The 67,326-nt window shown below is 45.5% G+C and overlaps 3 protein-coding genes across 5 annotated transcripts; 1 reads left to right on the plus strand and 2 right to left on the minus strand.

Annotated features, from left to right (window-relative positions):
- Positions 1-5,011: 5,011 nt before the first annotated feature.
- Positions 5,012-15,265, minus strand: LOC115384467 (glycosyltransferase-like domain-containing protein 1). Its single transcript, XM_030086739.1, has 11 exons — positions 15,248-15,265; positions 13,580-13,773; positions 13,134-13,301; positions 12,519-12,692; positions 11,111-11,191; positions 10,933-11,037; positions 9,651-9,760; positions 6,578-6,722; positions 5,980-6,050; positions 5,464-5,555; positions 5,012-5,291 (listed from the first exon to the last, which is right to left on the minus strand). The coding sequence occupies exons 1-11, from the start codon at positions 15,257-15,259 to the stop codon at positions 5,220-5,222; spliced, it is 1,224 nt and encodes a 407-aa protein (XP_029942599.1). The 5' UTR covers positions 15,260-15,265; the 3' UTR covers positions 5,012-5,219.
- Positions 15,266-16,197: 932 nt separating this feature from the next.
- LOC115384465 (zinc finger E-box-binding homeobox 2-like) lies at positions 16,198-37,396 on the minus strand. Its single transcript, XM_030086737.1, has 11 exons — positions 37,339-37,396; positions 33,127-33,140; positions 32,107-32,212; positions 31,829-31,891; positions 31,541-31,732; positions 29,931-30,145; positions 29,463-29,568; positions 27,284-29,097; positions 26,755-26,920; positions 18,285-18,600; positions 16,198-16,246 (listed from the first exon to the last, which is right to left on the minus strand). Exons 1-11 carry the CDS (start codon positions 37,394-37,396, stop codon positions 16,198-16,200), a joined length of 3,099 nt encoding a protein of 1,032 aa, XP_029942597.1.
- A 15,748-nt stretch (positions 37,397-53,144) lies between these two features.
- On the plus strand, positions 53,145-59,224 carry LOC115384474 (uncharacterized). 3 transcript variants are annotated; one of them, XM_030086745.1, is made up of 9 exons: positions 53,145-53,287; positions 53,801-53,956; positions 55,171-55,371; positions 55,489-55,644; positions 56,270-56,349; positions 56,738-56,786; positions 58,066-58,140; positions 58,220-58,477; positions 58,619-59,224. In XM_030086745.1, the coding sequence occupies exons 1-9, from the start codon at positions 53,245-53,247 to the stop codon at positions 58,840-58,842; spliced, it is 1,242 nt and encodes a 413-aa protein (XP_029942605.1). In that variant the 5' UTR covers positions 53,145-53,244; the 3' UTR covers positions 58,843-59,224. The 3 variants fall into 3 exon arrangements, 2 of the variants coding, with proteins under 2 accessions (XP_029942605.1, XP_029942606.1); XM_030086746.1 differs by having other exon boundaries at positions 55,171-55,272; XR_003930882.1 differs by having other exon boundaries at positions 55,171-55,656.
- The last annotated feature ends 8,102 nt before the right edge of the window (positions 59,225-67,326 follow it).

Genomic DNA, 67,326 nt, shown 5'->3' on the forward strand with positions numbered 1-67,326 from the left:
AATTTGGCCCATTTAACGCAATTCCTTAGTCCTTTCGAACAGCGTACTTACTTTTTTGTGAGGGCGAGCTGTTGTTTATTCAGAGGTGAGTCGGGGAAGGTTTTCGGGACGGACACAATGGAAGTGGATGGTATTTTTGGTTCCCCTCATCAAACTCATCAAATACACAATCCAACAACCCCAAAACACTTTGGTGGACACGTTATAATCCGCACATTCACAACGCTGTGAAATATTAATGCAAAATTACCAGATTGAGTTGTTTATGCGAAGATTGCTAAGACGGAACTACTTACTAAACATGGCGTCTGGGCGTAGTGATTTCAAAAGAAAAAGTAGTTCCCAGTATTTGCTTCAGTGTCGTAACGCTACAATATTATTTGTCGGTGTTCCACAGCGTAGTGAATGTGCGGATTATAACGTGTCCACCAAAGTGTTTTGGGGTTGTTGGATTGTGTATTTGATGAGTTTGATGAGGGGAACCAAAAATACCGTTCACCTCCATTGTGTCCGTCCCGAAAACCTTCCCAGACTCACCTCTGAATAAACAACAGCTCGCCCTCACAAAAAAAGTAAGTGTGCTGTTCGAAATGACTAAGGAATTGCGCTAAATGGGCCAATTTGCCAAAATGTTGAAGTATCCCTTTAACCATTATTGCAAATGTCTGTCACTTGTCTTTTGCAGCGAGAGACATGAGGAGAGGAGAGGAGAGGAGAGGAGGGCAACAGCAGTGGAAAAGCAGGGGCAAGGAAGAAGAGAGGAGAGGAGGAGTGAGGGAAAAGGAGAAGTCCAGGCGTGGGCCCATCTAACATTACCTTGTCCCGGGCCCAGGAAAAACTGTCAGCTGGCCTGCATATCAATATGCACAGTTCAACCATCATATTTACAAAGAAAAGAAAGCAAAAGAATGCATTGATAGAGAAACACTCCACAGAAAAACTACTGACAAAGAAGTCTCTCCTGACAGTCATGACCTGTTCCCTGAAAACAAACAAACCTGCTGGCATTTGAATATGAAAAAAGTGAGAAAAAAAGTGATCCATGTACTCTGAAGTTCAGAAAACAGCTTGTTAGATGGATCAGAATAAAATTCACCAACACACTGAAAGAAAGAAACTGAACGTGGTGAGAAAAAGTTCCAGTGAAGTAAACAGAGAGAAGGAAAACTGGAGCGAACTCAACAGCTGCCATCTAAAACTGTCCAACTGTGTGTGTGTGTGTGTGTGTGTGTGTGTGTCCAGCAGTTTGCTGAGTACACGTGTTGGTTTCTGGAACTGACCTCCTGACAGTCTTCAAGTTGTCACAGTGAAACTCTTCGTCCATCAGACTTAGATTGATTGAAGGTGTCTTCAAACAGGAACACACTGTAGAACACGCTGTGGAACACTCTCCAGAATACTGCCTGGAACACACTGTGGCACTTACAGGACCTGGTGGGGGACTGGTTGCTGTGTTTCTGGAGGTGGTATACAGCAGGAGGTCTGAAACAGCAGACTTGTTCTGCGGTGTACCTCAGGGATCTGTTCTCGGTCCAATTCTCTTTCAGGCGTACATATTCCCTTTTGGCCACATCATATGACATTACAGCTTAATTTCTAACCATCCCCATACTGATGGCATCCAGCTAAATGACAGGTTTCTTCAATTAAACAATGAAAAAATGGAAACTTTAATTACAGCTCACGACAATGTGATCCCAAATATCAGACTACATATCTGCTTTATGGGCAACTCTGATGAGTCTAATGTCAGAAATCTGGATGTTTCATTTGACAGCTCTATGTCATTTAAGCATCATTCCAAACAGCGAGTCAGGAAGTGTTTTTATCATCTGAGGAAAATCTCAAAACTTAGATCACTTGTGTCCAAAACTGAGCTTGAGATGGTTATTCATGCTTTTAAGTCTACACACTGAGAGTATTGGAACAGCTATATTTCATTAAAAAAAATCAGCTTTGGGTGACTTCAGACTGTCCAAAATGCTGCTGAAGACTTTTAACAGGCTTTTAAAGAAGTTCCAACATTTCTCCAGTCCTGGCTTCTCTTAAGAACACAAAATGGTCAGGCTCCTCAATAAATCAGAGACCTACTGAAACCTCACTCTTCATCCAGTACCAGGCAGTGGTACCAACACTTTGGAATTCCCTTTTACTGTCTCTACACAGCAGTCTCTGTTGAGTCCTTTAAAAACCAGCTGAAGACATTTTTATACCAGAGGGCTTAACTTGAACTCATTTCCCTTTGCGGTGTTTTGTGTTTTTAGCGTGTTTTGAGTTTTATTGTGTCCACTGTAAATCACTTCGTGATTTTTACCACTGAAAGCTGCTGTATAAAGATTACTCACTGTGGAATGCCCCCTGTGGAAAACACTGTGGCTCTGCAGCACCACCTGCTGGCAGCTTCTGCAAACTACAACATGGGGAAAGCTGTTCAGATACACTGAACATTTCAATCAATTCAAATACAAACCCCAGAAGGAGGAGCAGCAGCAGGCTGTAGGGGGCAGTAGTGACTGCACTGCCCCATGGTGGGACGGTTGGTCTTCCTGTTACCCCTGCTTAGGGGCACAAACACTCTGCAGCTCCACCTGCAGAAAGCATCTTAATATCTATTCCATCACTCGATTTGTTAACAATGAAACGTGAAAAAAAAAAAACAATTTGCTAAATGTTTGTAGCTACACACCATGTCCCCTGTGTTCTCAGTCCTGTAACTGTGTGTTTTGTCGTCTGTGAGCCTGTTATCCCAGTAATGTGTGAGTGTCATCAACTAATCCTGGAAAGTCCTGGAATCTCCTGACAGTTGTCTTCTGTGGACCCCCTGAACTGGATTTCTGACCCTGGAGACTCCTCAAGGACTTCTATAGACTCTGAACTCCTGCTGACCCTGTTGGACGGTCTAAGCGGACTGTCCCGGGCCCCCCGGGAACTGGTGGCCAAGGTGCGTCACCGGACACAGCAGCTGCAGCAGCGGCAGCAGCTGCAGGTCAGCGATGTTCTTTTCGACTCCATCTTTAAATCCTCTTAAGTCGTGAAGAGCCGCAGTTGGATGATTAAAGACTTTAATCACTTCTTCACTCCAACACGCATTAAAGGTCAGCGGCTTCATTCACACTCATCACAGCTCTCACAGCATGACCCCGTCCCATCAGGACAATGCTGCTGTGGAACACGCTAACAGCACACTCAAAATTCAGCAACGGCACACACCAACAACACGCCAACGACACGGTAAGAGCACGAGGAAGACCAGCTCCATCCAGGAGGAGCAATCAAGAGGCGGCACATGCCACCAGACCAAGACAGCCAGGGCCCAGAGCCCCCGGGCCTGAGGGGCCTGGACCCCACCCGGACTCCCAAGCTGCTGAGTCCACAGTTCACCTGTGAAACAACTGTGGGTTGAAGTGACAGTGACAGTGGAGGATGAAGATGGTGATGAAGAGGAGGATCGATGGAGTCCAAATGATGAGGAAGATTTAAGAAATGAAAGTGCAAATGTTGGGACACAACAAGGAAGTGGGGACAAGGCCAGGTGAAGAGTGGACGTCTTGACTGGACTACATTGGACTAAATGTCCTTCAAAGAATAAAGCGCTGCAGGAACCTGCTCCAAAACTGTGTGTGTGTGTGTGTGTGTGTGTGTGTGTGTGGGGGGGGGGGGGGGGGGGGGGGGGGGGCAGACAAACAAGAGAGGGAGAGAGAGAGACAAGGGTAACAGCAGTCAATACCCTTTCTGAGGAAATGTGGCAGAGTTACCACTCAGATCTAAACACCTTTCAACCAACACAACCAGATGAGCCTGAACAGAACTTTCCAGAATTCCCACACAGATCATCAGACATAAACAAGTACCTGCAAAAGAAGAAAGATAACAAGAAAAGACCATCTCTAAATCAGTGGGAGAACCAGGGAAGACCATCTCCATTCAGGAGGAACGAGAGGAAACACCAGTCAAGACCAAATCCATCCATGAAGAACCCGAGAAGACCACCTCCATCCAGGAGGAGCCCACATCAGCAGGAGGATGGAAACGGGACCCCAGAACCCCAAACAAGCTGCCAGGCCACAGGACCCAGCATGAGTCTGAGAACTGAGACGTTCTCCATCCAGTCTGGAGGACTCAGTGAGTCAGTACCTGGATTTGGATTTCTCGTGTCACTCTGAAGACTCTGAGCACTCGGACATGGAGGACTCTTTCTACTCTGAATTTCGGACACGGAGCTGCCCGGCGTAATCTGGCAGGATGGCACACGTGTTTAATCTCACTCCGTTTGAGGACTTTCATCAGCCTGCACAATCGCAAATTAACAGCAAGTTTCTCTGCTAATTTTAGAAGCAATCCTGGTGTTGATTGACGGCTGCAGAGCAGACCAATCACACAGCTGGATTATTCCAGATTAAGCAGTAATTCCTCTTTAATCTGTCTTTGTGAAGATTGCAGTTTAAGTGCGAGATGACTCGCTTCCACATGAAAAGCTTCATGTCTTTGTTCCTCAGCAGCTCTTGGAACTACATTACCCATCATCCTTAGTTGCAGACACACACACAAGCACACACACACACTCACACACGGAGATTGGTTTTTAAAGCTGCTTTCGTGTGTTTTCCTTGAATAAAAAGTGATAATCCAGACTCTTCCTGAACGTCTTCCACAGTCTGGAGATGAAAGACGTTCAGAGGTCAGATTAAAAAAGATTTCCTCTCAGACTCTGACCTTTACTTTAATGACTAAACTTCAACAGTTTCACTGGAAGCAAACACACAAAGTGGTGAATCGCACATCTGAGGGATTTTAAAGAAAAACATGGAATCAGCTGCAACCTGTTCTGTCACAGAAAAACACTCCAGTAATCCTGTTGAGTGTCAGTGTGACCAACACACTCTCACACACACACTCACTCACACACACAGAGAGAGGCTGTGACAGAGGCTCTTAGACCACACAAGCACCAGGAGGAGGAGATGGAGGAGGCTCTCAAACCACATCAGAGTTTAACATCAGCTTTTATTCAGGCACAACAGTTGGCACATTAGCAGACCAGCAGCGGGGCCATGATCAGGACTGAGAACAGGACCCGCACCAGGGCCAGGACAAGGACCAAGACGGGCCGAACCAGGGCCAGGACCAGGGCCGGGACCAGGGCCGGGACCAAGGCCAGGGCTGGGACCAAGGCCAGCAACAGAACCAGAAAGACCTGTCGGTCTTGGCCTACGGTGCCTTCAGGAATCGCCCGTCAGCAGGTTCTGAAAATGTGACTTCAGGGTGATCCAGGAGAAGGAGGAGGTGTTTACCTGTCGAACCAGAACGAGATGTGAGACCAAAACCAGAACCATATTCTCAGAAAGTATGCATGGACACACACATGCACGCACACACACTTGACCTGTGGCTTCACAGTGCTAACCACTATCCTTCCAAAAGTGAGAAATGACAACAGTTTGTGGACGTGATGAGTGCTGTTACCATGACGACGTGTCTGCGGACGACATCAGGCCTCCTGCAGAATCCTTGCAACCGTTTACACAACTGTTCTGGTGTGGAGTACAGGTACTGAGCTGCAACACACAGAACGACCGTAAAACACACAAAGAGACTGTGTGCAACACACCCTGAACGACTGCACACCTGTGCACGGTCAACAGCACACTGCACAGTAGCCATGGGTAAACATGTGGGGCTACCATATGGGTGAATTCAGGAGCATATCATGACATTCATTTGTAAAATGTGACTGACGACCACATGTTTCAATCGCTGGTATTCTTTAGTTTAGATTTCAGTTTGGAGCAGATTCCTCAGTGCTCTTCCAAGAGTTGAGAGTTGTGGCTCCATAAATTCCAGTTTCCGTAGTTCTACTATGCATGACCATTATTATGAAGCTCGTTATTTCAGATTGAGTCCTCAGTTAACCCCGAAGTTACCTCCAGTAGAGAAAACCAGCTTCGTATTACAGAACTCTGGAGATTGGACCGAGCTTACCCGGAAATATTTCAGGATAGACGAGAGCATTTGGACACAGAGGAAAACATCCACAGTGAACCGCCTCCAACCTGAAACACACACATTCACGCCGTCAGCTCTAAAGCACGGTGGTCAGTCTGTCTGTCTCTCTCAGCACTATGGGGGAGCAGAGCTTTCACACCGACCCCCTCTTGACAAGGATTAATATTGTCAACCCATCAACGGTAGGGTAAAACTAACCTGTCACGCGATGGTCTAATCCCAGTTCACGTTCCCATCAAACGAATACTAAATGTTTCAAACTGTCCGTGGCTACAGGCTTTGCGGTGGTACGACATTATCGAAAAGAGTTCACCGTGGCGGTTCAACAGCTTCTCGGAACAAAAATGAGATGCCGGACTCTTAAACTGGCTCACCTCTGGAAGATGAAGCTATACTTAAGTCTCACCATAACTGTTATTCTGAGGTTCTGAGAGAATGTTGGGTAAAAGGAGAAAGCAGTAGAGTGAATCCAGAGCCGTGACAGGTGTGTCCTCCCTACATCTCACAACAGGAAGTGATCTTCTTCAGTTCCTCTGTCCTCAGGAGGAGGAGGAGGAGGAGGAGCAGGACTCACATCGCCACACCGAAGAACTCGTGGTTGGCAGTAGAAACCACAACGTCGGCGTCACACAACACCTGAAGATACCCCTGCTGAGAGGGCTGGAAACCCCAGTTCACGATGTGGGAGTCCAGCTGACTCCTCATCTCTGAGAAGATGCCTGCAGGAGGAGGACAAGAGGCAGGAGGAGGTTAAAACCCATCCCATATATCGCAAACATTCCAGCAGCTCTGCTTTCCTTTTAAAACAGACGACTCTGCAGTGAGCACTTCTGGACGCCATTATCTGTGAACACAGCTTCACATCCAGACCGCCGCACAGCTTCACACTTTAATATGTAAGTAATGTGTTTTTTTGACAGACCAACAGAACACTAAAACATAACGTCCATATTGTTGCATAAATCTCTGAAACCACTTCAGTTTTTACAGTTTTCAAATGTCCAATCATGTTGAGCATTTTCAGCATTTAAATACCAATTTCATTATTTTATTATTTAATTATATTAAGTCTAAGTTATTTTCTGTAAAACCAGTGTGAGGCTGAGGGACTTTCATAAAAGCAGTCTTTGATTTGATTTGCTTTGAGCAGATAATGTGATTTTTTGCCAGCCCAGCAGTTTTCATCTTAAAGCCTTGAACTGAGCTGTGGCGTTCCACAGCGGTCTCCCTTTGGCCCACCTGTTTTCAACTCATGTTTCCACTTTGAGATGTCACGCCGGGTCGTGGCGTCAGCTGTCGAGGAGGACAGGCTGCGCTCTGAGCGATCTCCAGTGAGTCGGTCCTACACACTGTACTGTACTTGTAACGCCACGCGTCAGTTTCCGCTCTAAGACAGTGAAGCCAGATTTGAGGCTGCCATCTTAGAATTTTGAAGCTAGGCACACAAAAAAAAAAATTACAACAAGGGGACTTGTCAGTCAGCAGAGAGTCAAGAAAGCAAAACACATTTTTATATTAAAGTTGGTTAGACTTCAAGTTCAGGTCAAAACACCTTAGTAAAGAATGACCAACTTTTGGGGAACAATACACATCATACTTACTACTAAAACTGCATCTGAAACACAAACTTTTACCTAAATCAATAATGGAATACTTTGAAAGACTTATAGTGCATTTAATCCAGGAACAAGCTGTGTAACAATAAACCGACAACCAATTAAAACAAGTCAACAAGCTGGGTAACTGCAATACAACAAAAGCAACGAAAGAAAACTGAATCTGAATGTGGATGAGAGCCAAGTTCCACTGAATGATCCTCCTGGAAGGAGCCGTCAATCACTCCAGAGCAGACTTCCAAACAAGTAACCACGATCCCTGATTATGAAAACGTTAAGGCTCTATATAAGATTCAATATTGACGTCTTTTCAGATGGATCATCTGATCTTTCTTCTGGACCATTAAATGCACATTTCTTTGCTGTAGACACACAACCGATCCAATTTCAATGGTGTCCCACTTTAAAATTGAAAAACTTAAAATTGGAGTTGACGGTGTAAAAGTTTTTTTTGGAGCCAGTCCCTGGTGGACGCTGGGAAACTGACAGTTTTTGATACTTCTGGGTCGGCTTCATTTCTGGAGACAGAGGCTACGTCCTTATAAACCGTCTAAGGTCAGTACAGCTAAACAAAAATGCTCTTGTACCGACAATCACCAGTTAAAATCAGCTTTAGTTGGTCTGTTTACTGCACAGTTTCTTAAATAAAGGAACTTCGCATATTCATTAACCCTAGACTCATGACGAGCGCTACAAGCAGCTCGTCATGAGCAACAGTGACAGGACCCCAAATTCACCTGGACCACAGATTCATCAGGACCACGGATTCATTGTCCATCATCCCAGAACTCCCATCGGCTGCTACATCATAGAATAAGCACTTCAAGGACATCCGGGACTAACAGACTCTCTAGCTTCGATGTCTGGCAGGCCTTGGTGGAGTCGCTTCGCAGTTTAGCCAGGAGCAGTTAGCCATGCTAACGGTAGAGAGCGAGATGCTGCAGGACCCAGAGAGCCCCCGAGCCAAGGGATGAACCAGTGACGTCTCTGAACCAGGAAATGAACCGGTGAGCGGTGAGGTCAGTGGTCAGTCTCCATTGGACTGAGGAAACAAATTATTTTTCTTTTTTTCCCCAACGAGAAATCGCTTCTGGTACAGTCGTGCACCATCCCACACTGCCGTCGGCACCGCGGCCATCCCACACCTAGGCGGAGCGAGCCTGTCAGTGTGAATGGGGTATTAGTGATGACCGTCCACAAACCAGCTGCAGAGACCTGCTGCTTTGCTTTTCATGTGTTGATTAAAACAGCTGTTCTGGCTTGGACAGCTTGTACTATTTACAATGTTTAAGAACTTTGGATTTTCCCAGAGAGTGCGACGGTTTTCAAAGGGTATGGAGAATTTTGTAAATGTAAATAAAAGCTGAGCTCCACCCCACAAAAATGCTTCTTGTACATCATTGTATTATCTTTAGGGAGAAACCTGCTGAATTTCTGGTTGAATCGGACAAATTTGTGAACAGACACAACACTTTAAACAGTTCTGAGTTTGGTTTCAGACCCTTTGATGCAATCGGCCACACTATACAGCTGAACAAACTGAACAAATGTGGTATCAGAGTGGCGGCACATCAGTGGATCTCCAGCTGTTTAGAGAACAGGAAGCAGATGTTTCAGAATGATAATGTAAGATGAGTGCAATACTAGATGCGGAGTCCCTCAGGGTTCTGTCCTTCAACCAACACTATTTAATTTCTACATTAATGATATCATTTCTGGATCCAAACTGCTCAAACGTGTTCTGTTTGCTGACGACACCACTGTATTTTATTACAGTAAATTCTGAATAGCTTAAAATTGGTTCCATTTTATGTTTTCTGCCCTTTTTATTTTTTAAATATGTATTAATGTTTTGCAACAGTATTTTGTTGGAGTGGACAATATTCCTGTGGATTATTGTGTATCAATAGTTCACGCTGCTTCACGTGGACTGCAGGAAGAGAAACTGCTGTTCAGGCTGCAGCCAACGCACATTCAAACACACACCGGTTCTTGACCACACAAACACACGCACGCACGCACTCTTGGTACCTGGAACGTCAGTGAACGTCTCTCCGAGCACAGACAGCTGGAAGCGGAGTCCTCGCTCCTTCAGTTTGAGCAGTGTGTTGAAGAACAGCTCTGGATTCTTATCGTGTTCCCTTCAAGTAAAGAGAACAAAGGTGAGGAACGTTCTGCTCGTCTTCACAACGGCCAGCGTCAGCGTTAGCATTACTGTTAGCATTAGCAAGTTTGGTAATGATGCTCGTTTCAGACATCACCCAAACATGTGTTCTGTCTGGTCAAGGTGAGCTCAGTTTAATCCAGAAGTCTGCTTCCAGAGGTTTATCTGAAATCTCTGAATCTTCAGATGAGATTATTTCAGTCGATTATAATCTGAAGTTGTCATTTTGGCTCACTTAGGTAGCTCAACTCCTTCAGTGTGTCAACAGTCTGCTGTTGATCCTGTCCCAGCTTTTCGGAGAGCGTGTTTTGGGCAGGAGGCTGTAAATGTGGCGATGGAGTGCTGCTGTGCTGCGATGTGTCCGCGGATGCTCGGTGGGTGGCCGTGTGTTGTTTGTGTTGATCCTGATGTTCACCTGGAACAGCTGCTGTAATCTGAGGATCCAGGACAGGCCGGGATTAAAACGCTGCTGAGCTGCAGCTTCAATCACAGATTATCAGACCATTCGCAGGAAATCCTCCTTTCAGCCGCAGAATCACTGCCAAGCGCAGCACTAATCCCTCTGTGAGTGTCTGCTGAGTGCAGTGGTGATACCCACACAGCAGGTGAGGCCGGAACAACAGCAACAACCTGACAGCTACGACAAACCGACAGCAGAAACCTGACAACAACAAGAACCCGACAACAACGAAACAGAAAGCAGAAACCTGACGACAACAACAACCTTAAATCAGAGACCTGACAAGGATGACGACAATAAAAACCAACCGACACACACAACTTAACAAAAATCTGAGTGAAGATCTCACAACAATAACGACTTGCAAACAACCCGACAACAACCTGACAACCACAACATGACCGTGGATAACAAACAGCAGCATCTTGAAAATAACTATCTAAAGCAACAACCTGACGGCAAAATCCTGAAAGCAACAACCTGACAACATCATGAAACTCACAACGTGACAGCAACAACCAGACAACAATAATCTGGCAGCGGAGAAACAACCCGGCGAACATCCCACAACAACACCGCGAGAGAAACTACTCTGCAGCAACACAGTGAGAGAAACACTCTCACACTGATACCTTTACAAGAACAGGAAGTTTCTCAGCCCTTCAGAATTAAAGCCGGCTGTCACTCACCATCGGTGGGGCCACACGATGTGCAGAGGTCGGATCTGGTCTGCAGCAGGATCCAGGTCCGATCTGGGTCCACACGAGGACTCCGGGGGATCCTCTGCACAGACCCTGCATCAGATCAGGTTTGGTCAATGTGTCACGAGTTCAAAGAAAGTTTTGAGGCCATGAATGAAGTTTTTACTGGTCATCCTTGATCGGCGATTTATCCTCCACAGGAAGCAACTGAGCAGCTCCACGGAGGAGTTTGTGTTGTGGTAACAGTCTGAAAGACAGACGGACAGGCAGAGTTCCAACGTTAAAACTCAATTCACTGACTTCAATTCAGAGGGACTGAACACATTGTAGTTCAGGAGCCACATGCAGCCCAAATTCATCTTGAGTGAGCTGTACTGGTAAAATGGTATCACAATACCCTTTAAATTTAATCCCTACAGTTTTTCTTTGTCATGCAGACTATATGTGACTGAAAATGTCCATATTTTTGCAAAACCACACAATTTCCAATCTCAACAAAGGCTCTGTTTCTGGTATTCTGGCCACAAGTGTCGAGGCCTAAAGACAAGTGGGAACAGGTACCAATACGTATTCGCTCAAACCACTTGCCAAGGTGGTCTGGCACGCATATGCTCGAATATGTTTGGTAGTGGGGACAATATGCATCTTGAATGCGCTCCGGGACGGCAGGGTAGCCGGCGCCAAACGCCGCGATGGGGGTGGAAGGAGTCACTGGAAACAGTATTCCGCCTGGCCTCGCCACATGTGCTCGGACCACCAGAGATACATGTTAACGCCAGGAGGAAACGGGGCCATAACGTCAGTTTTAAGGAGACCTTCCACTGAGATGTCCTCTGAACTTCTCCTGTAGTCGTTTCATGCTGCATGTTTTTCCAGACTTCCCCTGACAGCATGGCTTTGAGGCTAGTTTGGTAGCAACTAGCTAGCTTTCATGGCAGCATCACTGATGTACCAGTCCAAAACTGAGCATCTAACATGCTGAAGAAATTTAAAAAGTTACAAAGTTTTCAACATTTTCTTCTTCTTAGTGGTTAGGTGGGCCAGACTGGTGCTGCTTGCAGTTCAGTTTTGGCCCATGGGCCTTATTTTTAACACCCCTGCTTTACATGATAACATACTGAAGAGAAACTAAAACAGAACCAGGACCAAGAGCAGAACCAGGATGAAAAGATACAGTGCTAAGGACAAAGACCAACAAGAGGGCCAGGAGAAGTACACTGACCAGATTCAGCACTATGAGTAGAACAAGGACCAGGACCAGGGCTGGGACTAAGCCCTGAACCAGGAACAGGCCAAGGACCTATTTTAGGACCAGAATCTAAAGAAATACTGGGATCAGTACAAGGACCAGGACCAGGACCAACACAAGGACCCGGGTAAGGACCAGTGTTACCGGCAGATTCAGGAAACTCTACCATTTCACACTCCGGCATTTGACACCATCTTTCCAGAGAAGCTGCTGCAGGTCCAGACTGCTGGAGACCTGCACTGCTCTGAGCTTCGTTCCTGTCTCACTCTTCGTGTTTCAGCATTACAGGTCACTGACATTGTCTCTCTCCTGTAGAAACACTGACCTGCTGACGTCTGGGAACCAGACGGGGTAGTTGAGGACCGTACACTTAGGTCTGATGAGAGCGTCCAGGTTTGAGGGTCGATGGTCCGGGATCTTCTTCATGAATGAGGCGATGGACGAGAGGAATGAGTCCATGTTGAAATGAGAGTTGAAGACCACCACGTCTGCCACGAGACTGAGGACAAAGAACACAACTAGTTTCAGATTCACTTTGAACTGGTGTTCAACTGTTGGACTGGTTCAGAACTAGTTTCTGACTAGTCCATTCCAGCCTAGTCATGTTTGTAAACCTTTCAAGATCAGTTTGCTTCAGGGGAGACCCCCGCTGCCGCTGCACTTCCGACATTTTTATTGTATTAACACCCATAGAGGGATTTTCCTGAAGCACTGTGTCTCGGGAAGGTGGAGAGGCTCACCAGAGCCTGCTGTCACCTGGTTGGAGGAGCTGGAGGGCCGTCATGTGGTGGGTGGGTCACTGAGCAGCCTCCTCACATTGCCTCAGCATTAGTGCCCCCCTGAAGTGTCCCTACTAGATCCTGATAGACCCGATACTCTAGCTGTGGAAGTTTCGGGGCTCAGCCAGCCCAGGCTGAGGTCTCTGAGACGGTGTGCTTACCATGAGAGCACCTGGTTGTAGCCATACTGGAAGTCCCTGTCCTGGTCTTTGCGGACTGGGTACACCAGCTGGTTTTCGTGGAAGTACAGGACCTTCTTAAGACGGGCCAGATCCGGCCTGAGGGCCACCAGCTCACAGAGGTTCAGGACGGAGCTGCAGAACAGAACCCTGCAAAGAGAGAACAGAGGCTCAGAGGGTTGAAAACAACATCGGCACAAAAATACAACGTTACAAAAACATGGTGTCCAGTTCTGATGGCTGTTGGACTGCAAGACCAGACGGCAGCAAGAGACGAGCTGATGAGGCCGGTGTATAAAACACATACGGCATCTGCCCTGAGCTGCAAAGAATTTCATTTTACTGGGAAAATATAAACATGTAACTGATCGGATTATCGACACTCTGGAAGAGAAAGCTACGACGAGCATTACCTGAGCAAGCCTCACCTGTAGGAGGGACACTGGGGGATGGTCTGGCTGAAGTACAGCGCTGACGTTCGGGCCTTCCAGTGCCACTTCTTGGCCGGCAGCGTGAAGCTGCAGCAGCCGCTGATGTTCTTCTGCAGCAGGTCCAGCAGCTGTTTGTGGGAGCCGCCATAGAATGGCTCCACCAGCAGGACGCTGGGTGGAGACTCCACCTGCTGGAGGGGACACGGGACAACTCACTCACTCATTCACTGATTCATGTCCTCATTTTATTTAAACCACACATTCAACAATCGTTCGGTCACTCATTCATTCAGATGCTCACTTGTTTACTTATTTCTTTCACTTAAAATCACACTTCTGCGCTCATCCACTCATCTTTCATGAAGTCACTCGTTCACTGAATCAGCAACTCATCTATTAATGCTGGGAAATCTTATAAAGAGTATGATCTGGAAAGTCAAAAACACTGTGCACACACACAAGTGTAGTATTGTAAGGTTGCTGTTGTAGTGTGATGTTGTTTTGTAACATTGTGGTGTTGTTGTGTTGTACTGTAGTTGGCCTAGCGTACTGTTGTACTGCTGTGGTTTACCACAGTTGCAGTAGTGTGCTGGTGTACTGTTAGAGTCTTATACTGTTGTAGTATCATAGCCTCATGTTTGTCCATGAAAAGAGAAAAGTGGACGTCACACACACTTGTTCAGTGCTGTCAGGCCAATTTTGGAGAAACACACATCAGGGCCGAAGGTCAGAACTGGTTCCCCTGATTTAGGCATTCCGAGGCAGGGTCTTCAGGGTTCACACACTTTTTCACCTGTGATTTTCAATGACTGTCCCACAACTTCTCCATAACGATTCACCAAATTTCCATGACCAAAACACAGCTTCACTTTTCACAGAAATGTATTTTTATTCCAGTGTTCAAACATAAGGAAAAGGAAAATATTCGCTGTCTTAAAATAAAAACATTTGCAGTTTATTCCCATCAGCTCATGTTTCACAAACTAAAACACCAGGACATTTTTAATTCTCAGCAGGATAATATATGAAAAATAACACTGTTTGTACAACTTTTCACCATATTTGTTAACAACTCCCTCTAACTGGGAGGTGCAAATATGCACCACTCCAGCAAAGTGGCCCTACACCTTAGGAACAAAGCCCACACTAAACAGAATAAATGGACTGAAGACTTGACAGATGTCTCGCTGTGTTAAATTTGTATTAAATGTTGATAAAGTGCTTGAGATGCAGGAGTCCTTCTGTTGACACGTGTCAACTTGTAGCTTGAGACAGCTAGAGAAACTTTTCCAGGTTTTACAAGACTGTATGAACTTTTCTGCTGTGTCACACATGAGCTCCGACAGCTCGTGTAACTCAAACAGTTGAAGTTGTTTAACCGCAGTCAGAACCGGTAAAAAACACTCGGAACCAAACACAGCGTTACAATAATACAAGAACACGTGTGTGTGTTTCCCAACAACTGGCAGCCGGCATGTAGCAGCTCAGAGCTAGCTTCACCGTAAACCGGGACAAAGAGCAGCGGACTGGGACCGAACGGGAGTCCAGCAGAGTCCAGCAGAGTCCAGCAGGGTCCCGGTCCCGGTTCTGGTCCCGGTCCAGCTCTCCCCCAACCTGCCCAGCAGCACGATGATAATAAACAGAACCGCCGAGAACTACACTCACCTCCGCCTGCATCCGGAAGTACAGTGGCAACGTAGCTCGTGACGTCATCACGTCAAAGAAAGACCTCTTTCTCTTGTAAGAATGTTTTTGTACTGGTAGTAGTAGTTCTATTGATTAATAATAATAATAATAATAATAATAATAATAATAATAATAATAATAATATTAATAACAATAATAATATCGTTCATTTAAAAGTCTGGTGAAAATTACTCAATGCTTTACATATTATGTTGATAAATACTTCCTGATTGCCTAATCATTATATACCATGTGATTGTGTGTTGTATGTGTCTGCCTAAATCGTGTGTGTGTGTGTGTGTGTGTGTGTGTGTGTGTGTGTGTGTGTGTGTGTGTGTGTGTGTGTGTGTGTGTCAGTTGGTCAGGTCTGTCTCAGTCTGTTGGGTCCAGGTCGGGGCTGTCCCGGTCTGCTGTGTTTTGGATTGGCCTGGTTGGGTTTGTCCCGGTCTGATTTTTTTACCTCGTCTGGTGTGTCCTGGTCGGTCATGGGTTGATCTGGGCTGGTCTGTCTTAGTCTTGTCTGGTGTGTCCAGGTCTGGTCTGTCCTAGTCTAGTCTGCTGTGTCCTGGACTGTCTTGGATTGGTTTGTCCTGGTCTAGTCTTGTCTGGTGTGCCCGGGTTTGGATTGTCCTACTCTGGTCTGTGATATCCTGGATTGGTCTGGTGTTCCCTGGTGTGGCCTAATCTGGTCTGTTGCGTCCTGGACTGGTTTGTCCTGCTCTAGTCAGATCTGGTGTGTCCTGGTTTGTCCTGGTCTGATCTGTGGCATCCTGGTCTGTTTTGTCTTAATCTGGTCTGGTCTGCTGTGCTCTGGTTTGTCCTGGTGTGGTTTGTAATAGTCTGGTCTGTTGGGTCATGGTCTAGTCTCCATTGGTCTGGATCGGTGTGGCCTGGTTTGTCCTGGTCTGGCTGGTCTTGGACTGTTGGATCTAGATCTGCCCTGGTAACCTCTTCTCACTGGTGTTCCATGTTTCCTGGCTTGATGGGGAGGAGTCAGCTGAGTTTGTGGGCGTGTCACACAGCATTCAACCAATCAGAGAACAGAAAGACACATGGTGTACTTTATTTGGCCACATTTATTTATTATTACAGCCATGTAAGAGTAAATACAAAGAACAAATATACCATCATCCTCATCACCACCACCCATCATCATCATCATCACCATCATCACCCCCACACCCATCATCATCACCACCATCACCACCCCATCATTGCCTCCAACCGCATCATCATCATCATCACCACTACCGTCCTCTTCACCACCACAACCATCATCCTCATCCCCACCACCAAAATCTCCACCATCATCTTTACTACCCCATCATCATCATCATCCGATCAATATTATTATCATCATCATCAGTCACTGGATGAATAACGTTATTATTTGGAAGACAGTGTTTGCAGAGTAATCAGAGTATCAAAAGTCCCTTGGGTTTCAGTTTTCAGACGTTTTAAAGTAAAAATATCAAATGAAATAATCTGTAGTTGGAGGATACAGCTATAAAACAGTGTGTGGATGTGTGAGGCCCTCTAACACTGTACACTACAGTTAGAAATAAAGCAGGAAATATAAAATGAGTCACAAATAATCTTCAAATAAACAAAAATGACATCTGAGTTGGAATCATTAAATTATTAAAAACAACAAAACATTCAAGTCAGAAAGCAAACAAACTTTACGTCACATTTTACAGGGATGGCACTTCACTCTCACACACACACACACACACACACACACACACACACACACACACACACAGGCACACGCAGAATGGGAGGACCACCTCCACACCTCCGTCCATCTTTGTTCTTTTATTCGTAGACTTTCTGATATTCTAGGACAGGACTACTCAGCTCCCCATCTGACGTTGACATCTTCATCATGCTTGTTAAAAAGCCCAGTCCTGTAACCAGACCAAGGGCCAGGGTGGAGCAGCCCTGTGCTAATCACACCCATTTTCCCTTCAGCACCACACCGTAATCACATTACTGTACACCATCAGCTCCACCAGGCCTACCTTCTCCATCATTTCCTCTGTCCCATCACCTTCATCCGTTCTATCACAGCTCCACCAGCGCATCCCATTGATTGCTCATCCTGTTTGCATTAGCGTTGTGTTTCTTTTGAGTCCTTTGTACCTTCAGGCGAATCTCACTTCATATGCTCCGATAGAAACACGTTTGTAACAAAACATTCACATCTGACACATAAAAAAAGAAACGGAGAGGACGTGAATCCTGTCAGTGCCGCCGTTGTACCCGTGAAACAACTTTTCATTTAAAAAAAAAAGTCTTGTTTACAGAAAATGCTTATTGTTGTGTGACTGTAGAATACTTGTTTTGAGAAGGAGACGGTAGAAATAAAGAGGTGAATCGAATAAACGAAGGACCCAGTGTTGAACCCTGAGGAACTCCTCAAGCCTGAAAAACATTCAAAATGATTTTTGCTCAGTTAAGATTAAATAGCTCAACATTTGAATGGGCTAAAAATAAAGAAGAAATCTTTTCAGAATCTGTTCATGTTTCTGAAATCCAGATAAATCCTGTTTGAGCAACAAAACCAAATCAGGAAGGTGTTAGAAAAAGTTAGAAACTGTAAAACGAAGAAAAAATTCTGACTGAGCACATTTATTATGAGCTTTAAATTCCTTGTTTTTCTCTTCTCTTGTGAGCTTTAGAAGTTAGTAAATCAGTTTTTGTAATTATTCACAGGAATGCTCAGAGAGACTCTAAATAAATGTAAATTTTTCTGATTGTTCACTAGAAACTCGCTAACCAGGACGGACACCCGGCTGCTTCCTTCAGCTCTCATATGGCGGCGTCCCACTTTGACCTCCCGTCAGGTGGACCTTCGTCCTTCGGCGATGAGTCTTTATCCTCCTCATCGTCCATCGTCTCCACCTGCACAGCCTCCTCCTCCCTCCGACGGGGCTGCTGTGTGTCTGCTGCCTCCTCCTCCTCCTCCTCCTCCTCTCCTCCTCCGTCCCTCCAGGCCGGCCCTCCCTCCTGCCGGTCGTCGGGTCGGGGCTGTCGGAGCGGGGCCAGCGCCTGCAGGTAGGTCCTGCCCATCAGCAGCTCGGTGGGCTCCAGGTCTCCCCCCGAGTGCTGCGCCTCCCTCTGGGCGGCCTCGCGCTCCTCGGCCTCCCTCTTGCAGTAGGAGTAGCGGTGGTTCATGTGCTGCGAGTACGAGCCCGAGTGGGAGAAGCGCTTCCCACACTTGTCACACTGGTACGGCTTCTCTCCGGAGTGCAGCCGCGAGTGCTCGATGAGGTGGTGCTTGTGTTTGAAGGCTTTCTGACAGATCTGACACTGGTGAGGACGTTTACCTACACACACACCCACCCACACACACATATACACACACACGCCAAGGAAACAAACCCAGAAACACGTTAAAAACCATTTGATAAACCACAAATTAACAAGCAAACAGCCAGAAAATTAACACACAAAATGTAAACAAACATAAGAGAGTAAAGAAAATTTACAATTAAACAAGCTAATTGACAAACAAACAATAAAACAAACAACCATTAACCAAACATGGAAAGTGAACGAGGAGAGAATACAAGGAAAGCAAATCAGGATGATTAAAAATCATTCAGACAAGAACAGTAAACTGCAGTTCAAAATGTCCAAAATAAACACACATCATGAGATGGGAAACTCGTCAATAACAAACCATAAAAGAAAAAAATGGCAAAAAAATGAAGGGAAAGAAAAAGAAAAGGAGGTGAAGGAGAGAAAGCAGTGCTGAGTTTCAGTTCAGATCTAAAACCTGTCATGATTAGTTGATGATCTGTGACTTGGAGTGTAGCTATGACTATTTGCTGATTTTCATTTTATCGGTGACAATTCAAGGAAAGGAAGAAGGAAGCAGACTTCATCAATGTGTAAAACCACTCGAAAAGAGAGACATATAAAGACAAACATCACACACACACACACACACACACACACACACACACACACACACACACAAACACAAACACAAACACAAACACACACACACACACACTCTGAGCAAAGGGGTAGAAGAGGATGATGAAAGTGAGTGAAATACATGAAGGTAAACAGTCAGGTACCCCTTGATCTGTGGTGTGTGTATGTTTGTGTGAGTGTGTGTGTGTGTGTGTGTGTGTGTGTGTTTGTGTGTGTGTGTGTGTGTGTGTAGCAGCTGTGAAAGAAGCAGATTTAGACTGCAGAGGAACAGCTACAACTGGGAACAACATGTCAGATTGAACAGAGGCAGGTGAGTGGTGGTGTAAAGGAGGTGGAGAGAGGCCATGAAGGTGGTGTAAAGGAGGTGGAAAGGTGGTACATCCACAATCTATAAAAGCGTTAGAGAGTTGGAGGAAAGACGGTATGCTGAGCTGTAAAGGGGTAAAAAGTGGGTATCAGAGTGTATGAATGGGCCATAAAGGTGGAATAATAAGGCTCTGAAGGTGGTGTAAATGGGATGTGAGCAGTTTAAAGGGGTTCTTGAAGGGTGGTGTATCATTTAATCCAAAATGACGTGATGTCTGCTCTTGCAGCAACTGTTTATGATGATATCAGGCTTCTTTTTTTCTGTGGCAAGTAGCTGAAACCACTGATATCAGAATAAGAAACAACTTCATCTCTGAGGGGCGAATTCGGTGGGCAAAGAGGAGTACATTTAAATAAAAAAAAGGAAAAGTTGGAGAATAATTAGATAACAATATCTGTATCCTCCAGACACAGGCAAGTAACATTGCCTGTATCTGGAGGTTATAGTAATCCCTTTGAGTTCATGAGAACAGCATTGGGGGACCATGGTAGCTCTCCTTCTCTGGATCTTACAGGCCGGACAGGGGACCTGCGATCACATGGCAGCCCCTGAAATGCTGGGAAATGAGTGTGTTGAGTCACTCGCCCAGTTTATGAGGGGTTTTTTTTCAATCCAATTGAAACAATCATATTACACAATCTGTATACATGAATATGAAATAAAGCGGTCCACGTTAGTTAGTTAGTTAGTTAGTTAATAGTTTATTTCAGGCAAGGATACACACACAACATGATTTCAACGCAGGTATCACTTACACGACCGTAACAGGACAGGTAATACATGTGCTTACATATCCCGAATAGTGTGCCTGAAAGGGAGTGGGAAGAAGCGAACTTATTTAATCCCACCCCCATTACATAAATTTTAGACATAATATCAAAGTCACTTCCTGTTAATTTCTATGATATTACAGACCCAAAAACAACAGAAAAATACAGATAAATATTTGGCAAATGTGTGACAGAAGTATTAGAATATTGTTGTTACCATGGGCAACAAATACATTACAGCAACGGTTACATACCAACAATGATAAAAAATGAAATACCAATAATAGTAAAGTAGAACTGTCCAGCAAGTTTGATGGACAGAATACAGCAATAATAATGAACAACAGTACCAACAAAAGTAAGGAAACAGCACACAATAACACAAATGCAACAAAATACTGACAGAAATTTAAGAACCACTTAATTTATACTGTGACCAGACCATGTTTTTATACAGTAATTTGAATCTGTGAATATTTTGGCATTGCTTGTGCTGGGTTTTCAAATTGTTCCAAAGTTTGACTCCACATACAGACACACAAAAACGTTTACGATTATTTTTGACACGAGGCTGATTAAATTTTCCATAACCTCTTAAATTGTGATAATTTACTCTTTGAATAAACAGTTGTTGTAAGTTAGTTGGCAACAATTTATTAAATGCTTTATAAAGAACTATAACGGTACTATAATTAACTAGATCGGTAAATTTAAGCAACCTCGAGTTGATAAACAGATTATGAGTGTGTTCCCGAAATCCCACCTTATGAATGATCCTCACAGCTCGTTTCTGTAATTTAACTAGTGGATCAATTGTGCACTGATAAGTGTTTCCCCATATTTCAACACAATACATAAAGTATGGGAGTACCATCGTGTTGTACAGACAGCGGAGAGCATTCTCATCAAGGTAGAACTTCACTTTATTTATAATTGAAATACTTTTAGAAATCTTTGTTTTTATGTGTCTGATGTGAGCTTTCCATGATATATTGCTGTCAATCATAACTCCCAGGAACACATTCTCATTTACAGTATCGATTTGGACACCATCAATGATTAGATCTAATTTAAGATGACTGTTAGAACTGCCAAACATCATTATTTTGGTTTTGTTTAAATTTAAAGATAGTTTATTAACATCCAACCAATTTTTTACTTTATTCATTTCATCATTTAGTGTATTTACAAGATCATCATAGTTTTTACTGCTACAGAATATTGTTGTATCATCTGCGAAGAGAATGAGTTTCAAGGAGCGAGACACAGCAAAAATATCATTTATATAAATATTAAACAATGTCGGCCCCAAAACAGACCCCTGAGGTACGCCACAAGCAATATCAAGTTGTTCAGATGTATACAGCCCCATTTTCACATACTGCCTTCTATTTGTTAAATAACTTTTTAACCAGTCACCAGAAATACCACGGATTCCGTAATGATCAAGTTTATCGAGCAAAATTGAGTGATTAATTGTATCAAATGCTTTTTTGAGATCAATAAAGACACCGGCTACAAATTGTTTTTCATCTAGGTTCGTAGTAATTCCTTCAATTGCATCAAGTATTGCCATTGAGGTAGTTCGTTGTTTACGAAAACCATATTGTCCTTCATTTATTATGTGATATTTATCAAGAAAACCTTCAAGACGGGAGTTAAAGAGTTTTTCTAAAATTTTTGAAAATTGAGGCAAGAGAGAGATAGGCCTGTAGTTTGTAAAGTAATGTTTGTTACCATTTTTGAACAAAGGTAATACCTTTGCTACTTTCATTTTATCAGGAAAGCAGCCAGACTGGAATGAGAGATTGCAGATGTAAGTTAGTGGTTTAGCAATATACAAAATAACTTTTTTGACCAGTGTCATATCGATGTCATGACAGTCATTGGATGACTTACTTTTGAATTTGAGAACAACATCGACCACTTCTTGCTCAGTTATAGCTGAGAGGAAAAGTGATGATTGATTGCGGTTTATGCTTGTATCTGCTACACGATTTGGAATTTCAGCAGCTAACTGTGGACCAATATTCACAAAATAATTGTTAAAACTATTCACTATCTCTTTTATATTATGATGTTCATTGTTTTTATCAATAAAATATTCTGGATACATTGATTTTGAGCATCCATTTTTAATCAAGCTATTTAATGTGTCCCAAGTTTTTTTAATATTGTTTTTGTTTTCATATAACATTTTTCTATAGTATAACTTTTTACTAGTTCTTATAATATCAGTTAGTTTATTTTTATATCTTTTATACCTTAATTCTGCTTCTACAGTTTTTGACTTGATGAACAGCTTGTAAAGATTATTTTTTTTCTTGCATGCATTAATTATTCCTTTTGTGAGCCATGGGCTCTTATTGCGCTTGCTCTTCATAGGGTGTTCTTTTACAGGGCAGTGTTTGTCATACAATGACATGAATATGTCTAAAAATATATTGTATGATTTATCAACGTCCACTTCATTATACACAAGACTCCAATCTTGGAGAGACAGACTAATAATCAGAGCATTAATTGATTCATCAGTTTTTTTCCGTTTGTAAAGCATTTTTGTGGAATTTCCTATCTTTTTAAGATCACAGTCAAATAAAGCAAAAATAGGTAGATGGTCGGAGATATCAGATATAAGCAGTCCACTGATAGTGAGATTACCCAAGACATTAGTAAAGATGTTGTCAATAATTGTAGCACTATGTGATGTTATTCTGCTTGGTCGAGTTATCATTGGATACAGGGATAAACTGTACATAGTATCGGCAAAGTCGTAAAATGATTTAAGCTTGTCCGGATTCAGTAGATCAATGTTAAAGTCACCACAAATAAATGATGGCTTTTGATTTAAAGTAGAAAACAAATTTTCCATACATGTATTAAACATTTCTACATTTGACCCATGTTTCCGATAAACACAACTCACAATGACATTACTCATTTGTTCAAAAAGGATTTCAACTGTTAGACATTCCATTATCCCATCAATTACAGTGGTCATGTTAGGAACAATATTAAATTTGAGTGATTTGTGAATATATAAAGCAACTCCACCAGATTTTTTATTAATTCTATTATTATATATTAGCTCATATCCATCCAAACAAAAATGTATACCTCTCTCTATATCAAACCATGTTTCTGAGATGGCAATAACACTGAAGGGGTGAGTAAATGACTGCAAGCAATCTTTGATAGAATCAAAATGTGTATACATACTTCGACTGTTTAAATGTATTATGGACAGTTTGCCATCAGATTTAATCAAGCTTTCATACTGGTCATGTGTAAAATAATTACAATCATTCATAGCTGAGGAAAGAAAATCATCTGGATCCATTTCTGTTATAAGGTCACTTGTGTTGTGCTGATATGTTTCCAGCTGTACTTGTTTGTAATGAAGGATTCTTTGTAGATTGTCCACGTCCTTCTTTTGAGCAGTGTGTGTTTGTGATGTGTTAAGCATGTTGGTGTAAAGAGTCACGAGTTACCTTAATGTCAGTTGAATCTGTCCAAGTCCTGCATGCTTTTCACAACAATCACTTTTGCATCCTCCGGAACTCCGTTGAGTTTTATGAAGATCTTGCAGTTGGATACCCATGTGTGTTGAATCTTGCCTTGTTTTTTTAGTTGTCTTGCCTTTCTTGCAATGTCCGCGTTTCGTCTTGTCAGGTGATCATTTATGAATACATCCGTTCCTTTCAATTTGCGACCTTGTTTCAGAAGAGCCACTTTTTTCTTGCGGTTGACAAACCTCATAATGACAGCTGGTGGTCTCAAGCCACTGGTCGGCAAAGGGTGACAGGCTTCGATCTGCTCCAGATCCATCTCTATCCCCCTGTTCTGGAGGTACGACACGACCTGCTTCTCCACCGAGTCCGTGTCCAGCTGACTGGGCACTCCGCCGTTTTCCGCGTCCGCCACAGCGCGCGCATACGACCGCGGCTTAATCTTTATGCCGGTGATCACCACATCGTTCATGCGGGTATACTGCTCCAACTCGTCCACTCGCCTCTCCAACTCCACAATGCGCTGTTCTTTTTCCGCGTTTTGAAGTCGAAGTTGTTTTACCTCCTCGAGTAGACCAAGAAGTTGGACCTGCTGTTCTCTGACAGCCGTTACATCTCCACATAGTGAACTGAGCGAGGTTTTAATTTCATCAACCTCCTCCGATACTTTTTTCGGCGGCATTGTGGTGATTTATCAGGTTCAGGTTATTTACCAGCCGATGCGTCCAGATCAATAAACAAAAACAGTCCTGTGAGCGCAGTGCTAACATGTAGCTCTGACAGCTCTGACAGCTCTGACAGCTCGGACAGGAAGTGTTCACTCCTTGTATACATGGACCCAGCTGAAGTGGATTATACAGTATCTGTGACATGTGTACCAGTCTCCGCCTGTGACAGGCAGCAGGGCAACAGGGATTTCAGCTTCTCTTTTCGAGGATGACGTAGTCCTGTTGGCTTCATCGAACCTGGACCCACAGCTTGTACTTTGGCAGTTCTCAGCCAATTGTGAAGCAACAGGTATGAGAATCAGCACCTCCAAAGGTGAGGCCATGGTTTTTGACCAGAAGACGGCGGTCTGCCCACTCTGGATCAGCAGAGAGTCCCTGCTCCAGGAGGAGTTCAGATATGTTGGAGTCATGTTCACAAGTGGAGGACGGATGGAGCATGAGGTTGACAGGCGGATTGGTGCAGCAGCCGCAGTGATGCAGTAATGTTTTTTTTTTACTATCTACGTTCCCACCCGCACCGGTAGTCAAAAGCTTTAGGTTATGATTGAAAGGACACGATCCTGGATACAAGAGGTCGAAATGAGCTCTGTCTGTGGGGCAGCTGGATGCTCCCTTAGAGATAGGATGAGGAGCTTGGAGTAGAGCCGCTATTCCTCCACATTGAGAGGAGACAGCTGAGGTGGCTCAGACATTTGTTTCTGAAGCCTCCTGGACGCCTCCATGGACAGGTGTTCCAGGCGTATATATCACCGGGAGGAGGCCCCGGGGAAGACCTAGGACTCGCTGGAGAGACTATGTCTCTCAGCTGGCCTGGGAATGCTTCGGGATCCACCTGGAAGTGGCTGGGGACAGGAACTCTAGGTATCACTGCTTAGACTGCTGACCCCATGACCTGTCTGGAACTTGGATGACGTGAGACAAGTGCTCCCTGAGAAGGACAGTGTCCTGAAACATTAGGGCCATTTCTTTGTGTCAAGGAAACTGAGTTCTGAACTTCAAGTCTCATATTTGACCCAGGACATATTGAGCAACAGGTAGAAGCTGGGATATTTTTTTCTGTTCAGTTAATACGAGTTGGACAATGCAATACCTCAACTGTACAAACTTGTCATTATTTGAGACAATTGGAGAAACATTTGCACCTGGAAGAAAACAGGATTTTCTTCTGTTGAAAGAAGCTTAAGTCTTACAACCAAAACACAATGGGCCAAGGCTGTTTGAGCAGCATGGGTCGCAGCATGGGTCTGCTGGCCATTGAGAGGATACTGGGCAAGTCCCTTAAAAAAGAGACCTAGCTGGTACGACAGGGTCACAGTCCATTTTCTTGAAAAAGAACAGAGGGTACAATTTACAAATACATAAATAGACAAATCTTATGTCAGCTGAAAATCAGCTTTTCTGTCCTTTAAACACCAGCAACTGCCACTGGTATCAACATGATATAAAGATGCTTTCAAGGAATGTAAATGAGGTGCAAGGGGGTATTACAGTGACATAAATGTGTTTGAAGGCACTATAGAGGGTATAAATTAGGTTTTATGTTCATATAAAGGGGTGTAAATATGGCATGAGTGAACTGCATGGGTGCTCTAAAGGGTCATAAATATGATAGTAGGGGTTTTACATGAGGATGTACATTTGGTATGAAGACTGTATTAAGGTCACTTAGAAGGGATATAAAAGAGGTATGAAGGTGATGTATACGGGTGTAAATGTGGTAGGAAGAGTGTATTCAGATGGTATACAGTGATTATAAAGATGGTATAAAGGAGGTATAACAGCAGTATAACTATGGCGTAAACGGGTCATTAAAGGGGTAAACAGGAGGGATAAATGGGTTGTAAAGAGGATGAAAGTGGTAAAAAGGGGTATACAAAGGATATGGGGGTGAAATGGATATGTCTGTGCCATAAGGCTGTAAAAAGACAATATAGTTAATATAGAGGGTATTTAATAGTAGTGTATGGGGTATGATGCAATATTAATGTGGTACTATGGGGTAAAGATAATATAAAAGTGGTAAAAAGTTGCATCAGGGGTGTATAGGTGGTGCGGGAGGGTCTTCGGTACTGGTATGAAGGGGTATAAAGGTCATATACAGGTGGTCAAAGCAGGGTATCAGGGGTAAATAGATGTATAAAGGGAGTATAAAGGTGGTATATACCTGTGTGCTCATATTTGTGTCTGAGGAGGGAACTGGTCTTCTGGAATGTTTTGTCGCACAAGTCACAGGCGTACATACCACTGTCAGTCTTCTTCATCTTCTTCCTGCACAGCAGAGACTCACTGTCTGTCAGCTCATCCAGACCTGCAGCCTGTAGCAGCTCCCCCTGTGCCACGCACACACACAAGCACACACTGTTAGCCACTGTTACACACTCACTGTTAACCACATGCACATAGATACACACCGTTAACTACTCTCTCTCTCTCTCTTCCTCTCAGACATACACACACACACACACACACACACACACACACACACACACACTTCTTTTCATAGCACTCTGGTGACATAGAGAGTGGTGTGATAAGAGGAGATGCAGTAGGCCGTGTGATAAGCAGAGGTGTTATCAGAGGTGATGCAGGAGAAGGTCTATTCGGAGCAGGTGTAGGGTGTAGGGAGTGGTGTGGTAGGAGGTGTGACAGAAGGAAAGGCGATGGAGGAGGTACAACAGCCATGTTGGCTCTACCTGGAAAGCTGGTTTCTGCTGGAACTTTCTCCTCTGCTGCAGCTCATTGAAAGACGATGCCCCGGCGGTGTAGGTGTACGCCATGTGGGGCAGAAAGCTCATGGGGTCTAGGTTGCTGTAGGGCCTGATGCCGGGAATGGTGGCCGGTGCAGGGGTCATGAAAGTGGGTGGGGGAAATGCCCCATGATGCGGAAGGGAAGTGTAGGTGGGACAGCCAGCAAATGTGTTCATTCCAAAGAATGGACTAGAGGCCTTCTCCAGCGGATGGGCCGAGTTCCCGACTCCATCAGGACCCACCACTTCAGTCTTGATATTGATTGAGTCTAAGGGCCCTGATGTCTTCCGTGGAGCTGAAATGTCAATGCTGCGCTCTGCAAGGAGACCGTTGGGTCTTGGTGGTTTGGCCTCAGCAGAGATGAGCTTCTGCATCATGTGTTTGGACAGCGATAAATCAAGAGGAAAGTCCCTGTGGAACTCCTCTGAAGTCAGGCTGTTTGCTGGATAGGAGCTGCTCTGTGGGTTTTTAGAAGACACGGAGGACAAGTTAAGGGGTGATAAAGTGCTGCTCTGTGGTGGTAAGTGGTCCAAAGAGTCCACTGGTCTGTGGGCTGAAGACTGGTTGGTATTTGAGGAGGCCTGTGAGTCCAAACTGGGACAGCTGCTTGATCTGATGTCTGGTCCACCACAGTCAGGCGTTGTTGACTTTTTCTTCAGACTGGGGAGGCTTTGGCTCTTCCATTGTTCAAACCACTCTCTGACAATCTCTTGATTAAGGCCAACAGCAATGGAAATCTTGAGCAATTCCTCCGAGTTTGGTTCGGTCTTCATGGCAAAGTAAGCCTTAAGCACTGACATGTGATCTTCGAAAAGGTTAACGGGGCTGGTGGCCCTCTCATTGCTAGGCAGCTCAGGGGACATTAGGCGGTTGGGAGGGGTGTTTTCTGGCTGGAGGACAGCCTTGATCTCATCGTTCATTTTGCACATGTAGCGTTCATGTTGGTGCAGTGGGATGGGTCCGGTAAATGTCTCTTTGCAGTACTGGCAGGAGAACGAAAATAGGTCATCATGGAGTTTCCCCATGCTGCTGAGGTCTTCCTGGTTCATTTTCTCCTTCTTAATGTCCACTTGCCTCTTGGAGTCATCGATCAAACATTTAGCCTCATTGACCTTCTCTAAAGTGTAGTCAATGATGCTCCTGGTGGGGCTGTCCATCAATTGATACCTGGACTTGTGCTCTGCCATGTGCGTCCCTTGCTCCTTTGTGTGGGCATTGAGCTTGGAGAGTTCTGGGTAACCATCCATTTTCTGCCTACACGCTGTTTTGTCCACAATCTGAAGTAACTTCCGCACCTCACTCAGGTTGTTCTTAAGAGGTCCTGTGTAGCCCAGCAGGGACAGGTCCACCCCAGTGCCTCCCAGGTGTTGAAATAGACTCTGGGTTGAGATGCGCAGAGGGTCTTCGCCATGCCCATTCATGTAGGTGCCTGACCCACCAAACCCAAGCTGCGAGGACATCAGCATCTGGTACTCACTGAAGTCCATTGGCTCAGTTTTAATATCGAGTGACCTTTGAATGTCAGGTGGGCTGAAAAGCCGCCCATTTTCTGATCTGCTGTGGAGATGGTTGAGGGCGGGGCTTCCTGGTGATGAGGAACTGGAGTTCGGAGAAGAGCTGGGTTTGCTGCCGCCATCGTTGTGCACTCGCCCATTAAGTGAAGTGAGACTGATGCATTTCTTGCTGCTGATGTGGGAGCTGTAGGATCCTGAGTGAGAGAAGCGTTTCTTACAGTTGGAGCACTCGTAAGGCTTCTCACCTGCAACACAAACACAGCATTGTTACCTCAGCAAGAGCCCTCAGCCCAAGTCCTTCCTGAGAAGTCCGAGCACACTGAATGACTCCTGTCATCCTCCCACTTCATCTCCAGTGCTACGATTTGGAAACCTGGTTTCAAGGTTTAGTTTCTTTGGAGGATGTACTCTACCTCTAAGGCTCTGATTGTCAACTGAAATTTAAAGTATCCCCAAAATTATCATTTAACTGCTTCTTGTTGACGTTTGATTTTGTGATCGAACCTCATGGACTCAACGAAGATTCTCAGAAGAAGAGAACTGAACTGAAATGAACAGAACTAACCCCAGAACTGGGACAGACACAGGAAGTAGAAGGACCAGGACTCACCGCTGTGGATCCGAAGATGCTCCTTCAAATGGTGTTTGTACTTGAAGGCCTTCCCACACTCGTTGCACTTGAACTTCCGGTTTCCAGCAGGATCACTAAGCAACAGCTGCAGGATCACAAAGAGATAGAGATCTGATCCCAGACCGGGGCAGAATGACATACGGTGCTTTGGACCTGATGGTGGTGAGGCAGCTGAACTAAACTGACAGGGCCTGTGAGTTTGGCATATACACACACACACACACACACACACACACACACACACACACACACACACACACACACACACACGAACATGGCACCTGTGCTGTCTGTTTGGTTCAGCATGTGTCTGAAAATAAGAGTGTGTGCAGTAGTGTAGAGAGCATCCAGAATCAGTGCAGCTTAAGGAGTGCTGGAAGAGGTGGAAATGTCAGAAAATGTTCATTTTTGTGGTTGAGAGGTGTTTTGTTGAAGTTGTGTTCTCACCTGGTGGTTCGGGGGCTGGTGCCGGGTCATGTGACGCTCCAGCTGGACACGGTTCGTGAAAGTGTGACTGCAGAAGGAGCAGGAGAAGCTGCCCTCATTCTTCTGGTGACGGTACATGATGTGCTCCTTGAGGGACGACAGCCGCTTGTAGCCGCGCTGGCAGTACGGACACGTTAACATCTGTGGGAAGTCATCCAGGACACCGGCCGCCATGTCTGGCAACACAACCATCATCAACATCATCATCACCATCACAACTACACACAACTTCCATTGGCGCTGTTGGGCTGGCTACCTGGACTCATCCTGTGGTATTTGCAATACTGTAATGTAATTGTTGTGGAGATGTCTTTGCTGTCATTGTGGTTGTTGAGGTATTTACGGAAGAGTTGATGAGTCCAAGAAAATTTTCTCTCAGTGGGACAAAGTATTTTGTATTGCATACCATCATTATCATGATCACTGCCAACTGCATCACCACCATGACCATCACCACCATGAAATCATCCCCACAAACACCAGAAATATCATCATACCCACAAACACCACCATCGTCACAATCATCACCACCACCACCACCACAATCCACATCATGACGACTATCATCAAACCTATCAACACAATCATGATCATCAACACCACTATCATTATCATTATGACCATCAACAGCACCATCATCAGCCAATTGAATTGTTTTTACTTCATTTTTTGTTTCTCACCTTTAACCTCACTGCCTCCCTTTTCCTGGCTGTCTCTATCACACGTCACTCCTCTGGAAATCCGCTCCACATCACCACCAAACTCTCAAGATGTCACACACATATGAGCAAACACAACCTCCCATGGTGAAATAGCCAGTCAGACTTAGAGTGAGCACCCCGTCTCCCGTCAACACATGACAGAAACTCACACACCAAACAACACAACACATGACTAGTGTCACCTGCATTCACCCAAAACACCAGCATGACCACCATCATCATGACCAACGGCACTGTCAGCATCTTCATCATGACCATCAGCACCACCACCATCTTCATCATCCTTAACATCATCACTGTGACATCAAGACCAACATCATCATCACCATCACATCATCATCATCACCATCATCATCATCATCACCATCAATCATCATCAGCATCACATCATCATCATCACCATCATTACATCATCACTATCATCATCATCATCTTCTTCTTCATCACATCATCATCATCATCTTCATCACGTCATCATCATCATCAAGACATCCCATCATCATCATCATCATCATCATCACATCATTATCAAGACCATCCCATCATCATCATCATCAACACATCATCATCATCATCACCATCATCACCATAACTATCATCATCATCATCATCATCATCATCATCAGGATAATCACCACATCATCATCCTGAACATCATCACCATCCTCACATGAACATCTTAATAATTATCATCATCATCCTCACACAGAAAAATCTTCATCATCATTATCACCTTCATCTTTATCATCGTCATCACATCAACATCATCCTCACATCCACACCTTCATCATCATCATCAAGGTGATCTTATGATCACTAATTTTCTTGATATTCTTATTTTTATCTCACCGTGCTCACTTTCATCTGGCCCGTGGGTCTCAGGAGGGCTGAATGCTGAGGCCTCCTCCGGGGCTTCTGGGTAAATGATGGCGGTGTCCTTCTGCCGCAGATACGTGGCGAAGGCCTGATGAGCGTCACCATCCTCCAGTTTGTGATTCAGCAAGAACTTGTTGATGTTGGAAAGTCCATCCAGCTGGATTACTGGAAGCAAGAGACCTGATTAGGCTTTGCGTGCGCACGTGTGTGTGTGTGTGTGTGTGTGTGTGTGTGTGTGTGTGTGTGTGTGTGTGTGTATACCTGCAGTATTTCCTGTAGGATGAAGAGAAGTTTCTCCTCCATCAAACTCGTCACTCCTCTCATCTGTCAACACACAGTCATACCTGTCATTCTCCTCCCTCTGCTCCTCCTTCTGCTGCTCTCCTCCTCCTCCTCCTCCTCCTCCTCCTCCTCCTCCTCCTCCTCCCGCTCCTGCTCTTCTCTCTCCACCTGCTCCTGCTCCCTCTCCTTCTCTTCCTACACCTGCTTCTCCTTAAACCTCTGAGCTGTAATCAGTACGTTCGATGACTCCCACTCACCAAACCTCCAGCTGAGGGGCTCCTGCAGGGTCTCCTCCTCCTGCTCCTGCTGGCTGGGGGTCAAAAAAGGAGGGGCTCCAGACAGTCTGCTCAGCTGTTTATCTTCATCTTCACCTCGTCCTCCTCCTCCTCCTCCATGAACAAGATCTGTTTCTTCTGGAAGCAGCTGCTCCTCCTTATCACTGTCCGAGGTCTCCTCCACAACACTGCCATAGATCAGCACTGCAACACACAGCCAGCGGGAGGTGAGAGGAGGTGAGAGGAGTCAAGGGGTGAGGAGGCGGTGCGAGGGGTAAAAGGGGGGTGAGGAGGAGTTCATGGCTCCTCCTCCTGCTCCTTCTCCTCAGGAGAGAGGGAGAAAGCACCGTTTTGTTGTGTGTAGTGACCCTTCATCTCCAGAAAATCTCCCTGAAACCATGTCTGTCTGTCTGAAAGCAAAAAGTCTGAGGTTTGACCCTGCATGAGACTCCAGCTACAGCGTCCAGTATCTACCACAGTGGTCACATGATCCTCACTCAGGTCACATGACCCTCACCCAGACTCTGCCTCTGAGCCTGATACTCTTGCCAGATTTTTTCCATCTGCTTCCTGAAACATGTGCAGAAAGTGACACAGCTGAAAGCTGCGCTTCACCACAACTTGCACTCATGAGTCACGACACCACTGAACGCCGAACAACACCACGCAAAGAGCCAGAGCCAGCAGTTTCACTTGACCTCTGACCCAGGGTTCTCTCACTACAGCCAGAAGCCACAAACCATCAGACTGACCAGAAGCACCTGAAATCTGATCACAGGGAGTCAGTGGACAGCGCATCTGAAGGGGTTACAGGTCAAACACACAAGAACAAGGGCAAGAAGGCAGCCCGATAGACAGATGGATGGACAGACAGACAGAGATGGGTAAACAGACACATATGGATGGACAGAGATAGACGGACGGATGGACAGACGAACAGATCGATCAATAGAGAGATAGACAGATGTAGGGATAGTCAGACAAACACAATGATGGACAGACTGACAGACAGATGGCTGGACGGACACAGACAGGGAGGCAAACAGACAATGAGGGATGGATGGAGGGATGGACAGACAGATGCACAGACACGCACAGAGCTGATGGAAACATGTTGACAGAGAATGACTCCATGATGTAAAATGTTCAGCTCAGTTCCTCAAATCCTGAATCAAAGATTCCAGCAGAAGACAGAGAATAGAAGAGATAGAAAGAGAGAGAGAGAGAGACAGACAGACAGACAGACAGACAGACAGGCAAACACAGAGAGAGATAAAGAGAAAGAAAGAGATAGACAGACAGGACTAGAGAAAAAGATAAAAACAGACAGAGATTTAAAGATATAGACAGAAAGATAAAGACAGAGAAAGAGAAAGACAGACAGAGAGAGACTTGAAAAACAGCTTTATTTAAAAAACAGAGATCAATAACAAAAATTGTTTGTTCAGTCTCAAAAGAGAGCAATGAAAAGAGGAAAACACACAGGATGCACCCAGCGAAGATGTTGCACAATCTGTGACCAGCTATAAAATCAATACATAAATTACATCCAGACCAAGTTCAGATTGAGGAGAAAGCTGTGGTGGAGATCCACAAAGATCCACGGTCCAGACCTGGAGTCAGGATGGGAGATGTACACGGTCCTCCATGCCTCCACCATCAAGGTGCAGAAGACAGGTCCACAGAGGTCACATTCAGATGTTCTCAGGGGGAAAAAGTGTTTGTCCAGCCAGTCTCCCAGTGCTCCAGAGCACTGTGCAAAGAGAAGAGCCACACAGCAGTCTCTGCAAACCCTGCAGTCTGAAGGAAATGCTTCTAGAGAGGGAGTCTATGAGGCCCTGCCTCCAACTGCCCAACAGCTTTCCAAATCCTGGCTGTAGAAAAGGAGGCGTAGTGCTGGCAGACTTTGCTCTGACCCTTCCCTACCTCCACCACTGACTCAGGGAAGGAAAACAGTCCTTCTTTGACTGACACCACTTCCATAAAAAATAAAATAAAAGTTGTTAAAAAGTTTATCATTAAACTGCCAAATAGAGGATGATTTTCTTGTATCAGATAAAAAGAGTTTGGACAAAACTAGATGGTGATCCATAAAAACAGCTGAAACAATGTGACAGCAACAGACACTGTAAAAGAGGAAGACACCACATCTATCGGATTTGACCACTTTAATCCATGTGGACTGTGTGTGAGAAGAGCGTCTGATCGACCAGGTCAAGCTTCCTCACCAGCTGAGAGACACTGGAGGACTGAGGCTGGGTTTCTGCTCCCGTCCTGTCCTCACTGTCATCTGGACAACAGTCCCGGTCTTCCCCCATCGTCACCACCTCCCCCAGACCAACACCGGCTAGTCCAGTTTTCATTTTCGCAAAAAGAGACAAATTCTCTGGACTAACATTTGGTGCAAATACATTAATAAAGCAAAAACAATAAAGTCAGGAGTCTTTCGTGACCATGAAAATGCTGCCTTTGTCTATGTCTAAGCTTGATGTAATCTTTACATTTAAATTGGGGGAAAACAGATGGACTCACGCTTAGATTAGAGCCGTGAGCACAAGCTGCCCTTTCCACCACAAACCCTGTCTGTGTCGACCAGGACATCACTGAGTCTCCTGTAAAAACACCACATCTCTCTTTACTCTGTTTAATCACCTCCATCACCAAACCCACCTTCTGGTCACTCTATCCTTTATACATAAAGAGGCTAACTTCAAGGCCATCATGGGATGGATGAGCGCTGTTGTGCTCGTGTTTCTCTGTGTGATCGTTTCAGAGGGTGTTTCTGTCAGTGTGTGTGTGTGTGTGGTCAGATCATTTTGTCAACGCGGAGGCCTCATAGGTCACCTGCACTCCTTTAAACAGCCAGTAGGGAATCAAGGGCACATTACCGCTGACTGTGGAGCCAGTTGACCGGAAGTTATTGACTGACCCGCTTACGCCTGATTTCACATCATCATCACCACCATCATCATCATCATCATCATCATGACTGCCATGGTGATGAGTGTATGAAGCCGTGCAGACGTGCTTCATGTGTGTCACATCGACCGGGACGAGGAGCGAGACGGACAGACACACGCATTGACGAGCCAGGCTCAGCCAATCAGGGCGCTCGGAGCCGGTGTCATGAAAATGACACAGTCTGTCTCCTCCCCACGATGCAGAGGAATCAATTACAGAGCTAGATAACCCTGTTAGAGCACAAAGGAATGTACATCTCCCTGCATGCAGCCGCAGGAGGCTGCCAAATGAGAAGCATCGACAAGATGCTCTCTGCTCCCGCCCGGACAACAAAACTGAAGACAGAACAGAACAGAGGGCCGGAACGCTGCGAACAGGTGGCCTTCGCAAGTCAGACTTCACATTCATGCTGCACAGCTTCACAGCAGCTTCACTGTCCAACTACTTCCAGGAAACAGAATGGAAAAGGCCAGATCAGTCAGTCATCCCAGACAGCATCTCCTCACCCAGAGACAGAAGCTCTAGACCTGCAGACAGCCTGTCCTCACACCGGTGTCCTGTCACTATGGCGTCCTGTCAGTGTGGCGTCCTGTCAGTGTAGCGTCATCTTGGTGTGGCATTATGTCAGTGTTGTATCCCGTCACTGTGGGGTTGTTTCAGAGTGACGTCATGTTAGTGTGGCGCCCCGTCACCGTGGCATCATTCCAGCACCGCGTCCTGTCACTATGGCGTCCTCTCACTGCGTTCTGTCTTTGTGGTGTCCTGTCAGTGTTGCGTCCTGTTATTGTGTCATCCCTTCAGCGCGGTGTTGTGTTGTCCATGTCGTGGTTTTTCGGCTGTTTTGACCCCTCCCTTTTAGAATGGGTGAACTCCTGGGGCAAGGTCATGCTCTGATGGAACAATCGAAACTGAACTGACATGTGTGCGCCCAGGACCCGCCCTCCTCCAGCTGTCAGCCAATCACACAGAGGTCATCAGACTCACATCAGGTCACTGCCTCCCCCTGCCCCCCCCCTCTCTCACACACACACACAGAGGTGTGAAGGTGATGCTACTGCAGAACTTCCCCTCCTCTTTTGTCATTTCCTCCTCTGTTCTACTCTCTGCTCATTTTCTCAGGCTTCCTCGTCGTCCTCCTTCCCCTCCCATTTTTTTTATAACTCTCCTTCATTGTGCACCCAGAGGTGCTCACTGAAGTAAATCTGCCTAAATCCTGTGTGTGCGTGTGTGTGCATGTGCATGCGTGTGTGTGTGTGTGTGTGTGTGTGTGTGTGTGTGTGTGTGTGTGTGTGTGTGTGTGTGTGTGTGTGTCCTTGAGAGTTTAACAAGCAAATCTCACAAAAAAACTTCTACAAGATGATTTCTTCCAACGAGAAGGAACCACACACACACACACACACACACACACACACACACACACACACACACACGGTTATCCTTCACCTCTGGCACTCACGAGGCTGAATGATGATTAAGAAAAAGTTGAAAAAAGCTCCCCTCATGGGAGGTTAGTGAGGTGACACCAGCAGCAGCACTGCAAGTAAACAACACCAAAACCCACCCAAACTACCAAAACCAAACCACTAGCACTGGAGCTAAACTACCAAGACAACACCAGCAGCACTGCAACAAAACTCCCAAAACAACACCACCACCATCACCACCCCTAGCACTTCAAATAAATACCTGAACAACACCACCAGAACTGGAACTAAACTACCAAAACAGCACCACGAGCACTGGAGGTAAACTCCCAAAATAATACCACCACCATCACCTAACAGATTCATACCACTGAGTATGAACATATTTACAGGTTTGAAAGAGGCAGATGCAGCAGGTCCAGAGTCCCGACTGACACCAGAAACTAGACCAGGTCTCAGAAGTCCAGACATCAGTGGCTTTCTGTGGTTTAGATGAGTTTAAACTTTGACTCAGACACATGAAGTGGCTTTAGACCACAACAAATGTCAGCTACTTGTTAGTTATGAAGCATCCAGACCCATCGAGCCCTGTGGGGCCAGCTCACTGTGTGCTTCCACAGTGTTGAAATCAGCTGCAGCTGTCCTGGTGGTTTCTGAACCAACAGTGACAAAGAAAACACACTGAAGGGGAGAAATCCTCAGTATAAAACTCCATCAGCCCCCCGAGCCCCACCTCCCACGGCTGGCACAGACGTCTGGGCCACCGCGTCTGATGCAGGTCTCTGTGTGTGTGTGTGTGTGTGTGTGTGTGTGTGCGCGTGTGCTTTACCATTTTTCCTGCGGGGGTTGGCCTGTTTCCGCCGTTTGGACCGTGGACCCTCTGCCATGGTCTCCTGCTTCATGGAAGTCGGGGGGATGAGCCACAGACCCAGAGCCAGACCCAGAGCACTCCCTCCACACACTTGGTGGAAATTGCTGAAACATTAAAAAATAAATAAATAAATGAACAGTGGCTAGTTTGCTTTGGAGAGCGCACAGCAGCAACCCAAACCCAGAAGCAGCCTGAACCCAGGAGCAACCCGAAAACACCCACAACCCCGACCCAGCCACCGAGCATCCAGGTCCGCTTGATCTGAGATCTCTGGAGAGGGGAGCGTCTGTGACAAGGGAGGAGGGCACACACACACACACACACACACACACACACACACACACACACACACACTCACACACACACACACACACACACACACACCACATTGTGTGTGTTCTTGCTGCTAAAGGGCAAACTTGTTGATTCGGGAGATGAGAAGAATCACCAAGCACCAGTTATCAGAGTAATGAGATTACAAAGTAATCACACTATTTCCAGTCTGATTCATCTTTATTAGCAGCAGGTATCTCTGTAGTTTTACAGAGAGAAAGCAACAATTCCACATGAGCAAGCAGAGGACACGAAGGAGAGGAAAAACTCCCTTTTAACAGGGAGACCCTGCAGGACCGGGCTCAGAGGTGGAGAACCCTGCAGGACCGGGCTCAGAGGTGGAGAACCCTGCAGGACCGGGCTCAGTCTTCTTATATAAGCAGACACTCGGGTCTGCAGTTGTATAATCTTGTGCGCGCAGGTCAATAAAACGATCTGTGATCTTTTCTCTTTGAAAATATTCTCTCCTCCTCCTCCACCTCCACCTCTTCCTCCTCTCCCGGAGAGCGTCGGAGCTCCGCGGAGACCCCCCACCCCCTTCCTCCACCTCCCCAGCCTCTGAGCAAGCAGCGGGCACGGACGCGCCTGTCTGCCCTCCTCCTCCTCCTCCTCCTCCTCCTCCACCTGTCCGTCCAGCTCCACCTGGAGGCGCGCGCGCCGCACGCTCACCTGTACGTGCAGGTAGCGCGGCGCAGGTGAGAGGCGCGCTTTGATTGGCTGCAGGTAGAAAGACGGAGCGGAGGAGAGGAGAGGAGGATGGAGAGGAGAGGAGGATAGAGAGATGAGGAGGATGGAGAGGAGGAGAAAGACCTACCGGAGCGGCTCCGTGAGTCCCCCCGGACGCAAGCGAACAAGCCCAAAGAAGACCCGGACCTGGACGGTTCCGTTGGGCCCCGGTCCCGGAGTGGCGCGTGTCGGGGCGGCCGGCCGGTGCTCCGGTGTGTGAGCCGCCTCGCGCCGCGTGTGTCACCCGATTTTAGTGACTGCAGCGTAAAACAGGCGGGAGCACTCGAGCCGCACGCGCCACCTATCTTCACACGAAGGCATAATTGAGTGCGCTCGTTCAGAGCACATACACACACACACACACACACACACACACACACACACACACACACACACACACACACACTGCCCCGGGTCAACGAGCGCACCGCTCGGGCCTCTTCGACAGGTGGACGCGCTCACCTTTCATTACTCTTTATTATTATTATTATTCTGACCGTAATGATTAGTAGTATTGATTATGCTGTTGTTGTGACTGATGTGTGAGGAGACATGTGGATCTTTGTGTTGGGGGATGACAGCTGCCAGTTGAGGGTTTAAAGGGGTATTACACTAATCACACTGTTAGTGCTCCCATAAGGCTCTCACAGATGTGTGTGTGTGTGTGTGTGTGTGTGTGTGTGTGTGTGTGTGTGTGTGTGTGTCCAGATGTGAAACATAAACATAATGCCCAATATAAATGGACCCCCCCCCCCCACCCCACCCCCACACACCTGTACAGTTATAGAAATACACACCTAAATACACACTTAAGCTACAGTATGACTGTGAACAATAATGAGTGTGTATCGTAGAGATGGGGTTTCTGAGCCGGATCCTGAAGAGCCGTTCCTTTCCAAAGAGCCGTTCAAACTCTCGTTTGCGGACGTCATTTGATCTCTGGGGACTGATGGGGGGTGTCGCCCTCATGGATGCTTGAGTGATGCCTGAAGCTGCTCCTCAGAGCAGACAGAGCATCCTGTTCTGCAGAACACAGCTGTCCACGTTGTGTCGACGGTTCCCTCGGGGGACCCACACTGCAGGTCAGCAGGTCCCAGGTTCTCACAAACTGTAGCTAGTCCAGGATCCATTCAGCCAGATGTAGGTCCACCCCTGTCCTCCTCAGTCTGGCTGTCAGTCGCTGCCTGGTGTTGAAAGCACTTCTATTTTCTTACAGTGCTTACATATTGTTCATATCTCGCCTGTCACTCAGCTGACATTCATTATTTCCACTGTGGACCCAAACTGCTGCTGCGAAAACCAAAAGCATCGTCATATTTTAAGACTCGGATGTCTCACAGTGGTCAGATCATGGGTCTGATTGGCTTCTGCCTTACAACCATGAGACAGCTTTTCACTGCACGAGAAATCTTGTCACGATTTAATCTCACAAGACCTCATGGCATGGATCTCGTCACACCCCTAGGGGGTAGTGATGGTACTGGGTGACGGAGTATCCCTACGCGGGACTCCTCCTGGTTGCTGGATGTCCAGCCCTGATGGCAGTGCACCACAACTGGTTCCTGGTGGAGTTTCAGGGATTCAGCTCCCGCCTTGTCTCTTGACCGGGTTTCTTCCCTCGCTGCCTAGCCTTCACAAAAAAAACAAAAACAAACACTGAAGATCTGTGGCTGCCACTGACATTGTGACACTGCTGTGATGCACAGACCTGCAGTTCAGTGGACCGGCCCCAACGAACCTGAGGGTCTGGACGCTTCATAGGGAATTAAAAAAGTCATGGGGAGCATTGATCTTTGACCTTTGATTTTTGGGGTAACATCAGCCACTTGTGTCTTGTCTTGTCTGGAATAAGGTGGAGAACATTCCAGAACATCAACTCATTGATTTGATGAATACACTTACTCAACGGAGGCCTGACACTGTAGTCATATGATTATGCTAAAATATAATGTTGTGTGTCATCTGCATAACTATGACAGCAGAGCTTGTGGCATGTACTGCATACACACATTTACACCTGTTTAGAACATCCATATGTTTAAGCCCCAGCTCATCAGTTCAACAAATGTACTCCTGTACATCTCCACAGATAAACGTTGGTCCACTTGTACACATATGAACTGACGCAGCGACAGACTAGTTCACCTGTACGCCTGTAATCCAGTAGCTACATCTACATCTTTAATTCAATTTTCTTCATATGGCTGAAAATAGAAACACAGTCATTTCAAGGCGCTATTACACTGAAAAAAAAACTATTCTGCCTGAGGAAGCAGAAGAGATGGAAGAAAAGAAACACTAAAGGAAGAAACCTGTAGAACCAGACTCCAAGGTGGTTCTAGTTCTGGTCCACAGTCACTCCAGGTTCTTCTCAGCGGTTCTGGAAGGTTTCAATCATTTCTCTCTCAGGTGCTTTGGAGAAAATCTAATAACGTTTGTTTAATCTAAGTTCAGAAGCAGAAAATTACAACTCATCCAGAGTTTAATTTCTTTTCAGACAACCTTCTAGTTCGACGGGTTGATCGGAATCATCTGGCTTCACAGATCAATATATTTGTGTACCCTGATGATGATGATGGTGATGATGATGATGATGATGATGATGATGATGATGATGATGATGATGACGATGATGGAGAATTTAAGGGCTCTCCCCCTCCTCCTCTGGCTAGGGCTGCACAATTTTTGTCTCTAAAGGAAAACTCAAAAATGTTTCCACTTAAAACCTTCGTTTTTTCTTTGTTTTTGTAAAACTGAAAAAAGACACGAGGAAGAATTTTTTCAAGCACTTTTTTCAAGCATTTAAAAAGAGCTAACAAATGTCCTTATTTGGAATAAAGTGCAACTGCAAACCTTAAACTCAGAAAGTAAAATCTCCTCTCTTTCACTGACGGCTTTCAGGTCCTATTGCACTTCTTCAAGCTCCATCTCCCCGACAGGGGGGACAAGACAGGTTGGTGGTGTAGCCTGGGCTGCACGGGGCTGCAGGGGGCTGCAGGGGGCTGCAGGGGGCCCTGAGATCCTACCTTAGTTTGCACAAACCGGACCTTCACATCAACCCTCAGACTCTGTAGCTGGTTGGCTTTGGTAACTGTCAGTGGAGCTCCTGGACAGGAAGTGGTTACATACTGCAGTGGCCTGGAGGTGAGAGAGAGAGAGAGACAGACAGACAGACAGACAGACAGACAGAGACAGAGGGAGTGGTAATGTAATTGCCACAGGTAAGTAAAAAATCCAGTTTTTACTTTTTTAATACCTGGCTCAGTAAATAATTCAATAATGATTTAAAATCGATCACCTCGGTGCAGCTGTGCTGAGCAGCTGGGGTCGACGTGGCGCTTTGGGAATTCCTCAGATTTCAGTCTGCCCTGACACAAAGACTTTTATGAACTGCTGACATTTCAATCCGTGTGTGTGTGCGTGTGTGCGTGCGTGCGTGCGTGCGTGCATGCATGCATGTGTGAGACTACCAGAAGGTTGCGACTGAGATAAATCCACAGTTCAGAGTCTTTAAAGCCATTGAAAGCTGCTGTTTGTTGTTTCTGCTGTTGTGTTTGTTGTTGTTGGAACAGGTGGCACAAACATCACACACACACACACACACACACACACACACACACACACACACACACACACACACACACACACACACACATACACACACACAGTGTGTGTCTTTCACCTGCTTTCATTAACTGAACCAGTTAAAAGAGGGAGGAGTCTCCTGCTCACCCCTCGCTGTTTGTCCTCCATTAGTGGTGGTAGAATGAGACCTGAGGTGTTTCCTTTTAAATTTCTATCTGTTTGTTTCTGCTGGTTCAGATGCCGATGGACCCAGTGAGGGTAGAGGGTGCTCTCGTCTTTGTCTGGCACATCATCGTGTTATTCTGGAGGTCTGGGCCAGCCTGTGGATCCCACTGGTCAAAAACCAAGGACCTGAACGGTTTCCACACAATCTTCACACCTTCAGTCTCTGATGGCTTCAGAAAAGGTTCTGATGTTCTCTCACCTCCCACCAGGACCCATTTACACATATCAGTCAGTGTCAGTACATATTGACTTGAACATTTCCTCAACTCTTTACTACGATGCTTTGATTCTCAGTTTGAACAAGGTCTATATTAATTTACCTTTTCTCTGATTATCTGTTAAGCTATTCAGAGGAACATTTACACCTTGTATGGTTAATATTACAAGCACTGGGCATAAAAATTACTTTAATTATCCATATTACTGGAGCTTGGACTGATCAGAATGGAATTGAAATCAGGACTCTGTACGTGGAATATGGCTTCATGGAAACAATAGACAGAGCTGAAGCTGGATCATCGCAGTGAAAAACCAGACAACTGAAAAACTGAACGGTGTGAGCTGAAGTGGCCCTAGAGTGTAAACCTGAAGAGATTATCGTCAGAGAAAAGGAAGTCATTCTGACTAAATGAGCTTTGTTTGGGAATTCCAACAGTCAACTCTGGAAGCAACAGATGAAGGGATTCATTTCTCAGTCACTCTGAGTCAACATGTTCCTGATTATGTTCCTTTCTCCAAACACTTTCTTCAAACCTGGACATTAGGATAATTCCAAGCCTTAGACATGGACACACTCCAAGACCTCAAGTCAAGAACTTTATTGCCATAGAAACACGGACTCTGAGTTCAGTTCAGAGGAGGTTTCTTCCTGAAGTCAACCATGATCTCGCTCGTTCTGTCTACATTCAGAATGAGGACGTTCTCTCTGTAGAGGACTGAGTTGATGACCACAGTCCTCTGGCCTGCCTCGTTTTCTCTCATGATGAGTCCCGAGATGGGACAGGAAGCGTTCCTGGGTAGACACACAGTCATGAGAGTAAAGGCTGAAATGCTTTGGGCTGCGGAAGCACACCTGCAGGATTGTGGGGGATGAGTGCTACGAGGAGCTCTTCATGAAATACAGTGACAAAACCCCTTCATCAGGACCACAGTCTTCATCAGGACCACAGCCTCCATCAGGACCACAGCCTCCATCAGGACCACAGCCTTCATCAGGACCACAGCCTCCATCAGGACCACAGCCTCCATCAGGACCACAGCCTCCATCAGGACCACAGCCTCCATCAGGACCACAGCCTTCATCAGGACCACAGTCTTCACCTGGACCACAGCCTCCATCAGGACCACAGCCTTCATCTGGACCACAGCCTTCATCAGGACCACATCCTTCATCAGGACCACAGCCTCCATCAGGACCACAGCCTTCATCAGGACCACAGTCATGTTCCTCCTTCCTTTCTTTTTCTGACTCTTCCTGTTCCTTCCCATCCTTGACTGGATTTCATCTTTTCTGACAGTATTTCTGACTGTTCTGCTGTTTATAATGAATACATCAAATTGTTTTTACCAGAGCTTCTGATTGCTCCTGTTTTTGTAATTTTTACTGTTCCTTGACCTGTTTTGTTCTTGTTTGTGTTTTTTTTTTTTTTTTGTGAGAAATCCCATTGTTTTTGACCAGTTCTGCTTGTCTTCATGACAGTGTTTCTTTTTCAGATGTGTTTTCCACGACAGTGTTTTCCAGAGTTTGTGGCAGTGCTTGTTTCTTGTTTTTACTGTTTTTTTTCTTTCTTACCTAAAAACTGAGTCACAGTTTGTGTCTTTCTGTTACCTGAATTGGACGTGTGTGTGCGTGTGTGTGTGTGTGTGTGTGTGTTGGTATTATTGTCCTGATGCTGTAATCCGGCCCCCTCGCAGCAGGTTTTTATGAGGATTATGAGTCCAAAGATGAAAACACAGGATTAAGCACACTCATGTCAACGTGCGTACGAGTGTGTGTGTGTGTGTGTGTGTGTGTGTGTGTGTTTACATGCGCGTGTGTGATTTTTGATCTGTGAGTTTGTATCAAAGTTGTTTTGACAAAATGACTAAAGGTGAGTTGGTGCTCATCGTTGCTGGCCACACACACACACACACACACACACACACACACACACACACACACACACACTAGTTGCTGGAGCTCTCAGCTCTGAGGATCTCACACCTCCACTCACACTCAGACACACTCTGAAGTGATGGCAGCTGATCTGAGGTCAGGGTTGCCAGCAGGACCCTCGGGGGGACGTTTCCGCGCTCCTGTCCTGAGCGCATTGTCCTCACGTGAAAGACGCCGTGAGAGACAGGAACCGCAAACAATGACACGGCAGTTCGGACGCCATGGCAACCGTCCCCGACAGAAATTTCAATAATATTATTAGCCGCCGCTGCCAACTTCCTGTGGCCAGGATTGAAAACCAGGCAACCGAGCGGACGCTCGGCAGGACGCCGTGTCAGCGGCAGATAAACACGCCGCCAATCAGCTGTCAATGCCAAGACACTGTGAGGTCCCCCAGACTGGAAAATTCCTATTATCTCTCCTTTGATATGGTCCAACTAAACAAGTGAAGTAGAACAGAGGACACGCCTCTATTTATAGAAACTGCCCACAAACCGTCTTCACTCGGCCTCTTTCAGTACAAATTCTTCACTTTATATCAGCTGTTGTTTCCATTGAACGGCTGGTTGAAAGGTTGAAATTAATTCATTATGAAGTGTTGCTGTGAACATCTCTCTATGAGTCAATATTAAAACTGATCAGTTTTTTTTATTTGAGTAATCAAGTAAACATCCTGTTGAACAGAGAACTCTCTCTCTCTCTCTCTCTCTCTCTCTCTCTCTCTCTCTCTCATTGATTCACATACACACAAACCAGCTGGCTTCATTTCAAGTCTTTCCTGCCAATGCTAACTATCCTAACACTGCTGACTACGTTTAAATGAAAACATCTGCAACTAGTAGCACACATCAAATCTACATTGTTGTCGATGTTTCCACTGTTTCTGTGTAAATGGAGAATCTTTTCAAAAGGTTTCTATATACATTTTTTCACAACCAGTTCTCAAAACTTTAAAAAATGAAAGTTTCTTAAAGCTACTAAGGTTTCACTGATAAACCAAACGAAGCTGCAGCCCTCAGCTCCTCCTGACTCAGCGGCCAGATGTGGGTTTGGGTTTGGCGTCCTGCTGGACCCGGACGCCGCCGCAGACCGGCGCAGCTCCGTCGTCCACGTTACGAGTCGGAGTGACTGCAGCAGCTGAGCAGTGAGTCGTGTTTGAGCCTGGCTGGTGTATTAATCCACCGAACCTGACTGGTCTTTAAACTGTTCCTTACAGCTCACACACAGCCTGTGTGTGTGTGTGTATGTGTGTGTGTGAGATTAGATAATCCAGGTTGATCTGCTCTCTCACTCTGGATCGGGGTCACAGATTAAGGACCCCCACAGATCCGTGCTGGTCAGCAGAGCTGCTGAGTGGCTGCAGATTATGACGACGTGCGACACACAGGTGGTGCCGCGCTCTCAATCCGCCCTCAGATGTTCCAGCTGCAGGAGCAAACATCTGTCGGCTGATTGCTTTTTTTCTAAGACCGATTATCGGGCGGAGGGCCTCTCCTCCACCTGTCTGAACTCTCTGGGTCTCAGCCGTCAGTCACGTGGACGACTTCACACTGCGCCGCCGCCGTGAGGCACTCACACACTGAACACACGAACGTACCGTGAGTGAACACATGAAGCCTTCAGGCAATGAGTCACAGCAGCAGATGAGGATTATGGGTAATGTTGCATTCACTGACCGGAGTGACAAAATCCGCAGACTACAGGAGACTATGAGAGAGAGAGAGAGAGAGAGAGAGAGAGAGAGAGAGAGAGAGACTCTCTCGCGCTCTCTGCAGTACATTTCTCAATGGGAGCCTTGTCCAGGGATCTCCAGCAGCCTCTGGGAGACGACCCTGGTGCCAACGTCCCAGACCACCTGACTTCTGAACAACAGCCAGTGGCGAGCAGTTCAAGACCTTCACAGTGGCCACATACAGGCCGTTCGTCCTCACTTTAGAGGTCAGGTAGCTTGGGTGTTGTGAAAGAGAGGTCTCTCTTCTGATTCCTGTTCATTCTGTCCATAGTTGATCAAGATGACACAGGTAGCCGCAGTTTGAAGCCAGAGTGCCTGTAGTTGATCGCAAAGGTCAATCGGTCCTTGGTACAATAAAGATCCTGTGGTCCAGACAGCTCCACCACAGAAGGGTGAAAGCTTGCTTGAACTTGATTTTCAGTATGAATACAGACTATGAAAGCCGGGCCTCATGATCCTTATGATGTTTTGGGTTTTCAGCAGGAGGTGTAAGAAAAGTCACCACAGGGATAACTGGCTCGTGGCGGTCAATCTTTCGTGGCGATGGCTCTTCCTATCACTGTGAAGCAGAATTCACCAAGCGTTGGATTGTTCACCCACTGATAGGGAATGTGAGACAGGTTAGTTTGACCCTACTGATGATGTGTTGTTGTTGTGTTGCTGCAATAGTAATTACACACAGCAGAAGAAATCACCAGTCCTCTCCGTGTGTTCTTTATCTGAGCTGCAGGAGGTTCAAAACAGTGAACTGATGCCAGAGCATGGAGGAAACCAAGTTGTAAGCAACCAGAGACCTCCCCCTGTAAGACAGCTGTAGCTGGACCCAGGTCCATCGAGACAATCAGACTCTCTCCACCAAACATTCCCAGGTCTATTTTTGGAAGTCTTTGTTTACTGAAAAGACACGGACACTGCCTTCTCTCAGTACTCCACTGCAGCCCAGCAGGTAATATTGGCTGTTGCCTCAACGCTACCTGAGAAGAAGCCCTTCACAAGTTTCTTCCCAGCAGAGTCCAGAGGCTCCTGTAGAACTCTATAATAAGACCATCAATCCCTGGACACCTGTTGATGTTTCCTCAAAGGAGAGGCTGGACTCCAGCGAGGCTGAGACAGATTCCTCCAGCCATGGTAGCCCCTCCAGGATCTCAGCTGTCCTGTAGGGTAACAGATCTCTGTCCTGAACAAGTCAGAGTAGAAACCAATAGTAAGTTTCTTCATCTGAGCAGGGTCTGTTAATATTGTTAATTTTTCATACTTAAGATGTGTCATTTTGTTGTTTTTCTTGGTTTTTTCTCTAGTTTGAAGAAGAAGCAGGTGGGTGCAGCAATTTATTTGATGGAGATGATTTGATTTTTGATAAAGGCCTGTTGCGTCTTTGTGGAGGAGTCTGCCTAAAACACTCTCATGGGCCTGTGATGATTGGTTGTTGTTCTTTTTCTGAGCTGACAGAGATGTGTTTTATGAATTCCCGTTCTGTGGGAAGTATTCTGCTTACAGAAAAGTTTAATTTGGGTTTTCTCCACCTCCACCAATTTGACCAAACTCACAAAGCCTCTTCTCCACCGTCTCCACTGGGTCCAGAAGACGGCAAAGGCCTGACAGGAGAGAATGTGCTGAGTCAGCTGGATTTCAAACTTCCAGTATGGCCGTGGCTGTGCTGGTGTTTGTAAAGAAATATCAGTGAATAAAAGGTGATGATAAGAGAAAGCAGCTGGCAGGATGGCGGACTTGATCAGTGGAATTTATCCATGCTGTCTGTGGCTTTAAGTGTCTTCCAGGTGCCTAGAAAATCATGTTCCAGCACCGGCATCAGCCACCGGGTTCTGGGTCCTGCTAACTCTTGGTTTAGGGCCCTAATCCCTGGTCTAATATGACCTAGTGAACAAACCTCGCCCCCACTGACTGACTTCCAGGTGTTTGAGCTGATGGACGTCCTGCTGTTGGTCTGCAGCAGATTATCTGGATGAGACAAATACTTCTACAAGAGACGTATTTCCCCAGTGAGTCGTAGGCTATCATGTGGGCGAGGAGGGATCGGGGCAACAGAGGGGGAGGTAGAGGAAGGGAAGAGGGGGCAGGGGCAAAACCAAAAGGCAGGAGGCAGGGAGACATTACATAAGCACTTAGCTGCATGAATATTCCTCAAATACCTGGCATTAGAGGACCTAATCTGCTTACAGAGACATTATGGGATGCACTCTGCTGCTGTGACAGGTGTCTCTGCATTAAGATGAAGATTATCAGGCCGCACTCATCTTCAGTCAGACAGGAGCTGAGCCCAGGGGGGATCGTAATCCACATGTGAGATTCACAGACTCCAATAACAATGCCATCACGAAAAGATGTCGAAATCAAGGAGAAAACACACAAATAACACAGATCAGTACAGAGAAGAACACAAAACGTCTGAAATCTGTAGAAGTCGCCAGAAGGAAGATTCAATGAACATAAAAAGATTGGAAATAGAACTAAACACTCTGAAAATACCAAAAAAGGACTCAGCCACAACAGTGATAACAGCAGGGTGAGATCATAGAACACTGTCACCACAACTGAGAAAAAAAAAACACAATTCAACATTAAATGTGTAGAATATCCTTAGTTGGCCATTCATTCAGCTACAACGCAGACTCAGGGGTGACGGGGAGCGTTGAACAGCTGGACGGTTCCCGACACCGTCAGTCAGTTGTGAGGAAAGGGGAGAATCACAGAGGACGACTTCACAACACTGATAGAGGTCCCTGAACGCAGCATCTTCTGGACTTTCCAAAAGCGAAAGAGACCAAGAGCAATAATTGCATTCATGTAACACATCGACACCTGCATGCTGCCCCCTGGAGGCTCCTCTGCTCTCTACAGGAGAACGCAGGCAGAGCGTTCAGCCATCAGGCTCCAGTATGAGGGATGCTGACACAGTCTGAAGCTTCAGACCTTCTAATCTGACGTCTGGTCCGGACCGGAGAGTTTCCCGTTCCTGCTGCTGTGGTTCAGACCGTTCACAGAGCTTCCTTCATGGACCAGGTTCAGTGGACAGCAGGCAGCACGGCACAGCCTCAGTTTGATTTCCCTCCTTTCAGTGTCTCTGGCTCTGCTGTGTGTGTGTGTGTGTGTGTGTGTGTGTGTGTGTGTGTGTGAGAGAGAGAGAGAGAGAGAGAGAGAGTTGTAAGTGAATGCTCCCCCACCTCCTGCTTCTCCACTTCCTCTCCATCCTCCTCTGTTCTCCTACCCCCCCCCCCCCCCCCACCTCCTCCTGTTAACTAAATAATGGATCAGTGTTAGTTTACATGCTGCTGACAAGTTTAGCAGATTTTCCTTTTAACCAGAGAAGCGTGTGATGATTGGATTAATGTTGACTCTGGACAAGGTGATCAGTTCTGCAGAGGAGCTCAACTCAAATCATTCAGTATTTATCATCATGAAGGTTTTGAATAATTTCCAAACTACGAAGACTTCATGATTCTGTTGACTGATGATTTAAGTGACATTATAATCCAGTAAAATATCATCACTGCATTACTTTAAATAATGAGTAGTTCCTAAAACTGAACTGTGAGAGCATTTACTGATATTTTATTGGGAATTTTACAGGAACTTTTAAAATCTGTTGGTTCAGCCTGATGCAGGGTCAAACACTGACTCCTCAGTTGGTTACTGCAGGTAAATAATACACTCTTTTTTGGAACTTGAACCTTAATCATAAAAACTTTAAAACTATGGTGACGAAAATGTTTAAAGCTTGATTCTATCGTAGGTGCATTTCTAGTCTTTGTTTTAGGTTTTAATTGTATCATCGCCTTGTTCTATCTGGTTTCATTCTGTTTATCTGTGTGCATATATTCCTTTTGCTTTTTATTTTTTTCTTGTATTCTACTGATTAATGGTTTTATGTATTGCATTTAATGCTTGTTTATTCAGTATGTTCTGTTCACTATCAGTGCACGTTTCTCCTGTTCGTATTATTAAATTTATGATTGTTTTATGCAGTTATGGACCCCAGGAAAACTAGTTGTCCCCCTGGTGACAGCTAATGGGGATCCAATCTCAAATAAATAAATAAATAAGTAAGTAAATCTGAGAATGTTAAAGCTGATCAGAAAAATAAAAATGTATGTTATCATTATTTTTTATAAATACATTTGGGTTAATTGCACATGTTATTCAATATAAATGATGGATTTTTGTATTTTGTATGACCTACCTTTTCTACATTCATACCTTAATTAAATCATTTTCTCTTTACTGTGTTTGCCTTGCAGACTGACAACATGTTTTTTTACATATTTTCCTATTGGGGTCACTGCAGCTGAGGTTCGCCTCGGGCTCCTCGTGACCTTCAGCCGGCACGGAAGAGACACAAACCCCCAAATTCACTGCAGTCGGCAGACGGCCGTCATTTTGGAGACATATGTAGCATCATGCCAAAAACTAAATCAAATCACATCAGCAGCAGCTCAACAATTGTATTGAATGGTTTCTGGCAGCAGCAAATATTAATGTACTGAATGGAGATCCACTTAGTTTAAAGGAGTGTTTTTACAAGGCGTGGAGGAGAAGGTCAGCAGAGGTCGGCTCTGGGAGCTGGCGTGTCGTTACTGGGGGGAGGATACGCTCGTGAGAAGGTAACATTACAGACATCTGTAACCTTGCTGTGTGATATTCTTCATCCTCCCTCTCAGAAACCCTTCAAACTTCTGGCGGCACCTGGACTTTGCTCTCAGACTCATGACCTGGGACACAGAGACGAGGAGTCCGGCTCTTGGTGGATCTGGAGGTGAACGAACCGGCTTCATTTATTCTGTCCTGTGATTCGCAGCCATCATCTTTAAATTCCCCGTGACTGTGTTTTCAGAGCGCCGCTGCTCTGATCCAGCTCTGATTGACGCCGGAGCCGCGGCGGCAACACAATGAGCCGTAATGAGGTTCAGTTCATGAGAGGCAACTGGGGGTCAGGAGGTCATCGATAACCCGGCCGTGTCCAGACGCTCGCCGTCTGAGGCCTTATCAAGCCGCCATGGAGACAAAGTTCGACCTTGGAGACGAGGCGAAACTACAGTGAATAAAAGACTGAAAACATGAGCTGAGTGTTGAAAAACTGCTCTCGGCATTTTATCCATCACATTTCAAGCGGACGGTATAGAAGAAAGTCTCACACCAAAAGAATGAGCTTGTTAAAGCGTCGCCACAGAGGCAAAAATAAAGATCACCAAGTCGTTTAATAGACAAAAAACTCACATAATACATATAAAAACAGCTACATGAACACATTCAGTGTATACCGTCACCTAATACATCCATATATATCGGGATATTCCAGTGGGACTCGGTCTTCTTCTCGCTCATTTTACACATGAAGAGAAATATTTCCTGGAAAACCAGAAGAGGCAGGAAGGCAGCTTGGAACCGGTTAACTTTGTTTGGAATAGCAGACGCTTCCTGTACGTGTCCTTCATAAATCAATAAATAAAAACCTCCGCATGATCTCAGGCTCACAAGCCGCTTCCCACTGCTTCCCACAATGCACCCTGTCATAATGCTGGCAGCTGGTGCCATGAGGACAAAGAGCGTCAACCTTCCATTCACTTCATACATCCAGGCTCAGAGTCAGTGTGAAAGTTGGGTTTTTTATCCTGAAAGGACAGGGAGGTGAAGGCTTTCGGCCTGTCATGACCGAGGGGCATTTTCAACATTCTGCTGAGTCATGATTTCCTCCAGATGGAGCGGTACCACCAGGCGTCAGCGAACGTCCAACTAGTGTTTAACAGAGGAGAAAAAAAAAACACTCAGACATGAACAACTTCAGGACACAGTGGAATAAAAAGCTCCCTTTAACAGGAAGAAGCCTGCAGAACCAGGCTCGGATGAAGAAGCTTTGTGCAGAACCAGACTCAGGTATGACACAGTTCCTACGGGGGAGAAAGGTGAGGCGGAGGTGATGGACTGTGTGAGTTTCCACTGTGGAGTCTGAAGCTTTATGGAGGATTCAGACTGGAACAGGAGCAGCTGCAGCTGAATTCAGATTATCAGCTGAGTCACTGTCCACACACACACACACACACACACACACACACACACACACACACACACACACACACACACACACACACACACACACACACACACACGGTGACAGAAGAGAGGGAGGAGGAGGAGCTGCCACTAGGTGGAGCCAGAGGTTGAGGGATGACAGATCCACACTCAGCCTTTCTGTGCTGTGAATAATATGAATTATGTGTATTGAAAATAATATGTACTGTGTATTTTTTGTTTTGTATGAATATCTGAGTGTTATTGTCTATTTCATAGTATATTGTACCAACTTGTGTATTTTGCATGTTGTGTACTGTTTATTGTATTTGCTGCCCTATATTTGATCTTTTAGGTTGTGATCACACTGATCTTTAATCACTCTTCATATTCTGCACGTGGACTTGGTCACCTTGTTGTCTTGTGGGGTGTTGGACTAATGGCTATCTGGAATAGGTTTCTCCTGATGCCCTGGTTTGTAATTTGATACCTGAATCTTCAGCTTGCAGGCCCCAAATAAATACCAGCTATGTCTCCTAATAAAAGCTGGCAGGATGTCCTCTGTTGTATCTCTGTTCAGGTGCAGTAGCCGGTCGTCTGGAGTGTTGACTCTGATCGAAGGATCGTTGTTTCTTCGCACTCTCCTCCTTCTCTCTGCTCTTTTTGTATCTCTCTTTTGCTCTCTCTCTCTCTTTCTGTTGTTCTGTCCTCTTGTCAGGTCCAGCAGATCAGGTACCGTATTCAAAATAATTTTAATACAGTAAGAAATCGTATCAAGAGAAGCTTTATACCTATAAGATCCTATCTGTCACACAATGACACTTCATTCTGCTGCTTTGCTGCTGAAGAGGACACACACACACACACACACACACACACACACACACACACACACACACACACACTCACACAGACAAGCACAGGCTGGGTTTCTTGGAAGTCACATGGGGATCAAAGTGAAAGTGAAAGCAGCTGAGAGGAGAGAGTATAAAAGAGAGAGAGAGGCTTCTGTGTTCATAAGGAAATAGAGGGAGCTCGACGGTTTGAGTGGACGTTAATACCTCTACATACATCCTGCTTTAACATGAGTGGAACACAAGACGATCCGATGGATGGAAACAACTCAGGTTTGGCTGCTTTTCAACTGTGATGCAAGTTTTCTGTTTTCTCTGATTAAACCCTGTGTGTGTGTGTGTGTGTGTGTGTGTGTGTGTGTGTGTGTGTGTGTGTGTGTGTGTGTGTGTGTGTGTGTGTGTGTTTGTTTTATGTGACACTGACTGACTCCTGTCTGTTCTCCTCCAACATGTCCCTCTAGACCGGCTCCTCTCAGTGTTCTGCTGTAACAGTGTGGTGGTTGGGTGTGTGTTCAGCTCAGCTGTGGGTCAGAGGTCATGAAGCAGACCTCAGGGAAGCCGCTGGAGAGCGGGGGAACACCTGTGACCTGTGACCAATATTTATTGATTACCTCTTCCCCCTGTCTCCCAGTAGCTGGTGTCCTTGTCCCCATGAACACCACCCTCCTGGGGACTTCTCTGGTTCCAGCTCCACACAGGAGGGCGGGGCAGACCAGGGAGCAGCAGTAACCATCCGATGGTGTCTCCTCCCACACTAACACCATCCATGTGCTGTGTTCCCTTTAGATGGACGCGTAGATGATCCTTCTTCTCAACCCAATGCGGGCTCCTCAGAGGCCAGCGCAGGAAAAGAGCAGACGGACCAGCCATGTCAGTTCCAACCGTCCCCTCAGGAAGGTTGGCCCACTGCTCGCCAGTCCAGGAGTAACAAACGGCATTCTGGTAAGAATCCAATTGGATGTGCGCCAGGATTCTGGCTGCATTAGGTCAGTTACTACATTTACATGCAGGCAATAACCCTTTCTTAACCGGAAAATTCACAATAACCGGGTTGTGCACATGTAAACACCTGCAAAAACCCAAATATGCTCATATTGTGGTTTTTAAAAACCCAACTATTACCCCCGGTTTACTCCTTTTCTAACCGGAATTTCTGGTCTTATAATCACGCATCGGAATATTCCAGTAGATAGGGACATTAAATACTGTTCTGCACATGTTTATCACAAGGAATCCTGGTCTTTTGAGTACAGGAGCTAGTTGTGATACAGCTTAACTGCCACTAAGTTAATAAAATGTGCGGAAACAATTGTTCAGTTCTTCTTTTACTGAAACAACAGTGCATCGCATCGTTGAACATATTACCACGTCTTGCTGGCTGCTCTTTGTTTAACAACATGCAGAGAGATCCTGTAGCACCCTTCTTCTCTTGTGGTGTCTGTGTAAAATAAGGTTGAACATGCAAACAGCACACCTAGTGGCATGAAGTGCAAATGCAGTCATGACGTCATCTGTGCTCCGTGGTTTGGATGGGGACATCCCGATTGATCACGCTGATCTTGTAAACAGGAGTAACTCTGTTTGTTTAAGCCTGTCAACAGGTTATTCCAAATGTTTCAGAGACCAGAATATTGACATTAATCCGAATATTGACTGCATGTAAACGTAGTCTATGGAGTCTACTTGGTTCGACCCAGGGCTGTGGTGGAGGCAGAGTGGGTGGATATATGGTGTGTGCATTCACTGCTACCCTCCGGTGCCAGTGGAAATTAGATATAATGGGTAAAAAGCATGGAATGAATGTTGTAGTAAGCACCCAGGTAGTGCAGCCCCTGATATTTGGTACTGATTGGTTGGGTTTTGGTTGGGCACTGTGTGGGTGTGCTTTCATCATGGAGTTTGTTGTATACTCAGTGGTGAGGCACTCCCTCTCTCTCTCCCAGTAGCTGGCCGGGTTTAAAAGTGAACTGCTCCACAATGAGCGTGGGGCTACAGAGACTACAGGAGTCGTTGGGCTGACTTCCTGGCAGCAGGACACTGAATAGAGAGTGGTTGCAATCTAGAGTGCGGCCTGGGAAGGCACTGAGGACACTACTTGAGAAAAAGATAACCAATAAAAGGTCAAATCTACCATGGACTGTGTCTATTCTGTGCAGACGGACTCTCTTCGACAACGACGGATGCCTCACGATTCTGCCAAGGAGAACCACCTGGATATTCATTACTAGAGGGATGCAGAGAGTCCAGCTCCGAGCTCAGTGAGGCTGGTCCCGACTCCATGCAGGAGAGCATAGTGGGCCAGGGCACAGCGGCCACCGATAGACGGCGTCCATGTCCCCATGAACACCGCCCTTCTGGTGACTTCTCTGGTTCCAGCTCCTCACAGGAGGGCAGGGCAGACCAGGGAGCAGCAGTAACCATCCGATGGTGTCTCCACCCACACTAACACTACCCGTGTGCTGTATTTTCCGCAGATAACAGCGACGATGACCTTTCTTCCCAATCCAGTGGGGGCTCCTCAGAAGACAGGGCAGGAAAGATGCCAAAGGCCCCGTTATCTGAGTCCCAACTGTCCACCCAGGGAAATGGCCCTACTGTCCTCCAGTCCAGGAGAAACGAACAGCATTTCGGTTAGAATCCAAGTGGGTGTAAACCACAATATGGTGGATTCTGACTGCAAGGAGTCTATGATCCATCCAAACCTGGTTCGATCCAGGCCTTTGGTGGAGGCAGAGTGGGTGGATATATGGTGTGTGCATGGGGGTATTCACTGCTACCCTCCGGTGCCAGTGGAAAATAGATATAATGGGAAAAAGCATGGAATGAATGTTGTAGTAAGCACCCAGCTAGTGCAGCCTCTGATATTTGGTACTGATTGGTCGGGTTTTGGTTGGGCAGTGTGTGGGGGTGTGTTCATCATGGCGTTTGTTCTATACTCAGCGGTGAGGCACTCCCTCTCTCTCTCTCTCTCTCCCAGTAGCTGGCCGGGTTTAAAAGTGAACTGCTCCAGGATGAGCAAAGGGGACTTGCTGCCAGCAGAAGACTGAGGAGAGAGTTGTTTCAGAATTGAGTGTTGCCTGGAAAGGCCAGTTGTGATATTTCTTGAGAAAAAGTTAACCAAAAAAAGGCCAAAACACTATGGACTACATCCATTCTGTGCCGTACGATGCACAGAGAGAAACAGAGTCGTTAGACATACGGTGCTAGAACGTCTGCTGTCTGTGTTCTATTGTAACATGTCTCTCTTCTACACAGGAGGGGGTAGCTCTGTGGATGAAACTGAGTCATCACAGGAACTTAAAAGAAAGAATGAAGTTCGTGCAGCAGAAATAAAGGTATGATAAGTGATTTTTGAAATGTCCAAACGTTGACTACGTTAAACAGTTTCACCCGGACTTCTTGATCTAATCCAAGATGTTTATGTCTTTCATGCCTTCACTCTCCTCACAGCTCATCATAAAAATGTTTGTGTTTCAGTTGCTCTTGAAAGGTGTAGGATTAACAAATTCAGAGATATCTCAGGGATCCACTGGGATTTCCCAGATAAATCTGTAACTTCTGACTCTAGCTGGAACTTGCAGGCTGCAGGGTTTTTTTATGACATCCTATCTTACTGAGTATGCATTGACACAAGGGCTGAAACAGGATAAACTGTCTACCGTTACTTCTCATCCTGGGTTTGCTGCTTCATTCTTTATTGTCACCTGATGTGTTTCACTGCAGAGGGCCCGAAAAGAACTGAAGCCTGTGCTACAACCACGATATCTGGAGTGTAAGTAGAAGTTATTCTCCTTACTGATCCTACTCTGTCCTTAATCTGCGACATGTGTGTGTGTGTTTTTTTAATAACTTTATTTAAACAGGTTTTCAGTTATATAAACAAGTAAGCAAACAGACATACAAAATGGCAAAGAAGAACATAATCCCATAACCCTCTCCATATACCCTCCCGTGGGACCAAAAGTACACTAAAGGAAGAGAGAGAGAAGAGAAAAAAAAGAAAAAAAAAAAAAAAAAAAAAAAAAAAAAGAGACCCATTGATATCTGGTGAAATTTCAGACTTGCATGGCCATAATGATCTTGGAAGAGTGATAATGACGATCAATAAGGCATGGGCAGAGCATGGCATAATTTAAGAGAAGGGGTGACTAGCATCACTGTTAAAGCTGTCAGTGTCGAACTATAATCTCGGTGGACCATTTAAACAGGTCAGCTAAGCCTGTCGTTCGGATGACATAATCTAGGAAAAATTTGACTTCTTCACAAACTCAATAAATGGAGACCACACTCTCACAAATTTGTCCTCTGACCCATTTAATGTATGCCTGATTTTTTCTAGTTGGAGTAAAGAAAGCACCTCCTGAATCCATCTCCTAAAGGGTGGACATTTGTCGGATTTCCAATTAATTAAGATCAACCTGCGTGCCATAAGGCTACCAAACGCTATTGCTCTCTTTTGAGAGTTTGTACTATGTGCTGCCGTAGGTACGACTCCAAAGATAGCCGTTAATGGATTAGGATTGAGAGATGTATTGCATAGAGCTGATAGACAATGGAATACAGAGCACCAGAAATTTGTGAGGCGGGGGCAGGACCAAAACATATGACCTAGCGATACTAAGTTGGCACACCTGGGACAGATGGGCTGAATGGATGGATATATTTTTGCTAGTCTGTCGTTAGATTAATGAATTCTATTAAGGACCTTAAATTGTAGTAACCCATGCCTAACACATATAGAAGAGGAGTGTATGTTAGTAATGCATTGAGCCCAAACATTATCTGTAACTGCGGTACCGAGATCCCGTTCCCAAGCTTCTCGTGTTTTAGTTTGCAATGGAGGGTCGATGCTTTGTATTATTTTATAACTCCGAGAAATTAGACCCCTATTCCATGGATTTAGGTTTAGCAAATTATGAGACATTTTTGTCTGGGGGCTTTGGGTAAGAGTGAAAAGATTTAGAAGCGAAACTGCGGACTTGGAGGTATCTGAAGAAATTAGACTGCGACATGTGTTTAATGACAACACAAACACGTCTGTTTTTTGGCAGATGCTGAGCGTTGGATGGAAGAAAATGGTGTTGAACCTAAAGAGCTACTGGAGTTTGTGAAATCCTTGCAGAAAGGTTAGCATACATGCTACATAAGCCACACATGATGTTATCCTCCCTCATTTTAACTGCTGTTTGTTTGTTTTTTTAACAGAAACAAAGCCGTCTGCATATTCCTACATATCGTCATGGAATCCTCTTTCACGCTTCACCACCGTGACTCTCAGTTCTGTGGTCACTGGACAAACGTTCGGAGCTCACCAAGTCATCATCAGTCAGCTGAAGATCAGACAACTGAGAGTGACTGAGCTTACCCCCAAAAACCAGCACCAGTGTGAGAGCATCATCCTTTTCTGTCCAATTACATCCAGGGCCGGGTCTGACGTGGAAGCGGCGATGAGGAATCCAGCAGGTGAAGCATCACATGGATTCATGGTGTTCATGCTCTGCTCACTTCAGCTGTTCCACATGCCGAAGTAGAAAGCGCAGTGCTGACTGTCCTCTCTGGTCTAAACTGAACATCGAATGTTTGTCTTTTCTGTCTCATCTTCAGTGGCTGCCACTGACAAGCGGATTTTTCTGGTTCTGCTGTATCACACTCGAGATGTCGACTACTCCACCGCTAGAAAGAGCTGCACAGAGAAGTTCCCCAGAGTTTTGTTTGAGTTTCACGTTCTCTTCCATGAGACTCAGAATGGCTTACTCAGATGTGAACAGAACAGTCAGGCCATCCGTGAATTAAGAGAAGCAATTTGTGCGCAATTTGGTATAAGTTAGATCAGAGGGCTGCAAACAAAAGACTTGTCTGACAGCTCAGATGCAGTTTTGTCTGTATGTTGGATCAGTGAAGAGAAATCATGAAACAACAAAGCTGTGACAGAAATACAAAACCGCTGACATGGCTGAAAGCATGGAAAATAGCTTCAGAATAGAAAACTGTTAAGCCACTTCGGTACTCTCAACAAGTAAAGTATCTTCCATTGTGTAAACCACTATGAACTGATTTTTAAAAGGTTGCAGGTCTCTTAGTTAAATTGATGCACTTGTAAAAAATGGAAACTAAGACATTGGCTTGATTTCATCCTGTCATGTCTGAGAGCATCAACATCTGTTTGTGTGTGTTTATTTGATCCTAATAAAAATCAGTGTGAAGAGGTCATCTGTTCTGTTTTGGATTTGGGCAGCAGACCATTAGTCCCACACACTCCAACGGTCCCATCCTGGTTCGGTCTGTTGCTGAAGTCTCACTCCTCTGGATGTCACAGCCGATAAACAAGAACTGACCACTTTCCGCTCTCTTTTAGAGTCAAACTCACTCTTTCCATCACGTCGCATCTCATTCTGTAACTCTAACATCAACAAATCAAATCAAATCAAATCAAATCAGATTTCATTTATATAGCACTTTTCATATTAATAAAAACAACGCAAAGTGCTGAACATTAAAAACTGTCATAAAAACAAAAAGAATAAAAACCGCACCATCAAACAGTATGCACCACACACACACACACACACACACACACACACACACACACACACACACACACACTCCCATTAATTTGCACAGAACAGAGGAGACATGGCATGGCACAGAGCATCTTTGGGAAAACACCACCAGTGGGGCCGCTCACACCAAGGGAAATCGAGGGTCAATTAAAACTGGGGCTCCAGCGCCCGACCCCCGACCCCGACAGACCAAGGGAACTCGCACACCAAAGTGTGGAGCCCCCAGGCCAGCCAGGACCAGAGGACCCGGGCACAGTAACCCCAGCATTGGACCAGGACCAACTCCCGGTGTGAAGGACCCCCCTAAGGAAACACTGGAATTAAACAGCTAAAACATGATAAAATATGACACGAAATTAAAATAAGATAATAAGATAGGATTATAAAGTAAAAAAGTAAAACAAGTTAAAAGTACATAATAAAATAGAATAAAATTACATAAATAAGAATGGAATAAGAGGACTATAAAAGGTCAGTTAAAAGCCTGATTAAAAAGGTGTGTTTTCAACCTCCCTTTAAAAATATCAACAGTCTCTGCGGTCCTGAGGTTCTCCGGCAGGTTGTTCCACAGGCGGGGGCATAGTGGCTGAAAGCCGCCTCACCATGAGTCTTGGTTCTAGCTTTAGGAACACACAATAAGGCACCGCTAGAGGACCTCAGGGCCCGCGAGGGTCGATAGGGTAAAAACAAGTCAACTAAATAAGAAGGCGCAAGGCCATTAAGACATTTAAAAACTAATAAGAGAACTTTAAAATCGATCCTGAAGCGGACAGGGAGCCAATGCAGCGACTGTAAAACCGGTGTAATGTGGCTCCGCCCCCTGGTCCTCGTCAGGACGCGTGCGGCTGCGTTTTGTAATAACTGTAGGTTTGAAATATTCTTTTTGGGAAGACCAGAGAGCAAGGCATTACAGTAGTCTAATCTACAGGAGATAAAAGCATGCATTAGCACCTCTGTACTGGCCTGAGAGAGAAATGGGCGGACTCTAGCTATGTTCTTAAGATGATAAAATCCATAGTTATGTTTTTTATGTGTTGAATAAAATGTAGCTCAGAGTCAAAAATCACGCCCAGGTTCTTAACTGATTGTGCTGGTTTAAAATCCCGTAATTTTGGTAAAATCTTCTCTCTCTGACCTTCAGGACCGATAACTAAAACTTAAACCAGGGGTTTTCAAAGTGCGGAATAGCGAGCCTCCCCAAATAGAAGTCAAAAAGATGGTGGCCCCCCTTTACCCGCTTACTCATATCGTCTGAGGGGGGGGGGTCCTTATCAATACTGCTTATCGCTACAATTCCTTATCAATTCTCTTAGCGATTCTCATTGAGTGATATATGAAACAATACAAATGGGGTGTTTGCATTAACTCTTTAATATCTTCATCCTGAACAGAAGAAAAAAATACCCATGTCATGAAAACTTTGCCAGCTGCCAGTCGCCCCAGTTTCATCTTTTGGTGTGTTTCCTGACGCCAGGCTGGAAAGCTCAAAACAAACTACATGCCTGTGCCTGTCTGGTCCAGCTCTGCAGCTCTGTCACTCACACAGTCTGTGTGTATCTGCTGTTAGCTGATGGAGGGTGCCAGATCTGCCCCAAATATAATGTTAATTCCATCTAACAATAGAAAGCAGTCCAAACAATTTCTTGTTGTTTGAATTTCCTACAATGAGTAAACCTGTACCTGTATGAGTAAGTAACCCCTGTTCTAATGCATATAATGATTAGATCGCGTTGTTTGTCATATATTCTACCAGAAGAATTACAAAAAAACAATGTGAAGGAAAAAACACAACACAGATTTTGTTTTGAAATCACTGATTTAGGAACACGTATCTACTTTACATCTGGCACCGACTTGTTTCTGTTCATACTGAAGCCGCAGGGCTCCGGAGGGAGGAAAAATAGGGTCCTTGCTGAAAGTTTCCTGCGGGCGCCTGAGCGGACCACAGCCGCACTGTGAGTCCATGCGCGGAGAGCATCACGCACACAGCAGAACTGATAAGCAGAATCGTTAAGGAGACAGACAAATAATTCCTTGGAATCGAGACATGAGGAACCGGTTCTGCAAAAGAACCGGTTCTCAACTCCCATCCCAAGCGGGGGGGTGGGGGGGGTGGGGGTGAAGAATCTCAGGACACGCTGCGCGCAGTGCGCGGCTGCTGCAGAAGACCACACGTTTGTTTGTTTTTCTTCTTCTTCTTCTCTGTAGTGTATTTATTTAGAAGTGCGTTACTCAGTTTCAACAGTAGGTGGCACTGTGTCTTTGTTGTTGTGCTGTTACACTTTTGGTGAAGACCACTGAATAAAAGAAGACGTTGTTGAAGAGACATGGCTTCCATGAGACTCATATATTCAGGGCCGGCTCTAGGCATAGGCGAACTAGGCGGCCGCCTAGGGCGCCACGTCCCGAGGGGGGCGCCGCGATCGTACAAGGGGCGCCACGACGCTCTGTGTTCCGTGTGCCCCGCTGTGCAGCGGTCCGACGCACCGCGCTCCTCGTCCTCGGCGCTGCCCGGCACTGATCGGTATTGTTCGGCATTGCTCCTCAGCGCGCGCACCCCCGCCCCCGCTCAACAAATGTCGGGACCGCTCGAAAAACACGCTCCCAAGGGACGCTCGTCTCGGGCTCGCCTAGGGCGCCTCTGAAGCCCGGGCCGGCCCTGCATATATTACATGGTGTCAGAGTGAAAACGTGGATTTTAATGGACCAAGAGGAAAATGGAACAGATGAAACCTCCGACATCATTAAGTCTAGAAGGGAATCTAGCGGTAAACTGGAGAGCCTGGATCCAAAGATTTGAATTGTTCCTCGTGGCCAGTGGAATAAAAGAAAAGTCTGATGAGGTGAAAAGAGCTACGTTCCTGCACATCGCCGGAGACGAAGCAATCAAGGTATATAACACCTTTGACTTTGATGAAGATGTTGATGATTATGATATATTGAAAGAACTTTTCCGCCGACACTGTGAGCCACGGCAAAATGTGACCTATTTGCGGCACCTCTTCTTCACTCGCACGCAGGGGAAGACAGAAACTGTTGATGCTTATGTGACTGATTTGAAGAACAAAGCAAAAGACTGTGAGTTTGAGCACCTTACCGACTCACTGATAAGAGACAGAATTGTGTGTGGGATCACAGATGACCAAGTGAGAGGACGACTTCTGAGAGAACCGGACCTCACACTACAAAAAGCAATAGATGTATGCAGAGCAAGTGAGTTGAGTCAGAGTCAGCTAAAAAGTTTACATGAGGAGGTTGAAATTCCTGTACATAAAGTAACCAAGACAAAGCAAAGTGACAAAAAGAAAGACAGTGGTGTCTCAGCTCAGAGTGCAAAAATGAGAAATCAAGGAAACTGCACAAGATGTGGCTACAAACATGAGCCAAGGAGGTGTCCTGCTAATGGACAAGTGTGCAAAGCCTGTCATGGAAGAAGTCATTATGCAAAAATGTGCAATTCACGTAAGCAAACAAGTAACTATCAAGTACAGCATGTAAACAAGGCAGAGACAGATGACCAAGAATTCTTCATCGGCACAATCCAAGCAAAGAAACAAGATCATTCAGTGCAACAAATCAATGCAGTGGATGCAAACACTACAAAGTGGCAAGAAGATCTGATTGTCAACAAGAAAATTATGAAAGTCAGGCTGGATACTGGAGCTGATTGTAATGTTGTTTCCATGAAAGACCTCAGAAAGCTCAGGTTGGAGAAAAAGGTGTGCAAGTCTCACTCCAAGCTTGTTGCTTATGCAGGCCACCACATTCCAGCAAAAGGCAAAATCATGTTGACATGTCAGTACAAAGATAAGAACTTCAATCTGGAATTTGAGGTCATCAAGAACAATTCACCTGCGATTCTCGGAGGAGAGTCATGTGAAAGAATGGGACTTGTCAAAAGACTGCGTGCACTGAAAACAGAGAGTGACATACTAAGTGAATATGGAGATTTGTTCACTGGATTAGGCTGCATACCAGGAGTATACCACATTGAGACAAATCCAGATGCCACTCCAGTCGTGCATGCTCCCAGGAAAGTTCCTGTTGCACTAAAAGACAAAATTGAGACAGAACTGAAAAGAATGGAAAGCTTGGATGTGATAACAAAACAGATCGAGCCTACAGATTGGGTCAGCAGCATGGTGACTGTCACAAAACCTAACAAAGTACGGATCTGCATTGACCCACAAGATCTCAACAAAGCCATCAAAAGAGAACACTACCCACTGCGCACCATAGAAGAAGTGGTAGTAGAAATGCCAAACGCCAGAGTTTTTTCAGTTTTGGATGCTAACCATGGATTTTGGCAAATCCAATTGGATGAAAAAAGCTCTCATCTGTGTACCTTCAACACACCGTTTGGGAGATACAGGTTTAAAAGGCTTCCATTTGGGATTTCATCTGCACCCGAAGTCTTCCAGCGGTGTATAGCCAGACATCTAGAAGGGCTAGAGGGTGTGGTCAATGTCATAGATGACATCCTGGTCTGGGGAGAGAGCATTGAGCAGCATGATCACCGTTTGAGACAACTGCTGGACCGCCTGAGAAGCATCAATCTGAAACTGAACAGAAGTAAGTGTAAAATAAGGATGACAGAAATAAGCTACATTGGACACATGCTCAGTGAGACAGGACTCAAACCGGATCCTGAAAAAGTGAGAGCCATTCAAAACATGCCTGCACCAGAGGACAAAGCTGCCCTCCAGAGGTTCACAGGGTTACTACAGTACCTGTCAAAGTTCATTCCCAACCTTTCGGACCTGAGTGCTCCTCTGAGGAAGTTGGAAGGGAACGTGGACTGGCATTGGGGGTCAGAGCAACAACAGAGTTTTGACAAACTTAAAGCTCTCGTCAGTCAGGCACCAGTACTCAAGTACTACGATGTCAGTAAGCCAGTTACTTTATCTGTTGATGCAAGCTCAGAGGGTCTCGGAGCCGTGCTGCTTCAAGAAGGACAGCCAGTAGCATATGGCTCCAGGGCATTAACAGACTGTCAAAAACGCTATGCCCAAATTGAAAAGGAATTGCTTGCAATTGTGTTTGGCTGTGAAAAATTCCATCAGTATCTTTATGGAAGACAGGTCCATGTTGAAAGTGATCACAAGCTGCTGGAAGTGATATTCAAAAAAGTCACTCCTCAGCGCCCCAGCCAGACTTCAAAGAATGCTCATGAGACTGCAGAAATACAGTCTTGATGTGAAGTTTAAGCCAGGAAAGGAGATGCACATCGCTGATGCTCACGAGACGCTCCTTGATGAAGAGCTGGAAGTCAACTGGGTAACTCACCAACTCCCAGTATCAGAAGTTAAGTTGCAGGAGTTCAAAGAGGCAACGAAAGAGGATGCTGAGTTGATGCTGGTCGCAGAAGCAATTCAGAAAGGCTGGCCGGATCAACAGAGACAGCTTCCAGACAAGATCAAACATTACTGGACATTCAGAGAGGAACTGTCGTTTGCAGATGGACTGGTATTCAAGAACTCAAGGTTAGTGGTACCAAACACACTAAGAAGTGAAATGCTCAGGAAAATACACGAGTCACACATGGGCATTGTTAAGTGTAAAGAGCGAGCCCGTGATGTGCTATACTGGCCAGGCATGGCTAAACAGGTTGAAACAGTTGTGGCTCAGTGTGCTGTGTGTAACTCACACAAGAACAATAATCCCAGAGAACCACTTATTTCACATCCAGTGCCTGAAAGAGCATGGGCAAAGATAGGTGTGGATTTGTTTCATTTCAATGATGCAGAGTATTTACTGTGTGTGGATTATTTTTCAAAGTTTCCAGAGATCATCAAACTGCAAGGAACCACAAGCAAACACATCATCACTGGACTGAAGTCTGTTTTTGCAAGACATGGTGTGCCGGATGAGTTATTCTCTGACAATGGCAGACAGCTGGTGAGTCGAGAGATGGAGAACTTCAGTGCTGAGTGGGGGTTTAAACACATTACCTCAAGTCCCACCTTCCCGCAGTCAAATGGACAGGTTGAGAGAGCAGTTCAGACAATAAAAAACCTGCTGAGAAAAGCACAGGACAGCTCAGGTGATCCATACCTCGCACTGCTTGAATACAGGAACACACCAGTGAGTGGTGTTGGTCTTTCACCTGCTCAGATGCTCATGGGAAGACGGCTCAAGTCAAAACTACCTGTGACAAAGACACTGTTGCAGCCAGCTCTCCATGAAAATGCAAGAAGCAACCTGGTGACTCGACAACAAAGACAAAAACAGTACTTTGATCAAGGAACCAGGACATTGTCTGACCTACAGGATGGTGAAAATGTGAGGATTCGACAAGGCAACAGGTGGGAACCAGCCACTGTGGTGCAGAAACACATTCAGCCAAGGTCCTATATTGTGAAAACCACAAATGGAGAAACATACAGAAGGAATCGCAGACACCTGCTGAAAACAAGAGAGACTTCATTTCCAAGGACACCTGTTGTGGTCACACCAGAGTGCTCGTATCAGGTGGAGCCAAATGCTCTGACAAGTGCTGTCCCACACAGTCCTGCTCCAGACGGTTTAACTGTCCCGAGTGGTCCGAGAGAAGTGACTGACAATACTGTGTCCACAGACAGTCCTGTGAGAAGAACACGCTGTGGACGGCCTGTTCGAGTGCCGAGGCGTTTTCTGGACTGAGTGTCTGATGTTGAGGACTGTTATCAGAGCTAATTCAGCTCATGTTTAACTATTGTGTGAATATTGTGAAACAAAAAAAAAAAAAAACAGAAATTGAAACGAGTGTGATGTCAGTGTTACCAATAGGACTGCTGTAACACGATTGTGTTGTTTTCAGTTTGTTCACAGGCTTGAAGTGTTTGTGAGTTATGTTCATGTTGGTCATATTGTGCTGAAAACTGTCAGAGGAAAGTAGACACAAACACAATTTTGAAAAAAGGGAGATGTAGTGTATTTACTTAGAAGTGCGTTACTCAGTTTCAACAGTAGGTGGCACTGTGTCTTTGTTGTTGTGCTGTTACACTTTTTTGTGAAGACCACTGAATAAAAGAAGACGTTGTTGAAGAGACATGGCTTCCATGAGACTCATATATTACATTCTCTGTCGCTCCGCGCCTCCCCTGAAACCCTCTGGCGCCCCCCAGGGGAGGCGCGCCTCCACTTTGAAAACCGCTGACCTAAACTAAAACAGCCACTCTTACTTCATGTTAAGTTAAATCCCTCTCATGTGCCAAAGAGAGAGACTATGAACAGGAAATCCTTTCACAGCATAATGTTCAGGTCAGCATGATTTTTTTTTTTTTAATATTTAATGAATACTTTACATTTCTCGTGATGTGCATTGATTAGTTTTGGTCAGCATCTTGCAATTTAAGGTCTGACAAAACGGATCCTCTCACTCTTACTGAACTATTACAGTGCTCTTATTTACAATGTCAACAAAGCACGACTAAATGTTCTTAATGCAAAAGGTTTCTCCAGAAAAAGGTGCCCACACTAGAACACTAACGACCACAAAGAAGCCACACACACTGACCCTGGAGATGCAGGGTGGAAAAGCGCAGTTAAAAACTGGTTTAAAAACTAGTTTTTAAAAACCAGTTTAAAAACTATTTCAGTTATTAACTGTGGGAGGAAACCGGAGAAAGTGGAGTTCACTGTTTTTTTTTTTTGCAGACCATTTAGTTCAGATTTTTAAAGTCACAAATTAGAATTTAACTGTGATGTTTCAGTTTACTTTACTTCTTGTCTTTATTTCAGCTGTTTAATTTCCAAATACGTTATTATTTC

This window comes from Salarias fasciatus, unplaced genomic scaffold (assembly GCF_902148845.1).
Source record: "Salarias fasciatus unplaced genomic scaffold, fSalaFa1.1, whole genome shotgun sequence".
In the NCBI taxonomy this organism is placed as follows: domain Eukaryota; kingdom Metazoa; phylum Chordata; class Actinopteri; order Blenniiformes; family Blenniidae; genus Salarias; species Salarias fasciatus.

Bases quoted from the DNA above. Each gene is read 5' to 3' on its own strand.
- LOC115384465 (XM_030086737.1), bottom strand. From the start codon at position 37,396: ATGGCAGAGGGTCCACGGTCCAAACGGCGGAAACAGGCCAACCCCCGC. The intron at 29,098-29,462 runs GTGAGTCCTGGT...TTTGTGTTGCAG, and splicing joins GCATCTTCGGATCCACAGCG to GTGAGAAGCCTTACGAGTGC. The intron at 26,921-27,283 runs GTAGAGCCAACA...TGCGTGGCACAG, and splicing joins AGCAGAAACCAGCTTTCCAG to GGGGAGCTGCTACAGGCTGC.
- LOC115384467 (XM_030086739.1), bottom strand. The intron at 12,693-13,133 runs GTAAGCACACCG...CTTTGTCCTCAG, and splicing joins TACAACCAGGTGCTCTCATG to TCTCGTGGCAGACGTGGTGG. The intron at 6,723-9,650 runs GTACCAAGAGTG...CTCCTCCTGCAG, and splicing joins GACGTTCACTGACGTTCCAG to GCATCTTCTCAGAGATGAGG.
- LOC115384474 (XM_030086745.1), top strand. From the start codon at position 53,245: ATGAGTGGAACACAAGACGATCCGATGGATGGAAACAACTCAG. The intron at 53,288-53,800 runs GTTTGGCTGCTT...TGTTCCCTTTAG, and splicing joins GATGGATGGAAACAACTCAG to ATGGACGCGTAGATGATCCT. The intron at 56,350-56,737 runs GTATGATAAGTG...GTTTCACTGCAG, and splicing joins TTCGTGCAGCAGAAATAAAG to AGGGCCCGAAAAGAACTGAA.